This window comes from Carex rostrata, chromosome 12 (genome assembly GCF_964058835.1).
Source record: "Carex rostrata chromosome 12, lpCarRost1.2, whole genome shotgun sequence".
Taxonomy (NCBI): domain Eukaryota; kingdom Viridiplantae; phylum Streptophyta; class Magnoliopsida; order Poales; family Cyperaceae; genus Carex; species Carex rostrata.
The window spans coordinates 2,226,133-2,287,080 of record NC_135929.1 but is presented as its reverse complement, the minus strand read 5'-3'; the positions used below and the strand labels follow the sequence as shown (position 1 = coordinate 2,287,080).

At 35.3% G+C, this 60,948-nt stretch overlaps 5 protein-coding genes across 9 annotated transcripts; 2 read left to right on the top strand and 3 right to left on the bottom strand.

Annotated features, from left to right (window-relative positions):
* Positions 1-493: 493 nt before the first annotated feature.
* Positions 494-8,630, bottom strand: LOC144562594 (protein ROOT HAIR DEFECTIVE 3-like). Its single transcript, XM_078311784.1, has 23 exons — positions 8,487-8,630; positions 7,780-7,952; positions 6,837-6,903; positions 6,645-6,747; positions 6,459-6,529; positions 6,244-6,307; positions 6,094-6,159; positions 5,961-6,008; positions 5,806-5,868; positions 5,663-5,719; positions 5,240-5,398; positions 5,094-5,162; positions 4,892-4,983; positions 4,663-4,741; positions 4,291-4,456; positions 3,116-3,240; positions 2,753-3,015; positions 2,399-2,495; positions 2,118-2,273; positions 1,927-2,031; positions 1,458-1,552; positions 1,272-1,368; positions 494-1,153 (listed from the first exon to the last, which is right to left on the bottom strand). The coding sequence occupies exons 2-23, from the start codon at positions 7,925-7,927 to the stop codon at positions 911-913; spliced, it is 2,433 nt and encodes an 810-aa protein (XP_078167910.1). The 5' UTR covers positions 7,928-7,952; positions 8,487-8,630; the 3' UTR covers positions 494-910.
* A 10,256-nt stretch (positions 8,631-18,886) lies between these two features.
* Positions 18,887-31,645, bottom strand: RGD3 (ROOT GROWTH DEFECTIVE 3). 5 transcript variants are annotated; one of them, XM_078312933.1, is made up of 29 exons: positions 31,536-31,645; positions 30,730-30,855; positions 30,529-30,623; positions 29,768-29,988; positions 29,627-29,684; positions 29,468-29,546; positions 28,815-29,185; positions 28,594-28,702; positions 28,002-28,494; positions 27,783-27,915; positions 27,612-27,680; positions 27,070-27,281; positions 26,614-26,836; positions 26,069-26,239; positions 25,434-25,868; positions 24,581-24,985; positions 24,369-24,488; positions 23,577-24,065; positions 22,824-23,362; positions 22,096-22,594; positions 21,925-21,993; positions 21,729-21,833; positions 21,186-21,416; positions 20,674-20,937; positions 20,544-20,593; positions 20,322-20,431; positions 20,136-20,218; positions 19,673-19,885; positions 18,887-19,425 (listed from the first exon to the last, which is right to left on the bottom strand). In XM_078312933.1, exons 2-29 carry the CDS (start codon positions 30,776-30,778, stop codon positions 19,261-19,263), a joined length of 6,060 nt encoding a protein of 2,019 aa, XP_078169059.1. In that variant the 5' UTR covers positions 30,779-30,855; positions 31,536-31,645; the 3' UTR covers positions 18,887-19,260. The 5 variants fall into 5 exon arrangements, with proteins under 5 accessions (XP_078169059.1, XP_078169062.1, XP_078169061.1 ...); XM_078312936.1 differs by having other exon boundaries at positions 28,594-28,699; XM_078312935.1 differs by having other exon boundaries at positions 30,730-30,860; positions 31,536-31,628.
* Positions 31,646-37,531: 5,886 nt separating this feature from the next.
* GLYR2 (glyoxylate reductase 2) lies at positions 37,532-41,094 on the top strand. Its single transcript, XM_078312290.1, has 12 exons — positions 37,532-37,751; positions 38,001-38,082; positions 38,635-38,700; positions 38,858-38,933; positions 39,425-39,480; positions 39,586-39,670; positions 39,740-39,800; positions 39,928-39,980; positions 40,107-40,177; positions 40,271-40,343; positions 40,432-40,536; positions 40,657-41,094. Exons 1-12 carry the CDS (start codon positions 37,619-37,621, stop codon positions 40,813-40,815), a joined length of 1,020 nt encoding a protein of 339 aa, XP_078168416.1. The 5' UTR covers positions 37,532-37,618; the 3' UTR covers positions 40,816-41,094.
* Positions 41,095-43,061: 1,967 nt separating this feature from the next.
* LOC144563087 (protein IQ-DOMAIN 6-like) lies at positions 43,062-46,151 on the bottom strand. The gene is made up of 5 exons (XM_078312471.1): positions 45,874-46,151; positions 45,538-45,774; positions 44,699-44,926; positions 44,356-44,469; positions 43,062-43,849 (listed from the first exon to the last, which is right to left on the bottom strand). Exons 1-5 carry the CDS (start codon positions 45,937-45,939, stop codon positions 43,208-43,210), a joined length of 1,287 nt encoding a protein of 428 aa, XP_078168597.1. The 5' UTR covers positions 45,940-46,151; the 3' UTR covers positions 43,062-43,207.
* Positions 46,152-51,185: 5,034 nt separating this feature from the next.
* Positions 51,186-54,340, top strand: LOC144563435 (putative CRM domain-containing protein At3g25440, chloroplastic). The gene is made up of 4 exons (XM_078312908.1): positions 51,186-51,552; positions 52,087-52,399; positions 53,357-53,758; positions 53,871-54,340. Exons 1-4 carry the CDS (start codon positions 51,440-51,442, stop codon positions 54,225-54,227), a joined length of 1,185 nt encoding a protein of 394 aa, XP_078169034.1. The 5' UTR covers positions 51,186-51,439; the 3' UTR covers positions 54,228-54,340.
* The last annotated feature ends 6,608 nt before the right edge of the window (positions 54,341-60,948 follow it).

Sequence of the window (60,948 nt, the reverse complement as noted above, 5' to 3'; positions counted from 1 at the left end):
TTTTTTTTTATATATGAATTTGGAGTTAATATTAGAAAGGATACAAAGAGGAAAGAGCAGCACGCAAAATACGAAGGAAGATCTATGTAGCGGGTCGTTTACAGGTCAAGCTGCAAGCCTGTAACAGCGAAGGATCTCTTCAAACCCCTTGACTACTTCAAACCCCTGCTTCTAAGTGTACATGTCCCACAACTGCTAGGTTCACCCATCATAAAGTTAATAACATACTATAATAACATAACAAATACAGTCCAAAATATAAATAATTCGTTCTCCATCATCCAAAAAGATCGAGTAGACTACTAATCACAAGTCATTGTTATCTGGAAACTTTATATGTCAAATGTTTTTCACACGTTTACAACTAAAACCCATAAATTAGTAAAAAATAATATACGGTGGCATGCATGATATAAGAAGATATTACATATTTTATCGATTATCAAATATTTAACGGGAATGCAAACCAGTATGAATTTAATTTCAAAAAGAATGTTTTGGACCCCTTGCGCGTTTGCTTTTATTTATTCTTAGTCCAAAACAAACAATGCATTCTCTTTTTGAGAGTATATAAAAACTACGATCTCGGCCCTCTCATTATTGCTTTGTCTAGAAATGAAAACAACACGTCCATAATAAATATAAAATCACATAGAATCATTACACCCAGCCATAACATTGTATCCCAAAAATAGGCACCACCACACAAATGATCTTTCCATCCTAGAAAACTTGCCAAAAACAAATGAACAAAAGTAGTCTCTCTCACTTCATAAAACGAGAGGAGTCTTCATAAATCGGCCCATAAATAACCAAAGACCCAATAAAGTACAAGAAATACCAGATTGGAGGTGTTGGATACTGTTATTTCTAACAAGCAAAAAAAAACTTGTATAACAACATCTCTACTTCATTGTTTGAGGGGACTGGAGATCTCGGTACAACCATCTGACGAGGTGACGCTAGATGAAGTGCTACTGGATGATGAGTTCATATTATTATGTACACCATTTCCAAAGCTCTTGGAGTTCATTTCCGGGGCCCGCTGCTGCTGATCTGGCGCATTGGGTCTTTGACCCTCTTCAGCTAACTTCTTTAGCATGTTCATTATCGTGGGCACAAATTTTGTGGACAATGAAAGCACACCAGACAGCTGCACGAGACAAATTTTGATAATAAATTAAATGATCACAAACAACAAAATTTGAAGCTGCCATACCAAAATCAAAGAACTTCAATAATAGAAAATATAAAGGTTTAATCATACTTACAAATCCATGACGAAAATCACTCGTTATGTCAAGTTGCACCCACATTGCTTTTCCAACAAGATATGCAACAAATATCACAGCCAGCCATAAGGGGTTCCTAGAAGATATTATTCAGAAGTCAGAAAACGTAGCTTAACTTGAATTAGGTAATGTCAGGTAACCAACCATGTCACCTTTCATAATTACCTTAGCAAAACCATGAACTCGTTGAAGCCCAGAATAAACATTGCACCAATGGCCCACGGAGGTGGCAGCCAGTTGTTGTTTCTCTTATGTGCTTCCTGAAATTATCACATGTAACACATTTACAAAACTGAAATATCATGCACACTCCTGCAGAGATGAGATATATCTCATCCGGCCCTCCCGCCGACAGGTGCAAATACCATATGTATATATACGTAGCTCCTTTCCCAATTACTCAATCATAGTGCATTAGATGTTTTCAGTTTCTCATGTAGACAATATTCCCTATGTATTGCATGGCTACACATGGGATTATTGATTTAGCAAGAAAGTTGTATTTTAAACTACCGCAGTGCACGTGAAATTAAACCAACCTCGGGAACTAGATACAAGTAGAATAAATGTTCATTTAGATTCTCTCTCTAAACTTGGTTCAATCAAAAGAGCAATAGCACAATATTTAATATACCTGAGCAGAAATAGCTTGAGTGACAGTGAACTCTGTCTCAGACTTGAATTGTCTCCACATATTTTTGCACTGGACTGGTGTTATCAATGTTTTCTCATTTGGGATCTGATTAATCATGAAACCAAAGCAACATAAATGGACCAATTTTGGAAACATTTATTAATCTAGAAATAAAGACGGAAAATACAAACCGTTTCCCAGGTGCTTGAAGCAAGAGGGTCAAGTCCCCTGTCCTTAATGGCGCCTGTCTTAGAGGTCTCGACTAAAGCAAGAGAGAGTGTGTTTTCTATGTCATCCTTCTCTTCATCCAACCGAATTGCCGCCAGAGTAGAAAGTAATTTCATTGACTACAAGTAGGAAATGTAAATAAAACTATAGGCATTATTGCTAGTAATTGTAAATACAACCCTTTTTTTAAAAATGCATTAAACGAATAATAATTAGCACAAATAATTTAGATATTTAATAATACCGCAGAGCGAGCTGTCTTAGTAATGGCTTTAATATCTTCTTTTCCTGTCCATACTCTTGGCATCGAGTCAGGATCGCGGCTAAACAATGTAGAGAACCTAGAAACATAAAAAGAAGAAAGAATCTCCTAAGCTTTTCTTTTTAGGTCATCTGGACAGCCTCTGTTCTTTACCATAAATGACTTGAGCTTATTGCAAGCCATAAGCAGTAAGCTACTGCCAAAAGCGCAGAAAGCATTCTTCTGGTAGATTATGCAAAGTCTTTCCTCAATTGTAACTAATGTTCTTTCCATAATTACCAGGAAAAGAAAAATATATAGGAGAAGTTATCAGGGAAAGGGAAAAGAGAAAAGTACCTATCTTTCATGCGAATCACAACCCGGCTGGCTTCTTCCCTAGCCTTGTTCTCAACAACACTTCTTGCATACTTTTCTAATTTTGACAGCAATTCATCCACTGTTGCTTGATCAAGTTCAAACCCTGCAAGGTCTGATTCAAGACCAGATACCGCAACTTTTGTCTCTTTGTTGAGTAATTTTCTAATAGCTGGCCAGGTGTCGTCTCCAGCTGTCTCTAAAAGCGCTTCTACTGGCTCCTTAAGTGCTTTATTCAGCTTGTTCTAAAATATTTGCAAGAAAGCAAATAAAATGTAATATGACTACAATAGACCAGTAAAGAAACAGAAACACTCAGGGTTGACTAACATTTTATTTACATACCTCATATTTTTCAGTGAGTTCAGATAATTTGGTGGAACGAACAAACAAAATTTCAGCGTCAATATCACGTATAAGCTTGTCACGAACTTTTGAGGGGTCCCAGTTTGCTTGCTTGATATTGGCATCTGAAATTAGAGCAAAATATAAGTAAAAGAGGCGATCAGGTTCTTGCAATTGCTTATTTTGCGATCAAATGGAAAACATCAACCATTTATTCGTTTCAGTGCTCGGTGGCACAAACGCTCTGGCTGTGGTTTTCTGATATCAACAGATGCACCTTTCAGTTTTCTAGTGTTTCAAAAATTGTATGGAAATCACAGATTATCTAGTGATGCTAGAAAATGTAGTGAGACAACACTTATTGCAGTGATTAGAGCCTTCAGTTAGAAAGGAACAAAGTCAGCTCTGAATGAAGCAAATCTAAGTCTAGATCATTGGCTGCATTACTGATTTTTCTAAAATCCTATTGGTTAATAGGATTAGGGGAAATAGAAAAAACTGGTGCAACATTTTCTTCCTGGGAGATGTAGAGATATTGACGCTAAGAGGGACTACAGAGTACAGTGAGAACATGTGAGCCCTTACTGGTTCGAATCTGGTACTATACCAGCTTGAAGGAGTGAATTTCTTAAAAAGTTAAGAGGTGGTTTTGGTAAACTTCTTAATAAAACTCATCAGTCAGTAGGGGTGTCCTTTAATACTGTTGTATTGTTTTGGTTTTAGTTAGGAGAGTAGGCTACTCTGTAAGACATTATCGATCAAGGATGTTAAAATCTGAGAAAGGTATATATAGATATCATGACAACATACCACATTTGAGAATTAATTATGAAAATGTAGATCTACTAAGACCAGTACATGACAAGCTCCCCAGGTGGTACAGTGATGAAAACAGGTACTGCGTCTTTCTTTTGCTTGATTTGTTTGTGGGGGTAAAAAACAGGTGGTACTAATAGAGTGACTAGCTAACTTTAGGAACCTGTGTGATACTTTTTTTTATTAATACAATTGTTGGTGGGAAAAATGCCCACTAACCTTCAAAAAAAAAAAAAAACAGGTGGTACAGTGATGAAAACAGTGTTACACACTGCACCACCTTTTTGCTTAGGAAAACTATAAACTATTTGGTGAAAAAGAATAGAGTGCTTCCATTTCAGGAAGGCCAGGCAACATACCTTCACATCCTTTGTCAAACTTTGCTAAGAAAGCCTCAGTGCACTCACGAGATGCAATAGCAAAGGCATCACCTCTTGTCAAGGCCTTCTCAAATGCATCTTTGAAAGCATCTAGAGTTTTGGTGCGTAGATGCCCTAACATTGCTTGATAAGCAGGATTTACCAGCTGAATCCAAAAATAACACAGAAATGAACAAGCTAACATAATTGTTACAAAAAGAATAATATGAGATAATACAGGAGCTGATTTTTCTACAAAATAACTTTTCCCAATCTACAATTGAAATAAATAAATCCTAAATGTTGATGTGGAATTATTCATGTGGTATTTTCTCAAAGTTGAAAAATAACAAAAGCAAAAAGTGGCATTGCCTGCAGAAGTTTCGACTCAAGTTGCTCTCTCTTTGATGTTCTAACACCTTCATCAAAAAAGAATGCCTCTGCGTCATAACTACAATGATCATAAGAAAAAAGGATAAACAAGCAAACAGATAATAGAGTGAGGGACAATAATTAACGAAAAGTTGCAATTGGAGAGGATCTAAGTCAAAAACTGAACATATCAAAAAGAAAGTCAAAGAAGATGAATTCCCAAACTTACTCAGACAAGCATTTTTCCAAAATAGCACTTAATTTCTTTCCAAAGCCAGGTACTATATCGTGCTGAACAGCCTCATCAAGTTCAATCCAATCCTTAAATATGACAACAAAATTATAATATGATTAATTTAAGCATTGACATACAATCGCACAATATTCTTGAATGTATATAGAACTATAACAGGTTGAAAACATATGATTACCTCATTAGCAGTTACATTAGCAAGCTTCTCATTGGCTATCTCTTCACAACGAACCGTGGCTACCATAACCTACCAAAAATGTAACAACTTGAATACCCATCAAGTTAAGTGGCAGAAAAATAAACACGGAAAGAAGTAGGTAATACCTTGTGTGCTGGGAGATCAAGGTCTTTATTTTCTTTAATAACTCTCCAAATTTGTTGGGCACTGAATGAAAAACCAGATGCAGGGACCACACCACGTCGGTCCCCTGCAAGACCACCGGGCGCGATTGAATGATTAAATCTTTGTCTCAAATTAGCAACCTTCAGAATTCAACAGAAAAATAATCAATTATTTACAAGGTCAAAGACTTGCAAGTTGAATGGCAAAAACACTTATATTGGATTTTAATTTCAGTGTCTTGACAAAAATCTTTCATTCATGGACTTGACTAATCAGTCAACTAGGGAAGAAAATAAGTTGAAACAAAAGAAACGGTTTCTAAAGACTCGTAAGCCAGTGAAATGAACTGTTAATGGGCCCAACCATTTTGATACAGAGATAAGTGACTGGTGTGTCAATCTCACCTGCTCTAGGAATTGTTCTTCTTTTTCCTCATAACTTGACAAAGCTGTGACTTCCACCTGGATGGAAAATTAATTACAATACTGCTATCACAAAAGTAAAAAAGAAGAGATGTGGAGAAAGCAACTATGCTAGGTAGATTTACATTAAAAAATTCACTCAATGGGGTATCCTTGTGAGCTTGTGGCTTTGGAACACCATCCCATATCTGTAATAATACAAGAAACTCAACAACAAGAATTGACAAAAGTTTAAAAAAAGGTTATTCAAATAGAACAAATATGCAAAAGGACCTATTACCTTTTGAATATCTTCCCTCAGAATAGGTTCTAGATTCTCCAAAGGTGTCTGTTTAAACATAAAAAAACAAGTTTAGGGTAACCAAAAGTTATACATGCATCCAAAGATTGACATGGTAGAGAGAGGCGTTTACTCTGGTTTTGTCACGTATGACAAACAATAGTGTCGTCTTGCGGGGGCTAAATAACCGCATCATAACCTGAAACAGTATAGTAATACCAAACTTTTAACAATTTGTCAAAAAAATGGAAGATAACAATAAGAAATTAACACCAAAATAAACCTGAAAAACTGTCTTCAGAAGAGGCTTATTTGCAGCTTGCTCTCGACCAATATCATGACACCACCTAAGAGAACAAATAGTTATTGCAACTTATGCAAGAAATATTGGTAGTAAGCTTTTTACTTGTGTTGAAAAAGAAAAATTATGCAGGAAAGGCATTTGTTACGATTTAACATGGTCAACGCAACATACATGATGAGAGAGAATTCACTTACATGTTAATTAGTACAATGTCAGAGACAGCTAAAGCAAAAAGAGCACTCTGTTTCTCAAAAGCTGTATCATCCTGGAAATAACAAAACACCGCTTCACTCAATATTATTTCCAAGGAAAAGAAACATAAGATCTCTCAGGTATTAAGTGAAAATGATAAAGAGGATATTAGAAAAAAAAAGGGTTACCTCCCCCCGCTCCCTTCCATCACTACCCTCTAAATCCATTATGATGGTCAAAGGTTCAATATTTAGTCCTCTAGCCATCCAGATTCCCTTTGTAGTTTGAGACCTGAAGTTTTCACCATGTTAGGAAAGAGATACAATAACTGAAAATTAAAATAGTACAATTTGCAGTTGCAGGTTTTAGAAGTAACATGCCTGCCTTTAAAAGCATCCATCTCTCTGAAGTTTGTCTTGAAAAGATGATTCATAAGTGTGCTCTTTCCTGTCAAACACCATACATTTAAAGAACCAAAAACCCATGGACCCTTCAAGCACTAAAAGTATTTCCTATATACTTCTTCAAAACATCAAACATCTTACATACTAGAAACAAAGCAAGTGGAATAACCGTACCACTCTGCTTAGAATTTCCCCATTATTTCTCCTAACTTTTACCGAGAGAAAATACAACATGGGAAGTTCTTACGAAATGGGGGTTTAAAGGATAAAAGGAATGCATTTCATTCTTTTACAGCATATATCATATGATGTCTACAAAATTTGTTACAAGGGTCTATAACTCATGCTTAGTAATGGCATGAAGGACCAACAGTGACCAGAAAGGTACAAAAATGGGTTAATTAGCAATTTCCTAGTACAGTTAACATGAATAATTGAATATCTTTGCCATACCCCAAAGCATAAAAAACAAAGTAACTGAAGCCACCGAAAACTCTTATCACACAATGAACAGAAGGTATAGGATCATATCACTACTTATCTTGATAATCTCACCAATTGTTTTGAATCTACATAACAGAATTTAAAAACTATAGCATAAGCTCAAGAGCCCATGTAAGGCAATGAGATAGCCCCTCTATTAAATTTGCAATCTTGAAGTTGTATAGAGGGGCTATCTCTATGCCTTACATGGGCTAAAACATTGCAAATTTTTAAGTTATTGAACTGTCATTAATTTTCAATTGTAAAATTGTCAACTTAGTCTAACCCTTAACTAAAGAAAAAGAACGAAGAAAAAGCCGTTATATAAACAACAAAAAAGAAAGGGAATGTAATGAATCTCCATCACCAGTACCCAAATTGAGACCAATATAGCACCCTAACAGAAATGTTACAGGAAAGTACTAAAATAACATACCACTGCTTTGTGGGCCCATAATTGAGACAACTGCATAAGAAAGGCCACATTCTGCCAGCTTAATGGTCTTCATGAAACTCTCGACACCAGAAACATTATATTCACCATCTCCATCAATTAATTGCACGGAGCAGGACTCTTCCGCCATGTCTCTAAAACCAGATCAGCTCAATCTGTCCACAAATTCAGGTTCTATTTAGCTTTCTGAATTCTTGACTTGGAAGAAACCATGTCTTTGTAAGAGAAGTTCAGTTAGCATGCTTATCAATGTCTACACGAAGATAGTAATAACCAAACCAAATAAGGCATTGATGACCTTTGCAGATTTTTCAATATAGCAAAACAATGCACTGAAGCTCAAAATGCTAAAATACACTGGTTTAAAATTATACCCTTGTAAAATCATATGAATGGAAAGCCCGAGCCTAATACAGAGATGTAATTACAAAATTTGTTTTATCGGACTGAATTAACAATCCCGGAACCACCACTACAAAATCAAAGGACACAATTAACAAAGCTAGCATATTTTGAGATGATTTAGCTCCAGAAGAAAATATCAAACTATTTCTGCCTACCGGTAAGCTCATTTGAAGACGTAGGGTATTTAAATTACAAAGATCACAACAGATGAATCCCAGCTAATCAATCCAGATCGACATCGAGGTTTTGGCGAAAAAAAATTGATACAGAGAAAAGGAGCTTACGAGTGATCGAGAAAAGCGCGATTTGTTCGGGACGGAGCCGATCGCCGGAGAAATCGAGAAATTGATAGCGCAAGAAGAGAGAGAGATGTATATGAAAGACCGACAGAGACCGATCCAGCACTTTTTAAAAATACGACTAAAAATAAACTCTTTTTTTTTTCTTTACTCGATACGCCAAGCCAACAGTACAATTTTTCTTATTTTTTAAATTGTTAACTTCTGAGAGGACTTTTTAAAATCATTTTCTTGACCGAACAAAAGTTTCTCCGTTGCAAAATAAAAGGAGTGGAAGTGGGCCCACTGTAACAGAGACCGACCACACCGACCTGGGCTGGGCCCAGCAACCGCCTTCTTAATTTTTCTACAAGCGTTGTATGATTAATACTTGCTCCGCCTATGTTAATAGCACGATAGCTGTATTAATTTCGCCAATGATTACGAAGCAATCAAGCAATGATAACAAAAAAAATCTAACAAGCTTTAAAACAAAACAAAGGCAAAAGATCCAATTGAATGATACACTCGGTTGTGGACCTGGTGTTAGGAGGAACGCTATTTTCTGCGGAGTTTTTCCGTGAGGAGCTATGCGGAGCTTTTAATCTGGTCCGTTCGTTTCGGATCGGACGGACTGGACTAAGGGTTCACCAAATTTTGATTTTTTTTTAAATTCAGGCAAGATCTAATCTGGTCTGTTCGATTCGAAACGAACGAATCAGATTAAGTGATGGGTAAATGTGGGTGTCACGCTAGGTCCAAAGAATTAAGTGATGGGTAAATGTGCTTGGTGCTCCAATTTTTTTTAATTTTTTTTTGGGGTTACTTTATTGGGCGCAAAGTCCAAGAAATACAGGTCACAGGTGTATAAAGTTGATAGGAGCTGATGCAATCTCCTGCCGAAAGGTTTAAGCAATCTCATTTTCTACTATTTTATACCAAACCGCCGCCCCCTGACAAAAAAACCCACAATTATTCTCTGCTCGGTTGAATTCTTCCTTGTTCTTCCCTTATTTTTTTTTCTCCCCTTTAGTTTTTATTTACCAAGTTGAACAAAATTGATTGTTTAGTTGATATAATAAGTGAGGTTATGGTACTACGTACAGCATAGATTGATCCGTATTACATATTAATAAATAATAATTTTATTTTTAAAGTTCAAAAGTCAATATATATCGTTTAATATAATTTTCATATTGAATGTATTTGTGCGCTAAATTTTATTTTTTAAATTCTTTCATTATGTTTTTAGATATATAAAAATCACTACTTTTTAATCATCTAAAACTTTCAGGTCAAGAGATTCTTTATCTATCTAAAAAGATTCTAAAAAATATAAAATTTAATTTACAAATACATTTTTATGTGTTGAGATCAAGTTGAACGATATTGTGACGCGGTGCGTACTGAAGAAATATATGATTCAGATACTGACGTAAATGGCGGTCACACTAGATCCAGACTGATCAACAAATTGTACTGAGAACTTGAAATTTGATCTCAAATAATGGTATGGGTGGTCTTCTGAGAAATAATTAAATGTCATGGTCTTCTAGGAGTCTTGAAACAATCAAGCATTTTATTGCTATGACCATGCACGCATGGGTCTTCATAAGAATAAAAACTTTGTTGGTTTACTAAAAATTAGCATTTATTAGTTAGCATTTCCTATTATATTTTTAATTTTGTTTTGCTATAAATACGTAAGGAATCCCCTCTGTTGTAGCAGCGAATGGGAAATAGAAAAGTTTAGTTTGTGTGTTTTCTTGAGTGTTTATTTTTTATTCTTGAGGAGGGTTCAAATGCTTCCATCATGTCTCCATCTCTCTCCATCATTTTCAAAGTTCAAACAGTCAATCCGAACCGCTCAATCTAACCTCCATACTAAAATATGTTTGGAGACCAAATTTTATATTTTTAGGAATTTTTTTACTATTTTTTTAGATAGGTACAAAATCAGTAAATCTGAACCATCTAAAAACAGTATTTTTGTACCTATCTAAAAAAATAGTAAAAAAATTTCTAAAAATATAAAATTTGGTCTCCAAACATATTTTAGTATGGAGGTTAGGTTGAGCGGTTCGGATCAACTGTTTGAACTTTGAAAATGATAGAGAGAGATGGAGACATGATGGAGGCACAAAAACATGGAGGCATTTGAACCTTCCTCTTTATTCTTTTCTCTATTATTACTTAGTCGGTACGTGAGCTTAACGAGTAAAATTGTAACGGAACCGCTTTGCGTCATATTGATTGTTTGAATTTCAAATATGAAGATGTTGATCTATAGTACGAACAAATATGTGATGTGTATGGTATCTTAAATTTGTTATTCCTCCACTTTTCTTCTCCCCTTTAATTTTATTTGTTTTCAAGTTGAACCAAATTGATTGCTAGTTGATATGATTATAAGAATGACGAGCTCGAAAAGGAAAAGGTTTATAAACTTGAAGCAAATTGAGTGTGAATTTTTCGTTTTGCTTTGCGTTGATGAGATGCATTCGACGCAAAATTAGTGTTTAATGTTTCATTAATGAAAACGGATGGCATTCTTTGTGCCAATATTTTTTAGGAAAAAATAATAATAATAAGATCATCAGTCTGACAAAAAAAACCTAAGCTAAAACAAGAAATTTAGAAGAAAAAAAAAAAAAACTAGTACAATTTGACGAGGTAAAGACTGGTCAATTGTTTATATTAGTTGCATGATTATTTTGACCTCCAGGGGCTATTTTAATGGTCAATCCGAGGAGGCATTAAAGAACATAATAATACGTTAGCATAGTCTATTTCATAGAGGTAATAGATCATGGATGGGGGGGGGTATTAAATTCGACCATAAATCCATAATAATTACAATCATTTAATAATGAAAAATGTATCTTTAAATGTATACTTCTATATGCATTCAATACTTAGCTTTCTTAACATATTACATATAACTACTTAGTTATCTTAAATAATAAGTTAATTATTTTTAACTTGATAGTAAAAAAATCACCAGAGGACTATATATTTTTTAACATTAAATTAGTTAATTTGAAAAAGATTGTTTTTTTAAACACATAGTTATTTTTTAGAACATATTTTTTTGTTTTGCATAACACATACATATTTATGGAAGCGTTTAATTGTTCACAACTAGTTGTCCACATTTTTACCACAAAAAACTATCATTTGACTTGCGCGAATCATGTAAAATTTCAATTCTATACTGTAATCTCATATAATGAATCATATACAAAACCCACTTTAAAATTCTAACATCCAGCGGGACCACTTTGTGTGCTTGTTGTTCGCGTGAAAGCGCAACGCAAGTTTCGGTACGCTTGGGAGCGTACCTTTTAAAACCGCGGTTACACCTTCCGATTAGGGTTGCAAGTGCACAACCCTATCGAGGAGTATAATCGGGTATCGATCCACAGTGACGGTTTCTTTATCTAGAATTTACTTATCTCGACTAAAAACTAGAAGTGAGAAAGAGGGAGTTTTGGTACTTAATCTTCCTAAAGAATCAACTCAAGCAATCAAACAATGCAATAGAATAGTAACTGTGCAAGGAAAGGTATAAACTGTGTTTTGATTTAGGATAAAAGATGTTTCAAGGGTTTCAGACTTCATCTCTGATTTGCCTCTAGTGGTACGGGTCTTACCAAGTTGGTACGGCTAGGCCGCACCAACCTTGTTCCACCAAGCCGTGTGGGCTTGGTATAGGTAGGCCGCACCACTCTTGTAAGACCCGTACTGATTTACCAGAACAGAGCTTACAAGTTCGAGTTGATGCATTTCTTGCTGGTACCTTGTATTAAACTCTTGAGAAAGGTTCAATTGACCATACCTAAGGTTCCTAAACCTCAACTCTCGTTTGTTGGTTCAAGATCTAGGTTTTGGAGTCAATTCTTCACCTTCTAGGGTTTCTAAACCTCAACTCTCGTGTTTTGGTCCAGATCCTCTAGTTGATTGATTGGAGATCTAAGGTATCCTCTAATCTGTCAATTAGGGGAGAATTCAACCTTTCGGCTTCAATTCGAACAAGTCTACCTAAAGGGATTGGTTTGGTTGAGAGAAGGCAATGGTCACATGACCTTGTTAGGGTTGATCTACCACTATAGGCACACCACATGCAATCACAGCAAGACAAAGCAATCAAGACAAGCAAATACACAATCAATACAATCAAAAGAGTTCATACAAGATCCAAATCAAGAAAAGCAACACAAATCAAGAAAATCCATCTACAAACCCTAGAAACAATGATCTACTACTCACAAGTCATAGATCTGTCCAGAAATACAAGTAAAGAGATAAAGAGAGGCATGATAGAACTAGATCGAAGATCGGGAGTGGAGAAGGGATTGATCCATCGATTTTCGCCTCTTCCTCTTCCTTCCTCTTCTCTCCTTGCTCCTTTGCTCTCTTTCTCTCTTTCTCTGAGCTCTCAATCTGGAATGAAATGTGTATCTCAAAAATGGAGAGATCCCTCGCTTTAAATAGCCTCTGCCAAGATTTGAATTCTGTCAGGCGGCATCTATGTACGGCCCGTACCAAGGTGGTACGGCCAGGCCGTACAAGATGGGAGAGAGGCTGGATCGGCTAAGTCTGGTATGGCCCGTACCAAGCCTGGTAAGGGCCGTACCAGAGAGTCCAAAAACGCCGTTTCTTCGTTTATTTTGCTCCAATCCTGCAGAAAACAAACAAACTCTCAGCAGTACCAAATTCTAAGGATATATCAATGAAATGCACATGATTTTGACAATTTAGAACGTGAATTTGGTACGAAATCAAGTCAAATATAGGTTAAATATGCGAGGTATCACTTGCAACTTGTACAACTTGCTAAACTAATTGTACTTGATGCGGGACCACTTAGTGTACTTCTCTAACTTACAGTTAATGACATTTTTAAAATCTTCTGGAACATTTTAAAACCAGACCACTTCTCAAACTTGCAGTTTTTTCAATATAACCTCGAAAATTATGCAAAATTAAATTTTTTGAATCAATTTTTTTTTCCGAAATTAAAATTAGTTTTATTTTTTTTCTTCAATTATTAATATTTAGATATGCATCTATATCATGTAAATTAACACTACACATACTGTAAAACATACATATGCAAACTATGGAACTTCAATACTATAAAATTCTCAGATGTAAACTATAAAACTAACAGATGCAAACTATAAAACTGTAAATCTGAAACCTAAAACACTATAAAACTGAGATAAACACACTGCAAACTTCAATACTATAAATTTAAAATATATAAACAGTAAAACTAACAGATGCAAACTATAAAATATCAATACATCAACTATTTACAATCACATTGTTAAACATTAGTAACTGTTCACAAGCATAAACTGTCACTATTGAAAAAAAAAAAACAATTAATGTGTTCTGTAGAAATAATGTGTTATGTAGAAATATCATCCTGCAAAAAAAAAAACAAAACAAATAAGGTTATAAAATTGTGAACTATATCATGTAAAATTGTGAACTATATACTGTAAACCTTTTAACTTCAATAATAATAGATATTGTAAAATGATGCATATATCATGTAAAACTATGAACTGTATCCGGTAAAATACTCTTCATAACCTTTAAACATGATTCATATATCTTGTAAAATACTGTATAGATCATGTAAATCTATTAGAAAAATACCGGAAATTTAAATCAGTATTATAAACAATTGCAATTTTTTTGTAAAATCATTTCAAGAATCATGTAAAACAACTTCATCAGCTAGAATACTAACTCAACAAGATGAATGAATTGATCTACATATGTAAAATAAAGATCTGAAAACTATTGCATAGATCTTGTAAACTATTACATAATAAAGATTAATTAAGATCGCACCATATATGATCCTCAATTTAAGTCATATAGCATGTAAAAGAATGATCTAAATAGATGTAAATAGAAGGAAACAAATAAATGTAAAAGAACGATCTAAACAGATCTAAATAGAAAGAAACTATTGGTTGAGCAATAATCTTTTTCGTCTATTTGTCTAATTTGCAAAAACATACAATTATTGAATTTTACGATGTATTCTATTTTTGAAAGATATGTAGGTTCAAGTCGAATGGAATTGCATTATGGAATACTTGGACTGAAGAAGTCATGAAGACACTTATCAAGAATACAAATTGTAAAATCAGAAATTTGGTAAAGTATGTTTGAGGCTTGTTTAAACAGGGATAAAACGTTGGTAACGTTTGTAAAACGTTGTAACGTTTTATGCTTGTCAGAAGTAACAATTTGATCAAACTCAGAAATACGTTAAAATGTTTTAACGTTTATAAACGTTGTAACGATTTATAAACGTCATAACGTTATATAAACATTGTAACGTTTTAGAATAAACAGAACTACTGAAGCACAGCTGTACAGAATCAACTTGAAACGTTGTAACGTTTTAGGAATGTCAGAACGTTAAGTACAGTTGTATCAAAGATAAAATTCAAATTTAAACGTTGTAACGTTTGCACAAAACGTTATAACGTTTTAATTAAATTTTAGCTTCAAGAGATATCTATTTTTGATCAAGTTTTTGCAGTTGAAAACGTTACATAACGATTTATAAACGTTGGTAACGTTTTGCTGAGTTGTCAGAAAATTAAAATCCTAAATCGCATTTTGAACTAAAACGTTGTAACGTTTTATGTTAAACAGCTCATTTTTTAGCTGACTCTATAAATAGAGCTTTGGGTTTTCTTTCCAAATCATCTTAGCTGACCCTAAACTTCTAAAAAGTGATTTTCTGAGAGCTTAGCTTACTCCATTGTTGTGAGAGCTTAAAACTTCAAAATCCCTCAAACAACCTCAAACCCACTTCACTAATCTCAAATTAGATTAGGTTAGAGTGATCTATTGAGTGTTTCTCTTGAGTAGCTTGAACTAAGAGACCTTGTTCTCATCTCTTTGAGTTGGCCGTTTGACTTCCCGCTTGGTGTGTAAGGGCTCAACGGTTCACAAGTTGTAATCATTTCGTATTGGGTAATAGAAAGGCGCACCACTCAAGGTTGCGAAACCCCGGAGACGTAGGCCTTTGTTTTGCCGAACTCCGTTAACATCCCGCGTGTCAAATTTCTCTAAACTCATCTATTTACTTTCAATTGCAATTTAATTTTAGTTTTTGAGCAATTAGAGGTGCACTTAGTATAACAGAAACAACTAGAAGAAACAACAGACCTAATCCGATTGGACGCCGTAATAGCGTTGGAGAGATGGTGCAGAGGAGAGGGAAGTGGTAAAGCTTCGGTGAATACTATAAAACAATAAGATTAATAATCCATATCGCCTCTATGTCATCTCTCTCCTCCAAATCGTCTCCTCTTATCTTCTCCGGATCGCCTCTCCATCTATTTTCTATAGATTTCCACAAGATGAATACTGGAAAATCACAAGATGCATATTGTAAAACCACAAGATCAATACTGTAAAACGACAAGATCAATACTTCATATCGCCTCGCTTTCATCTCTCCTCCATATCGTCTCTCTCAAACCATCTCCTCGTATCTCCTCCATATCACCTCTCTCTCATCTCTCTCGTCTAGATTGTCACAAGATGAATACTATAAAATCATAAGATGCATATTGTAAAACTACAAGGTAAATACTGTAAAATAACCCAATTATGCTCCAGATTGTCTCCACCCTCATTTCTCTCCTCCAGATTGCCTCTCTTAGATCGTCTATTCCTATCTCCGTGGTTAGAGCAGTGACTGGGCCGACAGTTGTTGCGAATTCCAACAGCTCGCGCGGCTTGAAAGGACGCACATGACGCGAGAAATTGATGGAGAAAAGGAAGAGGTTGAGAAGAGGCGGAGGCGGCCGAAGAGAAAGCAACGTGAGAGGAGTTCTCCATCTGAAAATGGTTTTGTTTTGGGGAAATTGGTTATTTGCCACTCCAAAACCTTCAAATTAGAAAAATGCCACTTCAAAATTAGAATTCATCAAAATGCCACTCTAAACTTAGAAAATTCAGACTTTTGCCACTCTAAATTATTAATGACCAAATTACCTTCTCCATCTCTTCTTCTCCGTTTTCTTCTCCTCCGCCTCCCTAGTGGTTCTGTCCCGTAACAAGGGACTAAATTTGTGCCATATGTAAACTAGTTGAGATCCATTATTTGGCGACTGTCATGTTTTCTTCTCCTCCGCCTACCTGATTCACTAAAAGATCTGACTAAATTGTTTAGTGCTTAATCTAAATTCTAAAGTAAACACCACAAAAAGATAACTTTGTTCTGTGCTCTTCTTGATGAAGTTCATGAGCTCAATTTTGGCGGCCTCCAAAACGACTTGGAAATCAATTTTGACATATCGTCCCCTGTAGAGTATCACCGACAAATTTAAACCAATTGAGAAGAATCCAATTTGGGCAGATGCACTAGAGTTAAATTATCTCATAAGTTGGAAAATACCAGGTGCACAAACAACCATACCCCATCCAGTGAATGTGGCCAGCCTCTAAAGGCACGGGACAGAACCACCAGGGAGGCGGAGGAGAAGAAGAAAACGGAGACGAAGAGATGGGGAGGGTAATTTGGTCATTAACAATTTAGAGTGGCAAAATTCTGAATTTTCTAAGTTTAGAGTGGCATTTTGATGAATTCTAATTTTGGAGTGGCATTTTTCTAATTTGAAGATTTTGGAGTGGCAAATAACCAATTTCCCCTTTTGTTTTTGTGTGGGTGAGAGAGAAATATGAGGAAAGGAGAGAGAATATGGAAAGTAGAGAAAAAATACTTATAAAGCTGTTATGGAACCTTATATAAATATTTGTGAAAAAAGTGTGGATAAAAATATTTTCTCTATATTTATAATGTTTAAGACATGATAATATTACGGAAGTGTAGTGATGATTACACACATGACCGAGATTTTTATTTTTACTCCAAAAATAAATAATTTTATTATAAATAACCATGTTTTTTGAAAAATTATATTTATACCCAAACCGCATATATTCCTGGCGGTTTGAATTAAAAATTCGGACCGCCAGGAATATTAGCGGTTTGGGCATAAATATAATTTTTCAAAAAACATGGTCATTTATAATAAAATAATTTATTTTTTGGATAAAAATAAAAATCTCGGCACACATGACATTTGTACCATCATCAGATATAAATTGAGAAAAAAAAATCACAAAATGTCAAAACAAATTAGCAAAGTTTTTACGAGGACAGTACTTTTGTTAAACATAACTCGTTCATATTTTTCAATATTTATATGTTAAAACCACTAATTATATTAAAAATTAATTATTTTAGTATTAAAAGCACAGCATATTTTTTTTTCAAAAAAAAGTTTAATTAGGATTGATTCAGAGAATAAACGTACTCCTTCCATAAACACAATTGTCAATAATTTATTATGTACTTAATTGAGATTGGATCATTGCCCGTCAAATCAATTGTGACCAGGTAAACTGTCAATCTGTCATACTTTAATTAATTTCTTTTGTCTTTATAAAGTAAATAAACATATAAATAAGAGCTTCTGTTAAAACGTGACAACGTCAGGTACGTGCCAACCCTTCCATTTCTATCCTTTTCTTTGGAAGCATCCATCAGAAAACATTAAATTTTTGTGGGACCCGCCAACGGTAATCTTAAAACTTGAGTAAAAATTGAACTTAATTCTGGCTTCAGAATGAAGTAATAAGGTTCTTTTAATAAATAATAATAATAATCCAAGCGCTAACTTTCCGCTAAGAAAACTGAAACCACTTGAAAACTTTACAACTTCGTCTGATTCATTTCTTTTTGTTACTTAACCTATCAATAGTCCAAATTTACACGAACACATCATGTAGTTCCAAATCTATTCCAAACACAAATAGTCAAGTAAAACACATATTCATGTTATTGACATCATGAAAAATTAAGTAAAACTAACTAAAACAGAAAAAAAAAAAAAAATAACAGTGGGCAAAATTATTAGTAAATAATTTACTTTTATAGATTTATGACTGTCTTTCTTTACAGATTCGAAGGAATTACTCTAGTGGGTAAAGGTGAAGGAACCACCTAGGGAATTGGGATTCTGATTTGAGGGCATTTAAGCAGCTGATATAATGGAGGCTTGGTTGCTGTTCAAGGAATATCAGAATTTTCGACTGGAATATTTGCGTAGACTGCTTAACAAGGAGGCACCATATGTAACAGTGTTGAAACATTGAATACACTTATAAATTTTATTGCGCTCAGCATATCCCACCATTTGTCATATTTTTTTTCTTTTAGAAAAATAAAGATAGAAACCACAAAAATAAAAATAAAAAACCCTGTGAAATTTGCTTTGTGAATACCCCTATGTGCTAGACGGTACGATCATCTTTGATAATTACAAAAGTTGAAAAGCAATACAGCAAGAAAAAGATGGCAAAAAGGTTCTGCAATTTGATAAATATTCCTTACAACTCAGATTTACCCCCCTTTTCCGTTTCAGCAGTGTGCACTAAAACTCTACTAAAACCTGGTTACAGATCTTAACTGTCTTCTAGACATATATTCTGTTAGCTTTTTCCCAATTTCCTCCCGAACTAGCGAGACCATATACTAGTTAACAATCCCTGAATCCCAACTACAGTAAAAGCCAGAAAGACCAAAAAAAATACTTCCTTTTTCTTTATATAGTGAAACCAAAATCTGGGCTGATGGACTCGCTAATTCAATTTACACTGTACATCAAAGATTTGGTTAAAGGAGCCAAAACAGGAAAAGAAAAAAAGAATAAAGAAAGAAAAAACTGCATCATCCATTGAGCTTAGCCAAGAATTGGGTCATGTCATACTCATCAGCATACTGAGATTGGTCCCACAGATCATCTAACCCATTCAGTATCGATTTCAGACCCCTTCCCCCTCCCTTTGACCCATTGCTCGGGTCACTACTCGATCCTCTTGACAGCAGCGCACCCTGTTCCACAGATGACGAAAAATACAAAATTTGATGACAAGGTTTCCAGTGTACCAAGAAACTTGTTACAATACAGACAAGGTTTTGGTTTATTCAGCATTTTGCCTAAAAGCACCAGGTTTATACCAAATATGGGCTACGAGTACTCAAGGGTAATATACAACATTTTTTTTTAGAAAAGTAGGGTTATTTACAACATTAGACAAAAACTTGCAAGAATATACAATTGTATAGATTAAGAAATTACCTTTCTAGAGGCAGGAGTTGAAGCAAAGAGATCGAGCAGTTGGTCGGTGTTCATAGTCTTGAGACTTGCATTCTCTGCATTGATAACCGCATTTGCGACGGATACCTTGAATCGCTGAAGGCTCATCACCTTTTCTTCAAGTGTGCCCCGCATTATCAGACGATGCACATTAACCACCTTCTTCTGCCCCAGCCTGTGTGCTCTGTCCATAGCCTACCCATGCAAACCCAATATCATGGAGGTGTCTTAGACATGGATTTGATAAATGACTCGGGTATGGATTAATGGAGAGATGACATGATCAACAAGGGTACCACAGTAGTACTTAAATTTCTACCCAGTCCTTCAATTACCTAAACTAAAGTCCGTCTTTTTAGTTTGAATCTTAGCAGCACCAACTGCAGAATTTACTGGTATGCACATTAAGGGCAGCACATTGTTTCTGTTAGAAGAAACTACTAACCTGGAGATCTTTCATTGGATTCCAGTCATGCTCCATAAAGACCAATGTATCAGCTGATGTTAGGTTCAACCCCAACCCACCAACTACAGAAAATAAATAAATAAATAGGAAAGCAAGTTAAACAATCTGAACAACAAATGTTTGGTGGTAAAACCTGTTTAAATAAAACATGGCAGGGACTGTTACCATGAGTAGTGAGCAAGAGTACATCAATGGTAGGATCTGAGTTGAAAGCCTTTACAATTTCAAATCTCTTCTCAGCTTGGACTGTACCATCAAGGCGCAGGTACGTAACACTGTCAAAAGAATATTGATAGAAATTTGTTTATGTTGCCAAACAAAAAGGATTTTATTCACATATAGCTATTAGAGTAAAATTACTAATATTAACTCTTCAAAAAATAGTACCTTCTCATATGAGACTGGAAAAGATCCCTCTCGATTATGTCCAAAAATGCCTGAAAGAAAGACATTCATCAAGTACTTGCCATCACGGATCATTACTAAAATTCAAGAAAGAAACCCTTACTCACTGTACCTTGTGCTGTGCAAAGATCAAAACACGATGCTGGCCACCATGGGAACCACCAGGACTAGCAGATGCATCTAAACCAATTCCACACTCTTCAAGTATTTCCTGAAGAGCAACGAGTTTAGGCGAGTGGAGTAGCTCGTGAAGCTCTGATATCATGTCTCGACAACCTGGGACCACTTCTGAGATGATCCTCTCCATAGTTTGTGGAGGTTGGTTTCCCATAACTAGCAATGGATGGCTACAAACCTTTAGAAGGTACTGCAATGCCTGTAAGTTAATGAAAGTATATTAGTGGACAGAATAAGTTAGATCTGACCAGAATTACTGCATTAGCTCATTTGGTAATAGTCAATTTTCATCTTCAAAATTGATCTCAACTTAAGCCTTAATTAAGTCCTACCCTTATCACAACCCCACAACAGGAACATAAGGAATATGATGATAAACTCTTTTTTCTAAATTATATAATAAGATATCTTGAAACATTAGGTTAAATCTTCAACAAGAGGAATTACCTGGAAGACATGAGTAGTGGCCTTAGGTGCAGTAGCAGTAGCAGTAGCAGAATCTTCACTGTCCTCTGCTTTAACAATGGTTGAAATCTCTTCTTTAGCATTAGAACAAGAAAACTGCTCATAAAGCTTGAGTTGCAAGGGGCTGAGGTCACAATATCTGTCCTGTATGATTTTCTCCGGAAGGTCAGATAGCACTTCATCCTTTGTTCGTCTAAGAAGAAATGGCATCACCTACAACCAACAATAGTAAGCATTAAAAATTCAAAATCAAGGAAATAATGTTTAGAGAACTTACAAACCATTGTCATAAAGGATATTTACACACAACCACACACATGAAATAATTAAAAATAATAAAAATATTAATATCTTGGAGGCCCTTGTAAAGAACCTGAAGAACATACCGAGTTTCTGGCAATAACAGTATTATAAATTTTGCAGGTGACATGGTACACGACTACATAATTACAGACAGTAGCACAATAGTTCCAAATTTCACAGGAGCATTTACACAATCACACATAATAGGGAAAGGTAGAATACCTGCTTGTGCAATGCCTCCATTGCAAGAATTCCAGCTTCAGCATCTTTCGCCGAACATTTTGGATCCTTGGCAGCTATAAGCGGTTTACCATACGTTGACTGGAACTGAAAAATGAGCAGAATTTAATATTCAGAAGTCAACACAACACAAACATTCTCTATGCAAATAAAAAAAATATCATAAGATGTAATATACCTGCTTCTCTGTACCCAAGAATCCTGGCATTAAGAAATCAAAGAGTGACCACAGCTCCAAAACATTGTTCTGAAATAATAAATCAATGTCAGGGAATTGTCAAATATCTAAAAATTAATAGAGGTACACAGCCATATCAATAGATCATAATATAAAAGAATAGACAAAAACCTGAATTGGCGTGCCGCTCAAGATAAGTCGGTGTTCTGATTTCAACAGCTTCACAGCTGATGTAATCTTAGACCTAGAGCTCTTGATAATATGCCCCTCATCTAAGATACAATAGTTCCAGGCAATCTTTCCTAGAAAATCTATATCTTTTCTAATAATATCATAAGATGTTATCACAACATTACAAGTGTCAAACTGGCTCTGCAAAGCCATTCTCTCAGGGGCAGACCCCCCATACTGAAGTGCGCTCATGACAGAAGTATCTATGTGCTTCTCTATCTCATAGGCCCAGTGTGCAACTAAAGTAGTAGGGCAGACAATTATAGAGAGAGGATCAGAGTAATTCTCTTCTTTGGTATTTGCACGCCTCTCAGCTATGTCGGTCGCAACTATAGCCGAGGCTTGAAGTGTTTTGCCTAACCCCATGTCATCACATAGGATTCCATGCAGCTTAAACCGTCTCAAAAAGGCTAGCCAGTTGATGCCTTCTTGCTGGTACCTGTATCAAAAAACAAAAGCTTGTTTCTTATTTTTTTTCTTACAAAAAGCAACCATTTATTCTCAGTTTCAGAAACACCCATAATTTTGGGTAGTTTCATAAGACGCCTATTCAGATGGACAACGAACAATTTAACAGAAAATTCTTCTTCCTGCTAAGAAGTCTTCAACAAAGTCATCCTTTATCTACTTTTGAAATAACACAAGTTAGACATATCACAAGTAGGTACCTTCTTAACCCAACTTTAAGATCAACGCTGAGCTTGTAGTCCTCAATATGAGAGTTATCAAGCAGCTGCTCCAAGAACCGTGCATCTTCAGCATTACTCGATAACCTATCGTCAAGCCCATCGGGCAAGGCCGCACCTTTAGCAAGGGGTAGTAGAGGCACCAATGCTGCAAAACTATGTGTGACACTCTGTCTAACAGCCCTGTCAGAATCACTCATGCACCTAAGAAGTGGTACAACCAACAGTGGAGCATATGGTACCAGTTCAACCCCTAATCCCTGTACTAGAAGGCTGACTAGGATACCAGCACCTTGTCTGGCACTAACAGATGATTCGTCCGATAGCATCGGGATAACCGTCTCGATTATGGCAGTCATAACCGAAGCAGTTATTGATTTAGCCATGGAGGTCACACATCTCGAGGCAGCTAATCTGATGGCCACATGGGAGTGACGCACACAACCAAGGATGCAAGGCAGGAGGCTGAGAAGTTGTGGCCTTAGTGACTCGTGTACAAGGGAAGCAATTGATCTAACTACCTGGAATATGAAATGAGTCAGAATTATTTCCTGTGAAGGTTTAATGCTTAAGCAGATAAGTACTGCATAGAGTATTGGCTCTAGTTTAAACATAGTTAAATTTAGTGGCAGTATATGCCGCCGACTGCTTAAAAAATCAGATCAAGGTTCCACTATCAATCTCATTCCATATGCTTCAGCGATTTTGCATGAAATACACAGACAGGGGACAGACCTGAATAGTGTTTATTAGAGACTGGGGATCTTTATCCTCGCAGCTCCTGCTCAATTTAACAATAAGCTGATCATCCTTTGAGGCAGGATCTTCCATGGCAACAGGAATTAGTAGCTCTGTGAGGCAATCCCACACCTTTGGCAGCTTCTCAAACAATGCCGACCCAAATTTCTCACATAAATGCTTCAAGGCCATCTCTGATCCACGTCGGCTAATAAATCCTTCTAATTTTGACCGTTCTTCTCCTCCAGATGCATGGTGTCTGGACCTAGAATGCGACCCAAAAACCTTATTGAAAGATAGTAGGTTCTGTTCTTCAATGGCCTCCATAGAGGTTATTACAGTGGCTTGAGGAGTCTCATTCGGGTCAGCGCATGTCAAGGTGCAAAGGTTCTTTATTAACTTATCATTCGGGCTGGGTTTACGTGCCACACAATTGAAAATCAACTCTGCAAGCCCTTCTGCTGCTTTCTGTTGTAGTATTTCTTCCTACATTTTACACCAGCAATGTGCATAATGGATCATAGTAGGGTACACTTCATAAAAAATCTTTATATTGGCTATAGAGAATAGAGAACCGTTTGAATCGAAAGATAATATGCATCTCAAAATTACTAACAGGAACTGCAACCTCATGGAAAATAAAATGTGGCAACTGCCAATTTATTTTAAGGTTTCTAAACCCTACGAAAGCTAACATGAACAAGGTGCATTGATTTATTTTCCTGAGATCAAATATTGGGGAGAAAATACTATCTAACCCAATAAAAAGTAACAATAATTGATAAGAACCTGTTCTCTTTTGATAGCAGCCATTAAAGGCAAAATGACTGGATTTAGCCGACTAGGTAGTTCACGAGTCCAAACCACAGCACTAGCCACTAATGCTGAGACTGCTACATGCAAATTGTTCTACATAAAAAATCCAAATATTTGTAAGTGTAAATAGCCAAACTTTAATAGGTGAAATGATTAAATGGAAACGAAAAGATCTCAAAACAGACCTGAACACACTTCAAGTAGCCACATGTTGACAGGAGCTGTTGCTTAGCAGACTCCACTTCCTGTAGCTCAAGAGGCACAGATAATTTAGAAGCAAACTCGATCGTTTCATCTATAGACAAATTGTCAATGATGAGGTTTAGACTAGAAGCACAGTCACTAAAAGCACCAGTTGATTTAATTAAATGGAGAAAATGATTGGCTTCATTGCGCATCTTAGCATAAGTCCTAGAAAGTTCCAAGTATGGGAGAAGGGAATCCTTTGTAGGAAATGCTGGGTCTGTGCATGCAAGTAGATCTAGTAGCCATTGCTTTACTTGACCCAAGGAAACAACCAAGGCCTGAGAGACTGCCGGGTCCTTGTTTCTTAGCTCCTTGAACCACATTGCAAGAATCATGGAGGCAACCTAAAAGTTTTTACCAACGAATAAAATTTGATAATATTTTGTTGACATCAATGTATCACAAAGGTCAAATTAAAACTACAAAAAGTATCTGGTGCTAGGATCTACTACTACTAATAGCAAGCAGCAGCAACATCAGGTAATGTTACTGTAGCATGTTTTCACTGGTATCTGGTAATTCTTTCAGACATAAGGATCAGCTACTCCTAGTATAAGTCGGTATAAGGTAGCACCATGAGGTATAATTACTGCACCAATGTGTTGAGTTGTTCATGCTTATTTGGGGTCTTCCTTCAGGTCCTGAATACTTGCTGAGGTAGCATTGTGTTATTTATTGTGACAATTAGCAAAGGAGGTCCAAGAATAATTCTAAAAATTACATATTAACGAACACATGATACTTGAGAGTATCAACAGTATATACTAAAATAAAGAACTTGAGTTTGCAAACCTGTCTTTGAACACCAGCAAGCGCCGTAAGATCGCGCCATAGCAGAGTGACCACAACCTGCCACGAGGTTGGTGGCAGCTTGGAGGCCAAGACACCCAAAGCAGTAGACACAAGAACCCTGGTATGGGTCACAGATTTCTCAGAATCTGCACCAACCACAATTTTGGCCACACCAGCTGGAATGTCTCTCTCCACAGGGGCAGAGACCGGCTGCTGCACTTGTCCTTTTGAAAAGTCAAGAATGGTCACACTACTGGTGCTAGTGCCATGAACAGATCTCATTTTAGCAGCAGCTCTAGATGCACTTCTTCGAGGAAGGGCTACTGGCAAGAACATTTTGGCAGGGTCCAGGGCTGAACCGTATGGAGTTGTTGCCAACTGGACCCAGCTAGAGAAATATGCACCTGCAGCCGATTCCAACTCGTTCTCGGGACACTGTAATATTTTGAAATAAAAATAAAGTAGTGCTTCAGAAGGAATTAATCCCATAAATTTTCATCAACAATTTAGTGTGAAATCTGGGACCATATTGGAGGTGCCAAATGGTTTGAGCTCCATAGGCATCATAAACAAACCAACTAAGCAAGTTCTTGACAGCAATTGAAATAAATAATTGACAAAATAAACTAAGATACCTGGAGTAACAGTCTCCACACTCTTTCTGAAGATTGAAGGATGTTTTCATTTGCTTCCAAAAGCAGATTCTGAAACACAATGCACATTGCATCACCTAAAATGGAACTAGGCCAAAACTTAGAAGCTCCAGTTCCATCTGAGCTCCCTTTATTTACTTCAAGCAGTCTTTCCTGCTCAACGAAAGTCGATGTTAAAGTATTAACAAACATACCAACTTACAATAAGTACATCATGAACTTGGCATTTCCAGAAGTCATGCTGTCACAGTGGCTACAATTTGGTAGAAACAATGCTGACACCAGTATGCAAAAATTAAATAATAATCTATAACAAGGTTCACACTTCACAGTACGGATAACAGTACCATCCGGTCGTGAACAAAGAACCAACCAGTCAAACTTAATCTTTTTCTGCATTCTAAAAGGAGATTTAACATCAACTGGGAGACCTAAACAGTGGCTGAAAGATCTTCAGTGCCTCCCGAAACTAGCCAGTGCCAAAATGAAACTGCTGAAATTGAAAGGAACAACAGAAATAAACTTACAAGTGTGCAGATGGCAGAGTTCCGGACAGAAGTGATCGTGTGCCTCATGAAAGGCCACAGACGGGGGACTAGAGTTGCCAGTGCATAAGGGCTTGAACCACTGGCATCGTCCATTTCAAACATGTTAATGTCTACTCCATGCTTCTCTGCTGAGATCAATTTATCAAGCATCTTCGGTACCATTTCAGGTTGGGAATATATCTCCGCCAGCAAGTTCATCACACTGTCAAATTTAAATGTTAGCTCAAATCAAAGAACACAAATGCAAAAAATAAAAATAATAATCCTAATAAAATTTAATCGAGGAATTACATAATTGGAGCTGACAAGATACTGTGGTTTGCTCTACTAATGTACTGAAGTACCAATTACCATCCCAGTTTTTATGGTAAAGGACAACAAAATATCCTACCAAACAAAAGAAAAAATAGAGAAAAACGAAAACAACAGGTTGACCTGCTGGTGGAGGGGCTAAGGTCATCAAGATCAAGCAAAATGTCCCAAAGCAACATCACAATGGAATTAAGCATTTGATCATCTAGTTCAACCAGAGATGCAGCAGTTGGTAGAAGTGAATCTGCCGCGACTGCTCTTACATCATCATCTGGATCTTCCAACCCAGCTTTACAAGCAGGGAGTACATACATAAGCAGATTCTGAATCATTTCCTAAAATCCAGAAGGATAAACAAAATTAGATTAAACAAATGGAATGAACCTTGATGTGTGGTCAACTTCCCAAATTGATCCCTGAATTCTCACTTTGCCATTTTAAACTGTAATTTGCACCAGGTGGTTACCTGTTACTTTATTTCGAAAAATTAAGACAATATCCTACATCTACAGAAAGTGGAATTAGGTTTATCTTTGTTTTTACTGTTATCTATTTTCATATGTTGCCTCAAAGAAACAAACCAAATTTCATCTAATTTTCTAGTGTATAATAGACAGAACAAGCTTGTATAAACCTCAGAAAATCTATTTTGCAGTTGGAAGTACCTTGCGAACAGCTACAAGATATTTAATGCCAAGAAGGCTGCCGTGGCGAATTTCCCATTCTTGTCTGCACTGTAGACAATAGAAGATATTTTAAAAGAATAAAAAAACCCACAACTATGCATTTTCTCATACAATCTAAAATACTAAATTATGTACGCAGTATAACAAAACCTGCATCTGTAGTAGCACATTTAAAGTCTCATTAACCAATGAAGGATGCATGTACTTCAGCACTGCACCTAAGGCTTGTGCACACGTCTCCCGCACCGGGGCTACAACTTGATCTGAGACATAGTCTCCAAAGCTGTGAAATTAAACATTAGCTGTATTAGGAAATACACAGAAAAAATATGATGCTTTTGTGAGCATTAAAATAAGAATAGCGCATACCGGTCCAAGGAAAGCACACAAAGAAACCGAATGGCACAATCTTGAAGAAATTCCCAGTTCTTGAGGCACGAATACTGGTACAGTTTTACAAGCTTCATTAATTTTGAATTTTCACTAATATTTGTCATTAAACCAGGCATCAGAACAGAGCCCGATTCACCAGAAAATGGCCATTTTGAATCACTATTGCCTCCTGAGTCCAATTCTATCTTTACACCATCAAGAGGAGGCTCTGTCAAAGCAGCTCCATTGACTAGAGCCTCATCTGAAAACTTAAGTCGCTTCTGATCAGGTTCATTGTCCTCCAGCAAACCAAATTGCTTGTTTAGGTCAAATTCTCGTGATCGTTTCACCTCTGGGTTGATCTTATCACAAAAATCAGGAAGAGAGAGGTTATCTGAGGCCAAGTCAGGGATGTAAACTCTGGCACAAGAACCTTGGTGGGTTAGTATCTCTCTCAAGGCCATCATAGCACCATGCCTCACTTCCCAAACTGAAAAGTAATTCATGTTACAAAATGAGATTTAAAAATATCGAAGTTGGAGCATGTAAGGTAATAAACATTTTCACATAAGAAGGAACAGAAACAAACCAGGATCAAATATATCATGTATAAGCTGATCTACGTAATGCTGAAAAGGCCATCTGCCACTCTCTTCACACTCTGCACTCTCTTCCTCCGCCATTGTATCTAGTGCCTCCTGACAACAACAACAACAAAAATAAAAAACTGAAATCCCTTTTCTAAAATACACAAATCTAATCCGTTGTTGGCTGGTTTATGTACAGATTTCTAATTTTATGGATGTCTACCTTACTGGATGCAGCTGGATCAGTGTGCATCTCCTTAGGTACAGAAGGAGCTGCAGCTTGATTCTTACTCGTCTCATCCTCTGACGAGGTTTTGGTATGATCTTTTGCGCTGCTTTTTGCTTTTCTTTTAAGCATGTTAAGTTCTCTGGCACTAAGTCGCTTAGACCGGAAACCTGGCACCATGGTTGCAACCAGCTGTTGGATATCCCTGCCAGATTGACCTTGAATTGGATGCGCCCAGTTGTTATTTCCATTGTTACTCCCATTTATGACAACAGCTCCTTGGGGACCATGCCCTCTTTGTGGGGTCATGAGATCCTCGTCCCTAATGACTTCGCTTACGTCCATGAATTGCTCGCATACATCCAAACCTGCGCTCGCATTAGATGAATTGGGACATAAGCACATAGAAAGAAAACAAAGGGTGCGTTTGGATGGCGATGGAATAGCAAAAGTTTTGGGTTAGCAAAAATGTAGCCCGTTATTCCGTGTTTGGATGAAAAAGTAGCTGTTCCAGATTCTTGGGTTAGCTTGTTATTCTGCTATTCCATTTGCTGGGTTAGTGGCTGTTCCAAACTCTTGGTTTAGCTGCTAACCTCGCTAACCCCAAGATTCAACCAAACGCACCCAAATAGAAAAGAAAGAGACCTAACCTAAACGTCGACGAAGATTTTGTTTTTGACGAGCCAAGCGCTCAGCTGGGCTCCTGTTATCATTTGCCACATCATATTCCTAGCAAGTTCATTGAGAAGTTATTTCTACAAACTGAAAGAAATTAAAGAAAAAAGTTATTCAAAAATATAAGCACATACCTGGCCTCCAGATGCCAATAGAGGAGAACCAAACTCTAAGACTTTGCTAATTTGAAAACTACAATAGCACGAGAAATTAAGTTATTGCTCCTTCATTTAACCAGTTATTCAAAAATTATTCCTGACATTACAAAATGCAACCTTTTAAAAGCAAGACCAGCAGCTAGGTCAGGATCAAACCTAGACCATGCTGGTCCCAATTCATTAGAGATGTCAAAAATGCCTAGATTAGCTGCTTCTGCTTCAACTAGTGCAAGCAACTCCTTGAGAGTAGTGTGCTTCGCATTCTCAGCTATTGCGCCTACTGCTTGTGCTGCTGCGACCCTGGTATCCCAGCTTTTACTTCTTAAATACTGAGAAACCTATTCAACCAAAAACAAAATACTTGCACTACAATTACTTCATTCTATTAGTATCACTTTATATTGTCTTTTTTCTCTACTCTATAGCACATTAAGCTAATCAAGGCTACTCATTTCCAGAAATTAACTGGAAAAAAAAAACTCCAATGTATTATACCTATTTCTAATTCTTTCTTTGATGAAATAGCAAAAATTGGTAAAAATTGGAACATTATAATCATAGTATTATGGACAATTTATTCTAAAGCCCCATGGGTTTAGGTATCTAATGTGTTCCCCAATATGAGAGGTTCTTTTTGGAGGAGAAACCACTTATTTTTGGGATCTCTGTGCTTCTTGGTTAGAAGCTCTAAGGGGCCCAAATGGCTTGGACTTGAGCAAGCTCAAAAAAGACATAACACCTTGGCAAGAACAGTGTTCGTCAGAATATATAACATATGCTAATTTAGGTTCTTCAAAAATTATCAAATAGTCAAGATACTTCTAGGTTTCTAGGTCTCTCCTATTAAATCATTCCTGAAAAATTAACAAATTCAATACCTTTTTCAATAAGGGTATCAAGTCTTGAGGGTGAGATTTGGCGATTTCTCCAATTTGCCGAGCAGCAGCAAACCTTGTTGTTTGGGTCGAACCAGCTAAAAATTGTCAAGGAAAACAACATGTGATAAATGAAATAATGATGGCATAAATATTCTTTATCCCATTCTCCTGAAAAAGAAGCAGCTGAAAAGAAAAGGATACTGTCAAGTAATGTAAGGAGGCGCTGGAGCCGAGATGAATTCTGAGCCATGGTTAATCTGAGATCTTTTATCTCTCGTTTGATGTAAACACCCTCATCGGTTAACAAGTCCAGTTACTTCTCAAATTCTGCTCTGACAAAGAAAGTTACATGAGTAAATTTCATATGCTGATGCAACTTGATTAATTTTCTGAGCTGCTCGACCCATAATGTGGTTATGGTGTTATAATTTGTTCACAAAACCTTTTGTATTTGAACACACATTCAGGTTTTAAAAACTGCAATCCCACATAAACAGATTGCAAATTCATTCAACTTAACAAGCCTTTGCTCACAAAAGTTCTCAGGTATCAGTCAGTCTTATAAATATGTTGTTATTCTCCGTTAAGATATTCCAAGAATACATTTGTGACTATCTAGTTTTGAATTTCAATTGCACATTCACACGAGGTCTTCAACCCAGATTACTCTATTGTACCAATAAACCACCTCAATCAAAAATTAAGCTCCTATGTTTTAATTCCTAACCAGACTGCTCCGCGACTCCAATAAACCTAAATCAAGTCCACGTACATTGAGCCATAAATCGAGGTACAACGGGATCCGTGCGTACGAAGCCATCGATATGAACGAAGAGAAACAGAGAGAAAGGGATGGTAGAGAGAGGGTGACGCAATCTGTCTCGTCATAAATAAGGGTCGGATCTAACGGAGGAGAGCCATGGTACGCGCGCCTGAGCTCCCTAGGGCACGAGATGGTACGAGAGAGAGAGGGGCAGGGGAGAGAGAGGAGAGAAAAAAAAACTGACCTGATCCGATCGAGTCCAAACCGGGTCTTATCGAGCCTAACCAGGTCGACTTGGCAGTCGGGTTCGGATAAGAAGGGTCCGTGCCGTTTTGTGGCGAAGCGCGTGAGGATAGGGTTCTCTTATTTATAGGCAACGGCTACAAAAATGGCGACATTTCTAAGGAGTTATATCATAATATATTTATGGGCCGGGCCAGGATAGCGAGGTACAACGATAGATGGGTATAAATGGGTTTTGTTGATAGAGTTAAACAATGGGGAAGCCTAATTTGAAGACTCTAGATGGGCTCGTAATGGGCTCATGGATGTAGCAATAGCACATCAAGCCCGAGTAACTATTGCACTTGTGTCCCGTGAGAGACGAGGCCGAAAATTTTCTAACAATTTATAAATTGTATAGAAAGGAGTTAAGATTTAAAAAAAAAAAAATTATATATAACGGATATTTTTATCTATGTGGTTTAATTTTATATTTATAATGATTAAAAGGCTCATTTGTTTATATTATTGTAGTAATTTTAAAGTGGGCAAGCGTGTTATCTTTTCTTCAGGTTTTAAAAAAAATATTCATTTGTGTTTAAAATTTGTTTGATTGTAATATATTTGAATAGAAATTAATATTATAAAATATTAATTCATGTTTAAATAAATAATATTATATTTCGCAAAGAGATATTAATTTCAAACTTAATTTTACAACTCCTACGTCTGTACAATTTGATCAGCAATTACTTCTAATGCTAGGGCAACGAATTTGATTGACTGTGAGAGAGTGAATGTAGAAATGAAAGTTTTCATTTAGTAATATCTTTAAAATTTACAATTGTACTACATCTATGAAAGTGAAATTTAAAGTGCTAACATGAATTATGAAAGTGTCAAGTAGAATTTTTGCAATTCAGATGATGAGTATATATCTAAATTTCTCTATATTTAATGTTTAGACGTCACCTAATTATATATCAGTGAAAGCTTTTGTACTCTGTTGGTGATTAAACTTGGAATAGCCTCTTGTTCCTTCTTTTCAGATTGCCTCACATTGGTAAAAGTTGTTTCGAATCCACATCCCCCAGTAGATGCAGATTGGCGTGCATTCAAGGAAGTGCTAGAAAGTTGGAAGCTGTTACATAGAAAATCCCTCTTTCTCATGTAATTATATTCAAAGAGGTAATGTAATTATATATAAGTTAGCAAAGATTGAGAGGCTTAACCTCGAGATATACGTTTCCTTGCTTTAATGAATCAATGTAACAGGGCAGGGTAAACGATATAGAAAGGGCTAGTGTGATGATTTCATTTTCTGGGATGTAAAAACCTACGGGTTACTGATAACAAAAAAAAAAAAAAAACTTTTGTACTGGTTAATTTAATTATCAGAGGTGATGACGAAAGTGCTTATATATGCTGACGAAATCAACTGTGCACCCATAAAAATGGCTCCTGATCAATGAACAATTAATCAAATGCACGACAGAATTTAGGAATGCGTATCCTCTGCATTAACTCAAAAGGGAATCTTTTGGTTAATGAATATCAACTGTCTGATTTTAAACGGAACCAATTTGGCACCTGCCTATAACATAAGGAATCTTTCTATTAGTGTAGATCTAGTCTGTAGGAATTTTAAAACAGATCGGACAGTCGAGATTCATTAACTCAAAAAATTCTCTTTTTAAGTTAATGCAGAGGGTACGAATTCATAATTTAGTGCCAAATTGAGATTGCTTGAAAAAGCAAGTCATCGCTTAAGAAAAACAATTTCTTGCAATATAGGAGTAGGATTACATTTTAGGTTTTCCATTGTTTACAAATTTGGGTGAAAATTTTAGCAGAGTAGTTTTTACTTCATGCAGCACACTGACTATAAAATCAAAATAATATTGTATATTGTTAGTACGCTGCATGAAGCCAAAACCGCTTTGTTCAAAATTTGCTCAACTTTTTTTTTCTTGTTTTTCCTAAACAAGTATACGAATCCAGCAATTGAAATTAATTGCTAAATAACAATTATAAAAAATTTAGAAATTAAGCAATCCACTCCTACATTAGTACAATAAATCAAACAATTGAGAATTAAACACTTGGCCAATAAGAATTAAACATTTGGCCAACTCATATTTAGAAAATGATTTCTTATTAAGCAATTTTTTCCAACAATTGCTAAATAAGCAATAGCCATACAACCCAGCAATTACAAAAATAATTGACACATCAGCATAAGCAATTACTGTTGGAGATGCTCTAATAACACGCCTTGTTCCTTATCCGTGAAGATGATGGATGTCGCTTTCCACCTGAAGAACAGTCAAGAGGTGCATGCCAAGAATTATGATTCCTAGAACGAGAATATCTTTCTTTTATTGTTAGATTTTATATTTTCTTAATTTAAAACACAATCTTTATCTTTGATATATTTGGCATATAACGGCCCCAGTTTTATTTTCATGAGTATATGAAAATTTCATCAAAAAAAAAATTAAGTATTGTTAAATGGACGTTTTTTATATTTCTCTTGACAATTATTATCATCTATTCTTATGAAAACCTTAATTTGATACTAGTCTTATAACTTCGTTGTATTTCAAATTTGATATAATTCAAGTAATAATTTGATATTATGTACAATAACAATAAAAATGTACCGTTACAAATTTTAAGTCATTTGATTCATGACGAAGTCTGTATTAAATTTCATTACTTTTTGCTTATTAAATAAAATATAAATTATATTTTAAATGTCAGATTTTCAAACAATAAATTATTTCTTATTGTTACTATTATTACTAGTTAATTTATTATTTAACTAATCTCAACTCTTAATAATAAGAGCATCTACATCACAGCAACTCAAATGAGTTTATAAATAGTTGTTAATCACTTTTTAGAAATTAAGATATCTAAAGTTTCTAACTCTCACATCTCTAAAATTAATTTTAGAGTTTTTATTAAGCCACGTCAGCAATAAATTAAAAATAAACAATTTGATCCAATCATTTAGCCAACATATAATTTATAAACAGTTTTTTAATAATAAACTTTACTGTATAATTTTTAAATAAGAAACTCTTCTACATCCCTGAAACTGAATTAAAAACTACTACATCATATTAGAAACTCTAATAAGTACTAAGCAGTCACTGAGTGAACAAATTCACATCTGTTGTTACATAATTCAACATTATTAGATGCCAAGTAATCACCGGCATTCAACATTATCCGACTGTCTGAATCCATAAGAGATTTTCATCAAATTCTAGACTTGTAAATTTCCATACATAATGTATTGTTCTATTTTTTTTTTTTACTGATTTTTCAATATAGGAGAAATGATTTATTAGAATTAGCATGAATATGAATCTATTTACAAAATCCGCACAGTGCAAAACTTCAGAATAACATCATGGGGTGAGTGTTTTCTGCTTAACAGCAAATCAGACAAGCCATCTGAAATAATAAAAAGAATCTTAAATGATTCATAACTAATAATTTTGTGTCTAAGTCGATAATATCCTTTACCTAATCTTAGTTCCAAGTTACACCATCTTGCTTCTGAATTCTACACACACTGTCAATTGGAATTTATCAGCACTAAATTAACTCATCTATAAAATCATCAAAATAATTTCTATTCGCTATTCATTTGTAAAACTTGATACATACTACAAATATATCAGTAAACATAAAAAATAATGAAATTAAAAAAAATCATCGTTTATCAAATCTCTATTTTTATAATGAGAAATGTTCTGGTACCCCGAGCCATCACACCCGAATGCGTCCCCCAAATAGTTTAACAGAAAAAACTTTTAATGTTGTCTAACTTCCATTTCCAGCGCTAATATTAAAACATTTAAAGTTATGTTTATAACATTTTACAATGCTACTCGCAAGCATGTAAACCTCTGTTTGAAAGCGTTAAAATTATAAATCTGCATAGTTTTAACTCCTAACTATTTTTGTCTTCAAGTCAAACACGGAAATATTCCTTTCATCCACTCTTTTTTATTTTTTATCTGATCATTATATTTTATTTTTCCGATGATCCGTGATGAATTTTATAAATCTAAAAATATGAATGTTTTCTATTCGATTTTATCTTTCAAATAAGATCAATGAAGAAATATTTTTGAGTAATTTTAAAGTCATTTGTTTTTTTAAAGTAAAACTCATGAGTACTTTAAATTTTCAAGTTTTTAAATCTCAGTCTGCAACCATTAAAAATTTTAAGACTTTGTACACGAGGTTTATATGATTTGTAAATGCTATGTTATAGTTGAGATTTATATGCTTTGAAATGTTATTGTTGAGGTTTTAATTCTTTGTACATGAGGTTTATATGTTTTGTAAATGTTATTGTTGAGATTTTAATTCTTTGTACATGAGGTTTATATGTTTTATTCTAGAGATTTAAAGTGTTATTAATGATGTTTATATGCTTGTACATGAGGTTTATTTACTTGTAAACAGAGGTTTAAATTATTTTGAAGTAAAATTAAAAAAAAAAACTGAAAATCACAAAGATTTAAAGTGGTAAAAAAAATTACGACACAAATATAACTTGAAAGTTATTTTTCATGAATCTCATTTGAAAGAGAAAATCGAATAAAAAACATTCATAGTTTTAGATTCGCAAAATTCATCACGGATCGTTGAGAAAATGAATGAGAATGACCAGAAAAAAAAAAAAAGTGGATGAAAGGAATCTTTCCATTTTTGGCTTGAAAACAAAAATGGTTAGGAGTTAAAACTATACAGATTTAGAATTTTAATGCTTACAGACAGATGTTTAAATGCTTGTGAGTAGCATTGTAAAATGTTATAAACAGAGCTTTAAATGTTTGGATATTAGCGCTGGAAATGAAAGTTATATAACATTGAAAGTTTTTTCTTCTAAACTACTTGGGGGACACGCTCGGGAATTTTATTTGGGGTACAATTATCAGGCTCCTTTTATAATAAGCACATAGATGTCATGATCTACCAACAAATGTGATTAAAAGATGAAATTTTAGATTGAAAATCAGGCATGTGATCAAATAGTCTGCCTTCTTTTGATTCTATGCATATTTTTAATATTTTTTACGTGTAGAAGTCTAAATATATTTCGATACGTACTCACCACATGCACTCGCCACTAGTTTATTTAGTATGCCTTCTTTTGATCCTGATTTCTTTCTATTTTTTAAATATCATTTAAGAAATTTTGAATTGATTGATAATTGATTAGTCACGTCTTCATTTTTTTCTATTTTTTATATCATATAAATAATATTATTTATCATTTAATGATATCATTTAAGTAAATATGATTCTCTTATCTATTTTAAGTACACAAATGCATATAAATCACTCTTACAACAATAACAATAAGCATAATATGATAACATAATGTGTCATAATATGGTAACAACAAATAATAAAACTTTCCCCATTAGGCAACATAACAAAAATAAAAACGAGTATGTACCACTAAAAAGAAGTTACTTCATTAAAGAATGAGCTTTAAATTTGTATGAGAATATATTGGTCTATTTTTTATCGTTGAATAATTATTCTTTACATCATTTATTTGTATGATTTTTTTTTGTTCTCTTATAATATATTTTCATTGCACACATACACAATACACAATACTGATAACTTAATATTCGCAATGGTCTACATTTACTAAATTTTGATAGAATTTCGTACTACATTCAAATTATGTAAAATTTAATACACAACCCTGACAACATATTTTTATACTTTCGAAAATGCACACGTGATTGAAAAAATTGATGCATAGATCGACATATCACTATGTCAGTTTATAAATTTTGAGTTTTAATTTATGAAAAAAAAAATTGTTTCATTCGTCATATATTGATGCGAATTTTAAAAGGATTTCGTGCATTACGGATTACATCAGACTGTCCGGATTCGAACTCAAGAGGTAATGCAGACGATCCGAAACGCTGCGATGGATTGAATGGAGACTGCCAGCAGGCCCCACTGTGCAGCTGCCCTGGAATTTCCATTTCATTTATTTTTCTCCAATTTTCGCCGTTGCTTCCCAATCTTCTTATCCTACCAATCCCCCTCCTCATGGCCATGGCCGGAACAAGCCTCTGTCACTGGGCCCCACTATCTCTCTCCGTTTTCCGGCGCCGTTCATACCTTCGCCGCCGATCTTTTCTTTCTGTTTCTTCTCAGCTCTCAACTGACACCGCTACCATAGGTTAAATTTTGCGTTAATGACCCCATTGCTTTTAATTTCTTTATTTTAGGGACAATTACACACGCAGTACACATCCTTTTTTATTTGCTTATGATCCCAATCTAGTAATATCCAGGATACTCACATTTTTTAAAACAGATTCCGCGAGTTAAATTTTAGTGTTTGAGTGCTCAATTGTGTTGTAGAACAGTGTATGCACCAGATGCAAACCCCATTTTCTCCATAAAAACAACGATCCTTATTTTACAGGGAAAGAGTTTGAAGGCCGTGTTGGATTTTTGGGGATGGGAATCATGGGCTCTCCAATGGCATTGAACCTTATCAAGGCTGGGTAACTGTTTCTTTTAAGTGTTTAGTCTGATATACTTCTCAGTTAAGAACAATACCTTTTGTATGCAGCACAAACTCAAAACACCTATACTGGGCTTACTTTCTCCCTCCCTCCCTCCAAAGGGAGAATCCATATCATCTAAGGTAACAGAATATTTCTGATTAGATCTGGGCCGTCAGATCAGAATCACACGAATATTAATGAGGGCTCATGCATTCCACCTTGGGTCGGATTGGCCTGGATTTTTATCGGACGGTCCTGATCTAAACAGAAATATTCTGTTACCTCAGAGGATATGGATTCTTTGGAGTTCCAGTTGAGAGTTACCACTACAGCTTCTGGTAAATCCTAGCTCAACAAAACCCCAAATAAATTGAAACCAGGTCATTATGAGATAAACAAAACAAACAAACCGCTTCACACTTCTGACCAGTTTTATCCTGTACCAAGAATTGAGGTTGTAATCCTTAGTAGTCTCTGCTATAGTTCAATGAATCTAGTACCTTAAATGTTAAATTTTTTTTTTTCTACTTTGTTACCTTCAACATGCAGTTGTGATGTTACCATTTGGAATCGAACAAAGAGCAAATGCGATCACCTCATAAATCTTGGTGCCAAGTAAGTAAAATCCTCAGCAGATGCTTTTAATTTGCTTTTAAAATCCTTAGCAGCCATACCCAACTTGTTTGGGACTAAAGGCTTTATTGTTGTTGTTGTTGTTGTTTCAGTTCATGTATTTGCTTATTTTTTCAGATTCATTTTTTTTTTAAAACAGATTTGAACCCACACCAGCGCAAGTTGCTTCCTCTTGTGATGTAACATTTGCTATGCTTGCAGACCCTGATAGTGCAGTTGAGTATATTAGGATACCATCAGTTAACAATGGTTTATTCTGACATTATTGACATTATGCTTCTAATAAGTCCAAATTGAATATGAAAACTGAAAATTCTTGTGGTTGTTTCATAACCCATATGAATTGCTTGAAACGAAAGTTCAAGCAATTTGAATTTTATTTGGTAATCTATCAGAGGTGCTAAATACAAACTGCCAAAACTTCCAAATTTTTTAATGAACAGCAAAACATCCATTAAATCTCACCAATGTTTCTTATGTTGCATCAAAAACATCCAGTTTTATATTTGAAATCTATTTATTGCAATCGTCTAGGTTGTCAGTTTAAATACATTGAATTGATCATGACTGATAATTAGAGTCTAGTACGAATATTGTAAGTTTGTTGTAGTTATAGTAAACATGTATAATCTAGCTTTAAAATAACTTATAATAAATACAGTGAACATGTGTTCTTCTTTTTATAGCTTCAAAACATCTATTGTAGGTTGCTGTAGCAACTGGTGAAAATGGAGCTGTTCAAGGATTAGGTTCTGGTAAGGGGTAAGAAATTTATCCTTATTTTTTACCTCCCCAACTGCAAATTTTGTATAAATTGTTATCTAACAGAAGCGAAGAGATGTTCATTTTGGATATTTGTGACCATAGGTATGTTGATGTGTCAACTGTTGATGGTGCCACATCAAAACTAATATGTGAAAGTGTTAAAAAGACAGGAGCTTCATTTCTAGAGGTAAATATTTTTTTATTTTCTGTCTCCCACTTGTTGCTTGCAGAATTATTTTATTTCTCTTCTTAATAGGCTCCGGTTTCAGGCTCCAAAAAACCTGCTGAAGACGGGCAACTTATTTTTTTAACTGCTGGTAATTACAATGTGAACTATTTGTATCACACTACACACTGTAGCTTTTCTTTTAAACACATAATTTATTTTTCAAAATTATTGATTTTACAATTTGTATTTTCTGAAAACACGTTCGTAACCTGAAGGAGATGAGACCTTATATGAAAGGGTAGCTTCGCTGTTGGACATCATGGGAAAGGTATACTTCTCTCTAAAATCTAAATCAAATAGACCCTTTTATATTTAATTCTGCAAATTTTGATTACAAAGATATTATTTATTAGTTATCGTGTGGCTTCTGTTAATTCTGTTGATTCTAATACAGTCTAGATTTTATCTCGGTGATGTCGGCAATGGTGCTGCAATGAAACTTGTAGTAAACATGATCATGGGAAGGTAGCTGTAAGAGTTAGTTGGAGACTAAATATTTCTTGATTCTTGTATTTTTTTTTTTTTCTATTTTTCTCTTAACTTCAATTTTTTTTCCAGCATGATGGCTTCATTCTCAGAAGGCCTACTCCTTGCTGAGAAAGTTGGTCTCGACCCAAATGTTCTTGTTGAGGTTAATTATCATCTCATTTTTTGCTTTTTTTTTCAGGCCTCCTTTTTGTGTATGTTCTCAGTTGATTTCTTCTATGACTTTATTCCAGGTTGTGTCACAAGGTGCAATTAGCTCACCCATGTACTCGCTAAAAGGGCCAGCCATGGTTAAAGCCACATATCCTACTGCATTCCCTTTAAAGCATCAACAAAAGGTTTAAATATTATTATTTTATTTTTGACTTTATAATTATCATTCATTTGTGGATGCAGAATATGTGATTTATCTAATCCAAAAAAAGATAAAAATTTAACACGTGTTTTGTGTGATGTAGGATTTGAGATTGGCTTTGGGATTGGCAGAGTCAGTCTCACAACCAATTCCAATTGCGGCGGCGGCAAATGAGCTCTACAAAGTGGCCAAGTCTCAGGGACTTAGTGACCATGACTTCTCAGCTGTTATTGAAGCACTCAAAGCCAAACTACAGAATTGACAAATAGTAATATGAATATGTAAGCTCATATTCTGAGGCACATGTTCTTTTATTCAGGCTCTTTCTTGTTTGGTTAAATTTGGTTGAAATGAATTGTTAAGGATTGGAGGGTGCAATTTATTGTTCAACATTCAGATTGCTGGTAGGTGCTTCTATTCCTTTTATTGAGTAAAGGGTAAAAGCAAATTGAACTGTCTAGCACAAAAACATTTACCCATCATACTTGTCAATTTAACCTCAAGCAAAGCATAATTATATTTCAGTGTGGGGGCAATTAAAGTGTCAACTTCATCAATTTACCTGCTAATCTTCTATCAGGTGTAAATGCATATTATGTCATTGCTTGATCTTTACATATGTTACTCATCCTCCTTGAAACATGCCTAAGTTCAAGTCGTATGTGCAAAATAGAAAGACATGGACATGCTTCAAGTATTGACATATAAATAATAGCAGCTCTTGCACTTCATGCAATGCATGTACTAGACTTACAAAAAAAATTCTTACATCTCGCCGGTAACTTTTCTATGCTATAATCTGATTGTGCCTTTCTAAACTTGAACTCCACCAACAAAGCTTGCTTCCCCACCACCACCAAAAAGAAAAAAAAATCTATTTCAAATTTAGTAACAGACTCCTTTGCTCACCTGTCATCAGTGTCCCACTCGCTCAATCTTGAAATCCTCATCCTCTGCAGAAGTGGTTCTAGAAACAGGTAATGATCTAGGGGTTCTCCTGCGGTAATTACTGATCCGATTTCCATTCCTGTCATAAAAGATGGGTTCATCACCATCATCTTTTGGGATGCGGTTTCTCTCGCCAGGAGTTATCTTTTTCACCATGTACCACTCCTCATCTTGTTCTGACCTCTCATTCTCCTTCTCCTCCTCCTTCTGGCTGGTACCAATCTTGGATGTCTCAAATGGCTTTCTCGTGCTCAGTGTTGGAGCTGAAAGCATCCTTCTTTTGAGTGTTCCAATTGATCCCTCCAGGTAATGCTTGGAACCACGAGTCAAGCCTGAGGGCCCAGCAGGTGAACCGTGAAGCAAAATTGTTCCTTTGGGAGTTGCATCCTGGTTTCGCATTGGAGTTCGGTTTGGACTTTGGTATGGTGTCTTGTTTCTGGTGATTTGGAAGGGATTTTGGTTGAATGCATTGTGTCTGGTTGAGGTGTTTGTTGGTGGTATTGAGTTGCGGGGAGGAGGTGGTGGTGAGATGCTGCGAAATGACTTTCTGTTGCAACATGCAAGACAATTGCTGACATATGAGGAGACCATTACAGCAATGAAGAGTAAGCCAGTGAAGAGGGAAAGAGAATCGGAAAAGCTAGATGCTCTAGCAAATTCCGTTGCAAATCCTTTACATCCTCTCTCTAAAAGAGAGATGCTCTAAGGAGAGAGGGAAGGGAAGGAGGGAGAGAATGTGCTATTTTAAGATTGGGGTCGTATAATTCTTAATTTTTTTTAAAAAAAAGGTTCAACTATTTTTGTGAGTCCAACATATAGCCTTAATCTAGAGGATCAGCTTGGTTGGCTTTTCCTATATTTTGAAGCAAATTGAAGGCCCATGGAAAACTTGAAGAAAAATAATTTATAAGCTGTATCTCTTAATGAATAATAAAACAACTGGCTAATTGCCTAATTCCAATTAATCTCAGGCGTGATGCATCACAATACGGCTAGGAAAGCCTCAGACAAAAAAATTTCCAGACAATTGTTAGCTATTGAAATTCTTACCCTGTCAAATAAAATGGTAGCCACCTCTATAAAATATCACATTGTTTACTTGAGAACTAGCATTAATCATAATTTGTTTAGTTAACAAATTGTAACAATGTTTCCTGTCAAATAACTCTATATACGAACTTTTTTCATTGTGCCTCTCAGTTTTTTTTTCTTACTTCGTTTTCCATTTACCAAATTTGATCAATTTTTGCAACTGTAACCAATATTGGGAGATATTGGTAAGCTCTTCTAATCTCCTTCCTCTTTTACCTAACGCGTTAATAGCAAGTACTGATAAAGAAAAATGGTTTTTGTCAAGGAGTGAGGCTATGGTAATATGATAGTAAATAATTCTAAAAAATGTAACAGAGTTCAAGATCTAGCGCCCATTGAGATTTATTTAGAGCAACAGAAAGGTTGTATAAATAAATACAAGTGCGCTAGAAAGTTTAATACAAGACCGGACATTTACATAACAGGAACATTCATAGTTATGAAAGAAAATGGGACTTAAAATACATATTTTCTATGCTCAAAATTTTAACATAATATCATCAACTAGGCGTTGTCCAAACATGATAGAACATGGCCAATATACAACTCCAATCAACCACCAATTCCAGTGTGTATATTACCCATGTATTGAAAAACAATTAGAATTAATTTCTTCATCCATACAAGTAATTCTCTTTGTCGAAGCTTCTTCTCATGGAGCTCCTCCCCTTACAAGAATTGTTAGATGCTGCACTGATGATATCTGAATTGACAGATGTGAAAGCTACTTGCTTAAAGTATTGCAGATCACCTGATGCTTGTCTGCGTGCCCCACTTCTTCTCTCGGCATTTACAGCCTCTTGTCTAGCCTTCACTGCCTTAGTTGCATTCATGTAACTTGGCTTGCCTGCATCTCTTTCCATATTCTTAGATGCAGGGGTGACAGGAGACGATTTTGTGCTACCACCGGTGTACTGCATCTCTGACGAAGAGGCTGCTTGGGTTTCGTACCTGCCATTGGTTGGTACAAGAGGTGGTCTGACAGAGACCCTAGTTGTGACATTGTTTTGTTTGATCTTGATTGAACCAGCATCTGAGTGATGGGAGTTTCTTCTAGGATGGGTCTCATCTGGGGTTTTGGAATAATGGGTCGAGTCGGGGCTGTGTGTCACGCTGCTTTCTTGGTCCTCCCATGGTTTAGTTGCCATCCACCGGTCAAGCCAGGTCAGATCACAACTACCGTTCTCTATGTTGCGAGTTTTGCATGAAAATGTGGATGGGCTAGGTGGCCTTGTGCTTTGCATAGATCTCTTTTGCTGAAAAATCATGCAGAGAGCTTATGTTTAACGATTTAGAAAAAAAAAAAAATCTGTGGTCTTGCAAAGCCTCTACATGTTACGTTTGTCCCCGCAAAGTTGGTTTAATTTGGATTTTATGCTCATGAAAAAATCAGAAAAGCTAGTGTATTTCCCTGTAAATATCTGAAAATTCACTTCTACCCCTCCTGTCCTTCTGTTAAAAAAATGTTCACTAGTGTATTATAAATGTTGAATGGCAGAGTGAAAACTATGTGATAGGTAGCTTAGCCAATTATTTAGAAATAAGAAACAGAAGGTGCAGGATGAGATTGACAATTTGTCCTGGAGGTAGTTCCAAAATGTACCTGACCTCTCTCAATTTGCTGATATGATATTTTGAGACCTTAAATTACTGAATTTTAGATATAACCACACATAGAAGCCTTGCGATATCATCTATGAAAAATCACATTTGAATTTTTCATGTTCAATTTATGGTTACTGCTGAGAAAGAAAAAAAATACCAACTGAGAAAGAGCATATGACAGGGCCCTCTCTCTCTTGATAGCTCCCTCTTGTTTCATTTGTAGCTTTGTTTTAACATCTGCTAGTGTTCCGCGGCTAGCGCACCATCTCTCCTGTAAAGCAACATAAAGTTTCTCACAACAGTTGTTATCAAATGCTTTATACAATTACACATTAAAATAAGGAACTTACCAGCCCCATCTCCCCCCATGGTCAAATTGAAAGCAAAATTATAAACTTGAAGCATATGCCATTGATCAAGTGAAATTTGTGTGCCTTGTTCAAATGTATAGTTTAGAAGGAAATTGCAAAAATGGTTAGGAATAAGAAAATTAAACAGACCTGTGCATCCTTGAGAGTATCTGTATTTTCTTGCCAGTTAGTGTGAGTATCATTTTCCTCCAGCCCTTCAGCTGACATCTGGGACCGACGTGCACGAACCCGAGCCTGGACTCTTACTAATGCATGCATGCACTTGAGAGTGATAGCCGCTTGTTTTCTGACTTGCCGGCCACGCACCAATGCCTGTATTCTCACTATAGCCTTCAATGCTCTCAAAGCCCTTCTTGCCTACATTTTGCCAAATATTATATTAAATTACGTTTTCATAAACCAACAGAAAAAAAAAATCAATAAAAATGCAAATCAAGCCTTTGAGAAAAAAGCTTTTGAAATCATCCAGCCCCCCTATATCCCATCTTACTTGAAATTATCCTTCATATCTTTATATAAACAAAGTATCCTGTAGAAGTAGAACCCTCAAAACCTGAGATCCATAACAGACACCCTTTGAAAAAAAATCAGATTTGGGGGTTAAAAAGGTGCATGCTTAAATTATCTATCTCATGTAATTAGGATAGTTGCTACAGCAATCCATACAAGGAACAATTCTAGTTTACGTACCATAATTATCAATGAATAATAGAAATATCCTAAATTCAAATACCCATCAGAAAGGTAATAAATACTTTTCAGTCTGACAACACATGATTTCACAATTTCAAAAGCAAAATATCCTATTTTGTCTTAGATATTAGTAGCTTACTACAGAAAACAGCAAGCAGATACTCACATCTATTGTAGGAAAATATGTAACAACGCTAAGGCACTAATCGTGTTTAGGGTTTAGGGTTTAGCGAGCAGATAGTCACATCTATTGTAGGAAAATATATAATTTATACCAAGAATGCACGAAAGGCGGTTTGAATCCGAATTGCAGCCCATTCCTGCCTCAGAATTTTGAAGTCCCTTGCAGGGGCTCGGGCCACTGCTGCGAGAGCCGCATTAAATGCATCTGGAGGGCCCACAACAGATGAGGTCTCAGAAGCTTCTGAGGCTGATTGGTACCCTTCAGCTCTCGACCCAGATGAGCTCTGCCACAGCTTCCATTTCCGACCCTTCCCATTCACACCAAACACCTGCTCATCAAAAGACAAGGAATTAATTAACAATAATTGAGAAGTAATAGTTGAAGAAACATGATTAGTGACAGCGAGGTGGCACGGCCTGGTGCTTACTTGGTCATCTTTGTTGGATTTTTTAAGACTCATTATGGATTTGATCCATTGACCTGATCCACCCATTCTTTCAATTTTCTGTTGTGGAGAAAAGATCGCAGCTTCTTGGTTTTGTTGCTTATAGAGAAATAACGAGAGTTAAATTGTAAATAAGCGAGCGAGACCAGGAATTCAAAACAGAACTGCGAACTTGCTTTTGTATTGTATTTTTCGAAAGATAATAAAGGAAGAGAAAGACGAAGAAAAGGAATTAAGGAGGTCCGGAATTCGGAGAAAAAGAGTAGAGTGCGTTGGACTAATATAAATATATATTGTACCGTTAAATGAGATTCGAAATTCGAAATGGAATAGCGGAAATTTTTTAAAAGTCATGGTTCTTATCCGCGTTAAAAGACCGTCAGAATGGAAGGTGACACCATATGTGAAGAAATAACGGCGTACAGAGAACCAGGTATAGGTTATGATTAGGCAGAGCGCTTGGGGAGGGGTAACGGTCGAGGCACGGAGATTGCAACAACGCCCAAGTCCAACTTTAGTATGACACCAAATTATGCTATAGTGGTGATTCACCTTTTGATCTTCTAAAGCACGAATCGTAATGTTATTTAACGGCTCCTTTATGATTAATATAATAGCTAAATATCTGCAGGAGATCCGAACAAGTCACCCGCTGTCTTCGTTTTTCGCTATTTAATGTCGGCGTGTCAGGGAAGGATCTCGAGACACGTGGATCAATCGGAGCGCACGAGGCTTGGTCTTTCACCTTTGGCAAGCCCAATCTACCGACAAAGAACAAGTTGTTGCTTTTCCATTTTAAAAAGGGCCCGAACAACTCTGTTTTAAAATGTTGTTTGTCCTTCTAATTCTGCTTTTGGATCAGTTAAATAACAATTTTTCGCAATTGCCGTTAGATTGAGAAATATACATAGAGCAAGGCTATCATATATTGCAAATTTGCAATGCATAAACATTTTTGTACATTGAACTATAAATTATCGGATTCAAAGTTCAAATAACTGATTCAAACCGTTCATCTTGTTCTTCATATTAATATGTGTTTGGAGACCAAATTTTATATTTTTTGGAATTTTTTTACTATTTTTTTAGATTTATTGAAAATTATTGTTTTTCAGACAAATCTGGACCATAAAAAACAGCGATTTTCAATAAATCTAAAAAAAAGTAAAAAATTTCCAAAATATTTTAAAATTTGGTGTCCAAACATATATTAATATGGAGAACAAGATGAACAGTTTGGATCGGTTATTTGGACTTTGAATCTGGCAATTTATAGTCCAATGTACAAAAATGCCTATGCATTGTAATGTATGGTAGCCTTACTCTCTCTCTCTCTCTATCTATATATATATATATATATATCTTTTATATTATGCATGTTAATTTATATTGACTGTCCTTATTCTGCAACGGCTGGAATTGATTGATCTAAATTCGTATTGAATATACACACTCTCAAAACCTAGGAGTGAAAACGGTATGAATAATATATGATTAAAAAATTAGATGTGGATATCTGATATCTGAATATCCGTGTGAGTATGAATACTGATATAGTTTTATAATTTGAGTATAACTAGGGTGTTCTTAAGTTCACCAAGCCCCTTGATGAACTAAAGTCTAAAGCCCGTCAAATCGGCTTCAAATGACGAATTCAAACCGTTGAAACCCACCTACACTACGAGTGATTCATCTACATGTGAAATTTTTAAACAATCGAATTAGTTTAGTATAAAGTCAATCGGTCAAAATTAGAAGGTAATAAATTAATTTTAATGCATTTATTTTGTGAACATTTTTTGACCGCTTAACTTTATAATAAATTAATTCAAATGTTTAAAATTTTTACATATAGACGCATTGATAGTAAGGTAGACGGGTTTCAACGGTTCGGATTCATCATTTAAAGCCGATTTGACGGGTTTTAAATTTGAGTTCACCAAGGAGCTTGGTGAAGTTAAGAACACCCTAATTCTACTCTTATAATTTAATTATCCATATTCAAATAATAGATATATAATATATATTTTATGAAAAATTTATGTTGTTCATCATCATAATTAGATAAATATTATAAACTTCAGTATTTTTTTAATAATTATTTTAATAAATATCCGATCTGATCTGTATCCGTATTCAAATCTGTCTGATATCCGTTATGTATTATGGATATGATTTTACCACTATCCGCTCTGTATCTGCTCCATTTTTTATGTTACGGTATAGTGTAGGTCAGAAGGTACAATTTCAAAATTTCCTAATTTTACCACTATCAGTTATGTATTATGGATATGATCTTACCATAACATGCAATCATTCACACGCAGTTTATGGACTATGTCACACACATAGTCTAGCAGAGTGTAATAGTTCATACCTTGTCCTCTCGCGAGGTGACGAGCTTGGGTGCCACAAGCTGCATCTTCGCGATCTGCTCGTTTCTTCTCATCTTCCCAAAGTAGGGAAGCTGAGTGGGTGTACACCAGGGGATAGTCGAATAACCAGCTCGCTTGACTGCTAGATCAACGGGCCAGCCCCAATCAATATCACGCATGGCTTGATCAATCTCCAACCGTAGGTTTGGATAGATCACCAACACCGAGTCCCCAATCAAACACACCCAATGGATCTTATTCTCAATCCTCGTGCGAGATCAATCCCATGATCTCGCGTCTCAATCAATCAAGCAAGAAAGAAAGAGAAAAAGGGAGAGATAAAAGAATTCGAATCAAGATCGACTAATCGAATCAATAACAAGAAGTACTAACCTCAACCGATCGATCTAGATCTCAACAAGTAGATCAAGATCAAGATCAATGATCTCGATCGAATCACAAACCCGATCGGTTCAAGAAGAATGAGGTTTGGCCAACACAAGGTGGCTCGGCGGAGAGGTGAGGCGACGGCCGGATCCGGCGCTAGGCAAATCAACAGAGGAGAGGAGGGGTGACGCTAGGCCGAGATAGCTCAAATCGGCCTTGAGTTGATCGGCTAAGGGGAGGCTGTGGGTGGTGGCGCCAAGACAAGCCTCGGCTAGGCGAAGCACGGGACCCGAGGGACTCAGGGTGGCTGACCGGCGGTGGAGGCTTCGGCTAGGAGGAGAGGAAGTGGTGGTGGTCTCTACTTGAATTGCACCCTTGCTCACTAGCTCCTTAGCTCGATTTGATCAATGGAAAAGAAAGAGAAGAAGAGAGAAGTTTCTAGATTGATCTTGACAAATGAATCGATTTTATTAGAATGGAAGGATACCTCTTCTTAAATAGAGTTTAACAATTACTTAAATGCCCTTTCAAAATATCTTATCTTGTGTTGAATCATGAAGGCTCATTTGGTAATTTCCATAATTAATGGTCTATTGGACCATTGGTCTATTTAAGAATATATTCATCCATTGCTTAATTTTCAAGCAACCTCATCCCTCTCATATGTTTGGCTGGTCAAACATATGACACCTCACCTCCGGTCAAAAATGTGTTTGACCAAGGTTTGACCCGTCTTTGACTTTGGTCAACTTTCTTACCTCTTCACTTAAATGATCATAACTTTTGAACTGTAAGTCCAAATCGCTCATACCATATATCCACGCGCTCGTCTCTCAATTTTCTACCTCATAGTACAACTTAATTGCACTAAATAGTAGAATTGGTAATCCCCATTATATATTTACTCCAGTTAAACATATCTCATCATTTAGTCAAATCAGATTATTGTACCAGCAGGTGTACAAACATGATTAGACTAATTCCTCATCTGATTAAATCATCTAGTGTACAAACACTTGCATAGTTAGATTTAATCAAGCCTCTCATTACTTCTTAATGTGTGTAATAGTATTCAATACTTATTCATCAACCGATATGATAAGCATTCTTGTGATATGATGTGCAACAAGTAATTGTGCATCAATGGCATCATAAACTCATATGATGAAACGACTAGAGTCCTTGGAGGTGTGATCCACTTGGATCTGTATCATGTTGGCAATGAGCTTCCAGTCTCATTGATCAAGGTTAGCGTCTAGCAATACACTTTGACTACCCAAAAGTACAGACGATATGTAACTGAACAGTATTGTTGATCCAATATAGACAGTGCATAACACTGCTTGTGTCGTATCCAATATCACATTATATCTTAGGATAAGCTCAGGATATGATTGTGTCATTATTCCTGTACACTTATCTATTCTGTTTCTTGATCTGTGAATCATTATATACTTGTGACCATCCAGTATCACAATGCATGCTGTATAATCAGATTCTATCAAGGGGCCCAATAAATATTATCACTCATACACATTCTCCTTGGTGCACATGAGGGATTTTACAGAGAGCGTTAGGTGTCAACCACAAACCTGTATTTCTCGAGTATGAAGTCACTGAATATCTTAGGCTTAAGATCCGACACAGACAAACTATCAATGACACAAAAACACAGAATCCATTTGATGTTTACATATGGTCACTTCTAATGCCATATAAACTCTTATATGCATCCACAAGATATTATAGTGGAAACTCGTCCACTGTGCTAATTCCCATGCTAATCTCGTATAACTAGTGTTCCTTGCTAATTGCTTGGATTAGAGATGTTTAGAGGATACCACTTTAATTCCAGCAAGTGAACTAAATGGTGTCACACTCTAGGAACAAGCTAAATTGTTTCAGCTATCATATGAATCCAAACTATAGAGTCAAAACCATTTGTTCTATGACACTAACTCTATCATTTTACCCCTATCAAAACCTTATTTATCCATCAAAAATTTTAAATTAGTTATTTTTTCATCTAAATTCACTTATTTTATTGATAATTCTATTTTTTATTTAACCGAGTAAAAATACATATTAATATCAATAAAAATAATTATTATTTCCTTACCTTCAAAATATCTGAAGGTCTGAAGGGATAATCTGAAGGGATGATATAACCTTGAATTGTTTAGTCCAGAAAAGTTTGATAATATAACTCTGAATTTTCTTAATAAAATTAAACGTGTAAAACTTAAAATTGAATTTGTCGTTATATAGTCGTTGAAAATAAATGTAAAAATCAAAATAGTTAGAACTACTAACGGAATTTTCTTAAATCCGTCATGCTTGTCACATTTAGTTTTTGAAAATTTATTTTCTCCTCCCATTTTTATATAAAATTAAAATTTGTTTAGGCCGAAACACGGACTATCACACCAAACAATGCCACAAGTAACCCGATTCGACCCAATCTTTGACATCCGGACATCCGGTGCCTCCTCTGCCCGACTTCCTCTCCTGAATGCATCAGAGCCGTCGGGGCAAAATCGGTATTCCAATTTGCTCTCTCGTCAGTCGCTCCGTCAAATAATACCGCTTGGTTCTTTCTCCATACCTCCTCAGCCGGCCGGGCGACGCCACTACTCCGCCTCCTTTCAAACTGTTCGGAGAGAAAATAACGCCATCCCATACCGGAGGAACTTGATTTCTCTTCCATTTGCAAATGAGTCTAGTAGGAACTTGATTTCACAAGATGCTACTCTTTGACGACAAACGCGTACAATTCAAGTCGATCAATGGCGAGCCGGTTTCTCCTGCGCCAGAGGTTGGAAAATCTACCTTCTTTCTCTCGCCTCCCTCTATTATCACGAGCTCTGACCTCCACTCCCCCTTTACCAGCCTCCGGCAGGTACTGTCTGCTTACTCTCTCTTTCTTCTCTATTTTTATTCTTTCACATTCGGTGGGGAGTTACAAGTAGAATAAGAATGTGGTTTTTCCAATTATTCGTGAAAAATCCAACAATTTATATGCTTCAAAGGCTATTCTCAATTATTTTAGAGTGATAGTCCATGCACCATTCTGTAGAAATTTTGTAAAAAGTTGTGAACCACCTTGCTACTGCTATTCTGATGGACCAGTTGTATCCCGTTGTATGTTGGTAAATTAACTGTTAAATAATTTACCTTTTTATTCCCTGGTTAAAGTGTTTAACTGATGTCCCTAACTTGTATGAACCGAAACACATATATTTCTTTGACAATGATTCAAAATGATCATTACTTGTCAATATTCTCAAAAATTGAAAGTTACATGGAAAAGATAAAGAAAAAAGTTGTACATTTAGGTCCTTCATATCCTATGAAATCGATGTATTTTGTTCTATCTGCAAAATTCCATATGCCTCTTATACTCCTTACTGAAGCTTTTATATATTATATCAAGGTTCACTACAGCTCCTTGCACCTCAAATCCTATTAAACCATTTCGGCCTTTATGTGGTCAATGGTACTCTACATACGAATCAGTCCGTTTGGTTCTTTCTGATGGGAAACCAAGATTCGAGATTGACGAGGTTGAACCTTCCCCAAAAAAGAAATATCTAACTAAAAAGAGGCTTAAAATGAAAAGAAAGAGAGAGAAGCAGAAGCGAAAGGAGGCTAACAAAAATGACCCAAGGAGAATTAGGCCGAAAGGCAAGAAGAGGAAAGAGAAATGTCCAACTGCTGTGGCCCAACTTGAGTATAAGATCGAGAAGGTATAATCTTCTTTTCAGTCTATTTTGGCAATATGGAATGCATTTTTTGTATTTTTTGGGGGTTATTTTGCGGCTTTTTTTTGCGGTTAAGTGCACAGCGAGACAAAATTTCTGATTCATCAAAGATATGTACAATTTTGAGTAAACTGCAGCCAATTTGGGTTAAGGTTAGGTTCAATAAATAAAATTGAGGATGAAGTTGCAATGGTTTCAGTGTTGACTGTGTTTTGTTGGGTTATTTTGAACTCATTTGAGAAAAACTTGGATTTTATCAAGGACTATAACTTCAAAATTGCATGATTTGAAGGTTATTACTTAAAAGACATACCATTATTGTACGGTTGTACCTTTACCAGGCAGGAGTGGTTATATAAAGTCACAATTACAATCATTGGAAAATTCTGAAAATCAACTATACCATGTGTTTAATATAACAGATTGTGCTTGTTGTTCAGCTCCCTTCTGAAAAGGTGAGCGATGGTGTTATTGAACATAAGCAATAAATTCTGATTTGGGTAAATAATGCCAATCCTCAAACCCCCTATACTATCTTTACTAAACCATCAAATCGATCCTAATATTGGTGAGTACGTAATGGGCCTAGTGCTTCCCTCATTATTACTTTTTATTTTTTTCCATAAAGGTTTTACCTGTTTATTTTATTCCAGTTAATCCTCAATTCATCTGTAACTTCTGAAGTATCCCTCCTTTGTAGTTGATTGTTTTGTCTCTTACTGCTTATTGTCGTAAATTTAGTCCAACAACAACAACAACAACCACCAAGTCTTTAGTCTCAAACAAGTTGGGGTAGGCTAGAAATGAAATCCAACCGGAGTCACTTGATAATTGAAGTGTAATTGGGGCTTGGTTTGATAATTGTTTGAAATAAAGGCTTGGTTTGTAAAACCCTTTTATTGTTTACTTGTATATTTGATTCACCTTTTTTGTTTGTCTTAGGCAAAAATGAAAGAAGCGATTCTAACAGAAAAACTAAAGAAGTACGAGGTGCCCCAGATGTATGGCCCAAATATCAAACCTGAAGAACTAACCGGCGAAGAAAGATTCTACTTGCAAAAAATGGCTCAAAAAAGGTCCAACTATGTACCAGTCGGGAGGAGAGGTGTGTTTGGTGGGGTAATTTTAAACATGCATCTGCACTGGAAAATGCACGACACAGTCAAGGTTATTTGCAAGCCATGTAAGCCTGGCCAGGTGCATGAATATGCCAGACAGATTGCTAGGTTGAGTGGTGGGACCCCCATTCAGGTCATAGGAGACGATACCATTGTGTTTTATAGAGGCAAGAATTACCTACGGCCTCAAGTTATGTCTCCTATTGACACATTATCAAAGAAAAAGGTACTCTCATTTGCTAGTAGGGAACGTGTTCATTTAATACATTTTTTTTTCATTTTTTTTTTAGCTGGTTAATATGCTGGACACTTGATAAATTCTGGTCTCATCTCAATAGGCACTAGAAAAGTCAAAATATGAACAATCACTGGAAACAGTTAGGCGGTTCATCGAAACATCTGAAAAGGAGCTGGAGCTGTATCACCGGCATGTTTCGCTTTATGGGGACCCACAACCCAGAAATCCTGACATGGAGAAGGAAAAACCATCCTCGAGAGTTACAGGAGTAAAACATCAAGATGGAATGGATTCTGAAACTGATTTAAGTGCAGTCTCGGACTCTGACAGCATATCAGAATTTGACCCAAATAGCGACTGCACAGATTTTGAGGATGAAAGGGTGGCTCATCATGTTGAGCTGGTTTCGGAGAGGCGGGATAGTTTGGGGCAATGGAGCGGAAACAATTGTAAATAATAGTATATATTGGCTAAATTTCATCGGCTTGTCACTAGTATTTCCTTCTAGAATGAAATTTGGTGGCACATTTATGTTGATCATTTTAATAATGGAAATTGATGGTTGATTACTAATCAATAATCACGAGACTCAGTGCCAGAAAAATTTGTGTCCGAAGTGGAGCATCTTTTCATGTTTGTTTTCTAATTTGTGTCGCTGACAGGCTGCGTACCAAGCCACCAGAGACTGGACCCCTCAGGCACACTATAAACATTTTAAAATTATCAAACTATCATTCTCTGTGCAATTTTTTTATTATTGATCACAATGAAAGCTTGACTTGTCAATTCAGATCTTGAAAGTGAAGCATATAATCTGTCAATTCGTAGAGAGATGAACCTTATCTGTATCAGGTATCTCTCCACAAATGCTTTCTGCACCGGCACCTCCGGGCTCCAGACCTTTGACAGTGATACATTTCAAATGTAGCTATTCATTTCTCTTCTCTTTTATTGTTATGCATCTCTGCGAGGACAGAACACGGTTTATTCTTTCGTCGACAGAAGGAACAGTAATGAACCCGGGCTAGGAGATATAATAATTGAATGTTTTTTGAAATATTTCTCTAAAGGGAATCTGAAGAGATTCCACATTTTGATGAAGAACTAAATTCATGAGATTTTTCAAATTGAAATTGAATATTTTAAAAAAATTCAGTACATTTTATGTACATAAAAACAAGTTTAAAATTTCCTTTTCCCACACTGGCTGTCACTAAATCATTTCCTTCTTAATAAAATGTGACGTAAAAATGTAATATGACGTGTTATTTTGGGAATTATACAAATTGTAGAATTTTATAGCGAAATAATAATTCTTTATTTTAAATGCGTATATCTCTTAATACGTTATACGTGTATTGTTAACTGGTAAGACGTGACTTCTACACGTTCCATGCAAACGGACCTTTCAATATGCGACCATATGTATCAAAAGCTGCTACTACTACCATGGCCAGGATTTTTATTATTATTTTATTTAAATTATTAAATAATTTTTATTGGAAGTGGAATCGGTAATTGACCATGAATTAAAATCTAGAAAATCGGTAGAAATCAACCGAATTAGATCGAAAACTCAATTTTTTCGAAAAAAATATTAAGATAAAAAATTTAATCTGAAATATTGAAGTATTAAATTTCACTTTGAAGCATAGTTCACAAGACTCTTCCATTAAAATTCAGTTCATTTTGAATAGTTAAACCTAATAAAAATAAGGGAGCACATAGCTATCCCCCCGTAACAATTCCCCATTTCATCACCCAGTCACTAACTGCTTCAATAACTATTAACTACTTAGGGGGGGCCACATAATATTTGAAAGATTTTACAACTGGCGCTCGCTAGTATTCATCTATAATGCATCAAGTATTCATCTATAACACATCAAGTATTCATACCTAATATATCAAGTATTTAAAAAAAAAAACTGGACACATTTTTAGAGGTGAGATTTTTTTTCTTCGTTCAATATAATCAATATTTCTGACAATCGGTGATGAATTTTGCAAATCTAAAACCACGAATGTTTTTGACATAATTTTATATTTAAAATGAGATCCATGATGATATACTTTCGAGTTGTCCGTTGTACAAGTATTCATCCTTATCGAGAAAGTATTCATCCTTGTTGTGCAAGTGCAAATATAAAAACTGGACACATCACTCATCCATCTTTTACACGTTTTTAGAGGTGGTTTTATTTCTCCGTTTAATCTAACCAATATTTCTGACAATCTGTGAGGAATTTTACAAATCTAAAACCACGAACGTTTTCTACACAATTTTATTTTTCAAATGATATCCATGATAACATACTTTATTTTTTAGCCAGAGCATCAATTCCCACCATTTGCTTACTGTTATATTTTTTTTTTCTCAAGATTAGATTTCTTTTCCCCATTAATGTGTTGCTTACTGCAAGCCCTTTAGTTTGTTAAATTTTACATCGATCTTTTTCTTAAAATTATTTGTGTTGTTGGCAAGTTTTAGTAAAACTGATCATTTAGAATATTTAGCTTATTACTTGCACAAAATCTAAAAAATAATGAATCCTTTTTTTGTACATAATTTATGGCCATTTTTGTTAATACTCCCCAAAGAATTTTTAAAAAAAAAAATACCCCCGCATTCTGTTTTTTTTTTTTCAAAATTGCCCCGACCGCCAGGCCCACGGGCGACCCAAAAAACCCAGCAGACCGCCCCCCTGTAAGGCAGGCCAGTCCACTAGTAGACCCCCCACCGCCCCACGGGCGGTCCACTACTCTAGCAGATGATTTTCTGTGGCCTAAATTTAAACCAGATGATTTGTATCCTCATTCGTCACGGATAGTAGTAAATATACTAGTATGTACTATGTAGGGGTGTTCATTGGGTCTGGTTTAATCAGTTTTAAACCGAACCGAATTAGTTTGGATCAAACGGTTCGGTTTTTTCTGTTTAATGTTTCGGTTCAGTTTGCTTTTTAAAACCGAATTATAACTTCAGTTCGATTTGGAGATTTTCAAAACCGAAATAACTGAACTGACTGAACTTTTATATATTATGAATTTGGTTCGGACTGTCCCGAATTATTTCTTAATACTCTAATTTATTTCTTAATCAATTGTTTTAAATACTTCGGTTTATTTCTTAATATTCCAATTTATTTCTTAATACCCAGATTTATTTCTTAATATACATCGGTTTATTATAAACCAATTGCTTTAAATAAAAAAATTAATATATTTCGGTTTGAATCGAACAAACCAAAAAAACCAAAAATAAAACTTTCATCCAGTTCAGTTCGATTCTATTTTTTAAACCGAATTATAGCTTTAGCTTGCTTAGTTCGGTTCGGTTTCAATCCAACCGAACCGATGAACACCCCTACTAGTATGTATGTATAACTCACCAACTCAGGGGCGGACCTAGAATTTTCGTCAAGGAGGGGCAAAAAAATATCGAATCAGTTTTAAATAGCTTATCAGATTTAAACCCATCAACTAATTAGGTACTTGATAAAAAAATAATATTTTAACTTATATTTTCTAATACCCTAACTTATAATTTCTTATCTTATAACTTATAATTAATATTACCAATCATAATTCAAAAAAATTATTTTGATTTTAACACTAAATTTAATCCGAATTACAAATCAAACATCCAGAGAGGGGTAAAAATTTTTCCAGGGAGAGGCAGAGTTGATCGGTACTAATAGATCACCACTAAAACTCGAAATTCAGCTGCCCCCTGTGCTACAGTAGATCCTCCCTGCACCAACCAATTGCAATCTAACTATTACTATAGAATTCAAAAATAGACCTGACAGCTGCTTAGGGGTGCAAACGGATCGGATACAGATCGGATAGTGCTCAACCCATATCTGTATCTGTATTTTTTTTCGGATACGGATACGGATCGGATAGTAATCGGATACGAATACGGATCGGATATTAAACGGATACAGATACGGATCAGATATTTTCGGATACGAATACAGATACGGATATAATTCGGATTTCTAATTCAAAATATATATCTAATTAACTTGTTACACCATTACAAAATATATATATATCTGATTACTAAAATTCATCAACATATAACTATAACTTTAATTAAAAATACCAACACAAAAGATACTCTTTAAAGATATTCTAATACAAAAGATAAATAGACACAAAAAAATTCTCTCAAATCTTAACATATCCGGATATCCGAAAAATTAAAATATCCGGATCCGGATAATTATTCGTATCCGTATCCAATTCCAAAACTCAACCCGTATCCGTATCCGAATCCGCATAAAAAAATCCGTATCCGTATCCAAATCCGCAACTATCCGTATCCGAATATCCGAATCCGCAAAAATTCGGATACGGATCCGGATTCGGACGAGTAATATCCGATCCATTTGCACCCCTACAGCTGCTGCACAATAATGCCAGTTAAGGCAAGTAGCCGAGACATGAAAATAAATGTTGAATAGCAAAAACGGATTCCACATCCCACTTCATCATGCTTTCTTTTACATATTCAAACAAATGAGGAACAACTAGAGATATTGATTTCATCTACCTCATGTAACGTAAGTGCAATTTTTTTTTCTTTTTTATTTTTTTATTTTTGGGTGTGACAGATGGTTTAAGACGGATCCCATAAATAAATTCATTAATCAAATTGCACCGGTTCTTTTATTTTTATTTTTTATGAATCACTACATGTTAACAAACCATCACCTCAATATTTTACTATATAAACAATTTTACTATATATTTAGTAATCATTTGATTCATTTCCTATTAAAACTTGTTTCTCTTGTATTCTACCATAGTATTTTTCTTTTCTTAAAATTCATGTTCATAAAATATGTTATTTTGTTTAAAATTTATCTCTCTCATATATTATTACATTTTTTTAAACAATTTTACTATTTAGTAATCATTTGATTCATTTCCTTTTAAAACTTGTTTCTCTTGTATTCTACCATATAATTTTTCTTTTCTTAAAATTCATGTTCATAAAATATGTTATTTTGTTTAAAATTTATCTCTCTCATACATTAGTACATTTTTTTTGAGATAAAAAGATAGAGGTGTAACCTTCCTAATTTCATTATTTTTATTGTTCATAATGGATCCCCACTTACGTTTCGAACCCACAACCTCTCACGCAAAGGGTATTGTCATTTGCCACCAGATCAAAGGTTGGCTCTCATTATTGTATGATTTTATTTCTTCAAAGTTAGATTTATAAAATAAATCAATATTATGTCATATTTGTTATTTGTATTTCATTACATCTTTAATAAATTTAAAGATACAAGAGTTGATAGCTCATTAATAATAGAAAAAAAAAATCATATATACAAGTTCATAGCTGATAATTTTTTTCTTCATTAATGCTGTGAAATGATAAATTATTTGCATTGTTTTTTTATTAGTTTTAATACATATCTTAAAATAAATGAGAGTGCATTTAAGCAAAATTAAGCTTTATTCCTTACATGTCTTGTGATGCATAATGTCAAGGACTGAATCGGTCCAAAATTTTAATACATATTCAATGTAAAATCAGAAAAAAAAAAAAGAGAGTGTAAAGCAATTATGAAAATTAAATGACTAATAAATGATGACTTCATGACTATATTAATTACATTATGAAAATATATGGCAGTCTGAAAGATATATAAAGATGATTAGAATTGTTTTATACATTGAAATTTTGTAAGATGTTGTGTTAATAAAAAAAATGAGTAGTGCTAATATGTCTACTATTTTTTTATTGATTGACTTCAACTTTTTGAAGTTTTCTCTAATCATGACAAGCTGAAAACAAATTTGAGACACCAAGAACAAACATAATCATTTCATGAAATAATCAAGTTTTTGGCTACGGGCTGTAAAATAATAAAAAAATAAAAAGAAACAAATCAGGTATTCAATTAAAAAGGACCCCAAATACCACGGACCAAAGACAACTTTCATGTAATTAATTAAAAGATGTTTTAATCAAAAGAAATTGTGTACCATTGGTCATCGCCCTTTTTTTTTTAGGAAACTGATATGAGTATTTGCAATTGCGTACCCGCACCTAAACTGTCATAACTGTTTGTGGGGACCGCAACCGTTTCAGATCTGTAACTTTTTTTTATAATATTAATAGTCAAATCTTGAAGTATGTAGTCCAAAGAACACAAGTATTTACATCTATATGGTAAACAATGTAAACGATAAATTAATTATTATAAAAATAACCTCTAATTTTTTTTATATATGCCCTGACCGCTGGGCTGTGGGGCGGGCAAAAATTCAAGCGAGCCGCCTCATGTCCGGGCGGTCCAACCCTATACCAACCCGTCCCACCTCTGGGCGGTCCATCATTTTTTTTTTTTTTTAAAAATGTCCTACCTCTAGGCGGTTCACTTTTTTTTTATTTTTAGATATTTTAGTATTTTGATTAAAATAATTTTGTGAAGAAAAAGTTATTTAGAGTGTATGTCAAAAAATAAAACATTTGATATATTTATGAAGTAATGTTGTAATTCTTTATATACATATATACATATAAAAATATATGTTAAATTAAGTCATAAAATTTACTTCTGGTAAAAGTAATTCTAGCACTCACTTGTAGTATAGCCCTCTGAAAAGTATAACTAATAATAGAAATTAATTAAAGAAATCAACTGTATATTTTTGAATGAAGATTGGGAGTGAATGAATGATATAAAATATCTTATAATCTTCAAAATCGGGTGGAAGTGGAAGGGATGCCCGCAAGACTTGTCAAACTCAGTGAATGGATGTGAGTGAATTGGACAAAATGAGTGCTTCTTTTGACAACTCTTGAGCTTGATGTGCCAATTAATGGACAAAATGGAAGCCTGTGGATCAAATTCTAATAATACTTTTCATTTATGTGGCACTCGAGTCATCGTTCTGATAATTGACTGAGGATATTGTTCCCGTCTTCCATACCCCGTCTCCAAAAAATCCCCAACGAATTTGTCCGAATCTGCCATAGCCATATAGTCCAAATGACTGAACCTCTAATCTATTGAACTAATAAGCAATCTTTAAATGGTATAGATGCATCAATAAACCACAAATCATCTAGAGAGCTACAGTCATAACTAATTAAAATTATTGTAATTGACAATCCAAACACAAATATGTGAGACATAAGAGCATTG

Coding starts and splice junctions, on each gene's coding strand:
- RGD3 (XM_078312933.1), bottom strand. CDS start 30,778: ATGGCTCAGAATTCATCTCGGCTCCAGCGCCTCCTTACATTACTTGAC. Junction 24,489..24,580: donor GCTACTTGAAGTGTGTTCAG/GTCTGTTTTGAG, acceptor TTTTTTATGTAG/AACAATTTGCATGTAGCAGT. Junction 20,219..20,321: donor ACTCTTGCTCACTACTCATG/GTAACAGTCCCT, acceptor TATTTTCTGTAG/TTGGTGGGTTGGGGTTGAAC.
- GLYR2 (XM_078312290.1), top strand. CDS start 37,619: ATGGCCATGGCCGGAACAAGCCTCTGTCACTGGGCCCCACTATCTCTC. Junction 37,752..38,000: donor AACTGACACCGCTACCATAG/GTTAAATTTTGC, acceptor CTTATTTTACAG/GGAAAGAGTTTGAAGGCCGT. Junction 40,178..40,270: donor GTAAACATGATCATGGGAAG/GTAGCTGTAAGA, acceptor TTTTTTTTCCAG/CATGATGGCTTCATTCTCAG.
- LOC144563087 (XM_078312471.1), bottom strand. CDS start 45,939: ATGGGTGGATCAGGTCAATGGATCAAATCCATAATGAGTCTTAAAAAA. Junction 44,927..45,537: donor CCGCCTTTCGTGCATTCTTG/GTATAAATTATA, acceptor GGCAAAATGTAG/GCAAGAAGGGCTTTGAGAGC. Junction 43,850..44,355: donor CATATGCTCTTTCTCAGTTG/GTATTTTTTTTC, acceptor ATGATTTTTCAG/CAAAAGAGATCTATGCAAAG.
- LOC144563435 (XM_078312908.1), top strand. CDS start 51,440: ATGGCGAGCCGGTTTCTCCTGCGCCAGAGGTTGGAAAATCTACCTTCT. Junction 52,400..53,356: donor TTGAGTATAAGATCGAGAAG/GTATAATCTTCT, acceptor TGTTTGTCTTAG/GCAAAAATGAAAGAAGCGAT. Junction 53,759..53,870: donor ACACATTATCAAAGAAAAAG/GTACTCTCATTT, acceptor TCATCTCAATAG/GCACTAGAAAAGTCAAAATA.
- LOC144562594 (XM_078311784.1), bottom strand. CDS start 7,927: ATGGCGGAAGAGTCCTGCTCCGTGCAATTAATTGATGGAGATGGTGAA. Junction 5,720..5,805: donor CATTGAGTGAATTTTTTAAT/GTAAATCTACCT, acceptor TTTTCCATCCAG/GTGGAAGTCACAGCTTTGTC. Junction 2,496..2,752: donor GTGATTCGCATGAAAGATAG/GTACTTTTCTCT, acceptor TTATGTTTCTAG/GTTCTCTACATTGTTTAGCC.